At 40.7% G+C, this 72,089-nt stretch overlaps 1 protein-coding gene across 2 annotated transcripts; it reads right to left on the bottom strand.

The window, feature by feature from the left end:
• Nucleotides 1-17,671: 17,671 nt before the first annotated feature.
• INHBA (inhibin subunit beta A) lies at nt 17,672-38,133 on the bottom strand. 2 transcript variants are annotated; one of them, XM_009464792.2, is made up of 3 exons: nt 38,083-38,133; nt 34,896-35,416; nt 17,672-23,722 (listed from the first exon to the last, which is right to left on the bottom strand). In XM_009464792.2, exons 2-3 carry the CDS (start codon nt 35,281-35,283, stop codon nt 22,836-22,838), a joined length of 1,275 nt encoding a protein of 424 aa, XP_009463067.1. In that variant the 5' UTR covers nt 35,284-35,416; nt 38,083-38,133; the 3' UTR covers nt 17,672-22,835. The 2 variants fall into 2 exon arrangements, with proteins under 2 accessions (XP_009463067.1, XP_087593927.1); XM_087737801.1 differs by lacking the exon at nt 38,083-38,133 and having other exon boundaries at nt 34,896-35,539.
• Between the last annotated feature and the right edge of the window lie 33,956 nt (nt 38,134-72,089).

The following is a 72,089-nucleotide window of genomic DNA, read 5'->3' as shown; positions in this document are numbered from 1 at the left end:
AACCTGTACTCATCTGCAGACATCAACCTCTCCAGCTTTTCTCTGCATTAATAATTTTCTGCTTCAGGTTCTAGTACCTGCATGTAGAACTGAACATTGAATAATTGTATGCTTGACACTATCTTATTTGCATTATTGCGTTCTACTTTTTAAAAGAAAAGAGCTATGTCTATAGCACAAAGAGCTATGTCTATAGCACAATAATAATAAAATAATGAATAATAAAGATTCATGGCAAGGTTAGGACTGTTCCTGCATGTCCATATTTGAAGCCTGTTAACTCCTTTCTAGTTTATCTAAATTGCCCATTAGCACAAGTGAGGTGGGAGCAAGCTTCCTCCCCTTGTCTGCTCTGCCTGTAGCACCCACAGCTCCTGAGGGCTGAGGAGTTTTTGAATCTGCTCCTCATAGTGCCATGCAGTTGGGTTGAGCTTATGCAGAAGTGATGATGGGAGAGGGAACAACCATCACCTGTCATTAAGGTGGATCCAAAGATGTAGTTTTTTCTCTGTTGCCAGACTAGATGGGGAGCCAGAAAGATTTGACTTGTACATTAACTTAACTGACTTTGATTTGACCCTAGGCTAGGCAAGCACAGGCGTGCATTGCCCTTGCCCCTTATTTAGGACAAGTTGTAAACTAACCCTGCTAAAACATCTTCACTGTGGTTTGATATACAAAATATGTGTGTGTATTATAATGCAATATTTCTATATTATTTTTAATTCTCCTATGTCCGGACATTTACAAGTCTTTCCTGTCTTACATGACAAATATTCTACTAGTTTCTTGTTGAAAAAAAAGCAAATAAATATAATTATTCTTTTTGTATAAGTCGTAGAAATGAGGGAAATATTACACAAGACAAACATAAAAAGAACAATGGTAATGTTACTATTAGGATTCATTAATTTGATTAGGCATGATGATGGACTTAGAAAAACGTGTAATAGTGGTATTATTCAGAGGAAGGAAAAGGTGAGCTGGAGAAAGGAGGAAACTGGAAGAAAAGGGAAGAAAACGGGAAAGAATAGACGGCAGGGAAAGGGAAAAAGTGTCTGTTTCAACAGAAATCTCCTCAGCTTTTGCCCTGGGCCTGCAATCAACCTTGCAGGGCCAAAATATTTGCTAGTGGTAATGCTACTGGCCTGTGTTTTGTGTGGGTACTGGGTCATTTGTGATCATTGCGTTGACATGTTATGTGGTTCATGTTTTATCGCTGCTGTAGGGTAAATGATCTTCCTCTAAACAGGAACTTAAGGATAACCAATGTGCGCACTAGATAAACACACGTACGGACTCACACGTGTGCTCAGAGTGCACATGTAACACTGTACATGAAAATCTGTCTGCATAGAAATTGACGGAGGTGTAGGTGTTGACCCAAGTGGGGGCTACATTTTCAGTCTGTAGCACACACGTGGTTGTCTATTGCATATACGTGTATTGAAATATGTGTAACTTACTGTAGTTCTCTGTATTACCGTGAGAGAGACAAGGTGATATAGAAAGTGTATTCAATATTCAGTTTATGTTATTCAGATCCTGTCTGTTTCTTATAGCTGATGGCTTTAAACCTTTAGTGTGAGGGAAATACTGATGGTATAGGTATGGATGACTGAAAAAGACATGTGGTTAAATTCTGGTGTCCACCTGCGTAACTCAAAACCACCTTCGGGCACAGACCATAGTTAGAGATGGTGGAAGCTTCTGTTTCTGTGCTGTCTTTCGGGTCGGGGCCCATGGGACCCCATCAGCTGAGATCTTCCCCAAGGAGGTGGGACTGAGTGCTTTGCTCAGCGGGGCTGTAGAAAAACGCACAGCAATGAACCACATTGCTCCACCACACCTCAGCTGTTTTCCACCCCGCTGCTACCCCCGCCCCGTGGACTCAGGAGCAGGGCAGATGAGGCATGGGGGGGCTCTCCCCTAACTGTGGTTGCTCCTGACCCCAGGCACCCATGGGGCGGCAGGAGCCCCTGTGGAGACGGGGCTGTGGAAGGCAGGTGCTGTTCCCACGACCAGAGCCTGGCTCCCAGGAGTGGAAAGCAGGGGTCAGGAAGTTAGCAAAGGTCGGCCAAGTCCCGCTGGCTCTTCCTAATCCTCTTTTCCACCCACAGCCCCTTGAAACTCCCCTGATTCCTCCCAGTGCAGTGTCTGGGGGAGTTGCTCTACTGCTGTAGGATTGAATTTATTTTGCTTGTTTCCAAACTATGCTTCTGCAGAGTCTCAAGTCAGCTTTGTTTCAGCTGGTGTCGAGCAACACACAGGAGAGATGCGGCTCTATTACACTGGTTTGTTTTTCTTTTCCTTTCTTTCTTTTTTTTTTTTTTTAACCTTTTTTTTGGTTTTACTGTTTTGACAGGAAATCTTGCTCCTTTTTGTCTTGCATAAGTATGAAGTAACCCTGTGAAAACAAATACGGTTACTTGTTTACGTGTGTAAAACTGAAAGAACAGTTTTGCTGATCAAGTTAGTTCTTGCTAATCTGAAGACTAGAGTTGTGTAAAGAATTTATTTATTTGTATCTGTATGCTGGCCAAACCAAAAAATCAACAACAATAAAAACATTTCTTTTGGTCCACCCAGAATTAAAAATTTGTCAGTTTTCTTGCCAAACAGCAACAAACACACAAATTGGAAAGAAATGTCATTTCAGGTCAGAAGACATTTAATTTAGGCTTTTAAACATTTATTAAAACTGGATATAGGTAAATTTCAAATTTCTTATTGCAAAATGAGAAGTGGAAAGTTTCTGTTTTGAAAACATCAATATGATCCTTCCTGACATTTCAAAATGTTTCTTTTGACCCGAGAATTTCATTCTGCTCTAATAAAGATTGTTCCACATAAGGAAATTAGAGCAAGCTTTTTGATACTGATGATGCTTCCTTATAGAGGACTGGAAAGGTTAAAAAGCAGTTAATTAGCAATCTTCTTAGATATAGCTGGAGAATGTACTTTTTGGTTTTGGCTTTATACAAAGCATCCAGGCATTAAACCAAATTAAAATATATAGACTATAGTGTCAAGGGAAAGTTTTATCCAAACAAAAGCTAAATAAATTCATGCATCTCACTAGGTTAAAACATCAACTAAACAAATAATTTTGCACATATGTAATTGTCTCAACATTTTTTCATTTCTCTTCCGCTTTTAAAACAATAAGACCCAAATGTGGATAAAATCATCTTACTCTTCCCACTCAAAATGAAGAACTTTTTCCAAGTTCTTACGCTGAAAAAATGTGTTTCTTAGGAATTAATGATTAAAAGTATATAGAATAAGTGTTTTAGTGCTCTAGTTAAGGAAAAATAAACAACTGCATTAGCTAATCTGAGTTCAAATAAACAGATGCATAAGCTGGGCTATTTCAAAGCAATGCAGAAGTGAACAGAGACCATTAACACTCAAAACACTTCATAAGGTTCAGAGATGGTTAACCTCTTCAAAACAAAATGTGCCTAGATCTTGTATGGCTGCACTGAAGGAGTGAGGAATAACACCCCTATGTAGTGGCAAGCTGTAACTGCAGATTTGCTGAGCACGTATGCTGGTACAGAAGGCGGCTCACATGAACTTAATTTTAAAGATGAGAGAACAGAAAATATGGTCTCATTTATTGCTCCCTGCAGCCAGCTAAGCTGACCAGACATAGTAGTGTCCAATGCTCTTTTGAGTCTTAGCAAAAAATCTAAATTTTCAGAAGCTTTAACTCCCATGTGCCAGACAAAGCCTCTTTGAGATACTGCCCAAATTTTGTGACATGGTATTGACGCTTGCTTATTCAGCGCTGCGTTTAAATGATTTGTGGCTCATGAAAAAAAACTTTCATGCTTTGTAGGATGGTCTTGGCTATCTTCACAGCTTGGTAACAGAGGTGGAAAGCATAAAATCTGTGCTTTGGTACATTGTGGATTTTAGAGCAGATCTCTCCAGATTGTCCCAAGTCTATGGACTGTTTCACAACAAAAAATGGCCACAAAAATGAGGTTCATATTCCAGTGAATTTATTTCAAAGTAAGCGTGTATGTGTTAAATACAGAAACATTTGAACTAGCAAAGGACTGAAAGAGTTGTGTGTTCTGAGACCTATATACAAGAAATAAGAGGGCCTTTATGGTGCTGATATCCAGATAAGGAAGCAAAAGACCTGCCAAAGTCTTCATTCAAGCATTGTTTTGCAAATGTTTGAAATTCAAACCAGCATGGATTACTTTGTGTGAATTTTTTATTCAATCAGCTTTCTTCACAGTTCTATAAAATAATTCAGAATCATTGTCCACCTTTTAAAATTTTAGTTCACTGAGGGAAAGGGGGAGACATTTAACACTTTCTGAAAAAGCAACCGAACAAGAATTTGTTCCTCAGGAGTCCGCCCCAGGTTTTACAGACTTCAGTACAGACCAGGAGAGGATTTTGGTGTTTTAGCCAGCACTGTGTGATTACACATAGGAGTGTAGACATGATCAATAAGGTTTCTAGTTACAGAGGTCACTATTAAAACCTTTACAATTGCCATTTGCACGTAATTAACATTACCACGTGGTTTACAGTATTCCCCATACTATGAATGCTGCTGTAAAGATAATTAGGTAAAAGTTAGAATTGTAGAGATTTTAATTTGTGTATTCCTTAATATGGAGTCTTAACGCTGTGATTTAAGGAACTCCCAATAACAGCAGAAGCAGCAGGGGGCTTTGCATGGGAAAGGAAGAAGAATAGTATTTCTTTTAAGAGCTCCTTAAAACTTTTTTCCACTTATGAAATCCTCTACAGTCTGCACTATTATAGCCTAAATAAGCTATATTATAACTCCAAATTTACATATTGTAATTACTTATTTTTTGCTCTTATAGAAACTTCTGTTTCTTCTGATAGAAGAATTCCACTTGGAAATTTCAATTTCAGGATTCGATAAAGATAGCTGTAAGAATGAAGATGTTTTTGAGGTCAAAGCTTTTAAACAGGTTTTCACATTTGCTGGTTTTTACAGCCCATTTTGAAACTATGTGCTGGTGTCAGAGAAGCCCAGCTGTGCTGAAACGATAAACAATGACTAGGGATGCTTCAGACTGTGGATGACCTCTTCAAAACACAGGAATGAGGCTTGACTTTGCAGGCAAGGGGAGAGCAGCAGCACTTCTGGCACCCTAGGGACTCCCTGCGTTGTTCTAGGTGGGTACTCACCTGCTTACAGAATGTGGGCCCAGGGAATGGCCACACCGCACTAGGAAGCCGTGAGCTACCTCAGCTGAGATGTGGTATCTCTGTGTCACCCCACAGCCTGCAGTGTAGACAAGTCCTGAGTGTGTTTGAGCTGTATAAATGTAACCACAAGCTAAACAGTTCCATTGTTCAATACAGATTTCCACTGTGCTTGAAAACTGGATAAATGCCCTTTCATAAAAGCATCCTAAGGGTAATGGACGCCTAAAATACATCGGCTCCATTATCAAGGAGTAGATTATCCCAGCTGAATACACAGTATCCGAGTTTCCTGATTTGTATATAATCTACATTCTTAACATTTTCCTGGAGTGCTGTTAGTTTGGGTTAGTAGGACTTACTGTACTCTTAGTGTTGAAAGATGAATAGGCCTATCAACTGAACAGCATAATAAATTTGTTAGGCTGCGCATGTCGTGCTCCACCTCTCCCTCGTTCTTCATCGTGTATAATGTAGCCTAATGCAATATGACAGCTGTTAGCAGAAAAATGGTGCAGCAGCCATAAAAAAGTGATTTACGTCTTATTACCAAAGCAGCTAAAATTAAGAAGCTGATGTTTGGGAGGGCAGCAAACAAGTGAAATGTGAAACACAGTGCGCATATATATATATTCATGAAACATAGGAAGCTGTGAAATGTTTAGACTGACAGTGAAATTCTCCCTGGGTATCCACCACAAGGTTGGACTAATAAAGGGGGTAATTGGTGGTGATGGTTGTGGATGTTCAGAATTGCCTACATGTCACAGCTGCTTATGCTGGAGAATCAGAAGCATGTTAAATGCATCTCCTGACATGAACCCAAAGATCCTTACTACCAAGCGACATAAGAAAGCCTAATTTAAGGTGGCAGCTGGCAGAAAGAACAACATATCAGGCAGGAAAGTTGTTCTTAACAGCCACAATGTAGAGAGGAAACAGTGGGATGAGAGAAATAACGTGAGCCTCATTCCCTGCTTCATTTTTCTGCTGGTGTAAATCCACCAGTTTAAGGCTACAGTCATGGATTAGGGATTTCTCCCTGGATGCTGAAACTATGAGCATCAGAGAAAATTCTGTATTTGGTTTACAACATACCTAATGTGAGTAAACGTGATCGTGTAACATCTTGTCAGTTTTGCCACTGAATGATATACCACATTAATCTAAGACGTGGTGAATTATAACCACCACGTCAGATCACTCCTTGGTTTCTGTTCAACATACACTGTGTATAAATACTATAAACACACATATGTCTATATACATATATACTCGGGCTGCTGCTAAGTGTGATGTTTTTGGTTCAGTGGGTGGCACTCTTCCTTCTGAGTCAGTACTAAACTAGTTCTTTTCCCCATAGTGCTTAATGAATAGTGGAATACGGTCAGGTCAGAGAGGTTAATAGCCCTACTTTTGTGAAAAGTGCAAGGGGATCTTTCTTAGCAAATAGTGAGAACCTCACATTAAATATCATCTGAAAGACAGCCTGAGACATGCTTAGAGTCACAGGCTGGGTGTTGCTGTAATGCAGAAATAGGGGGAACCATGCTACATATTTAAGTGACTGAGTTGTCCTGCCCCCACAGATACTTACCAGATGCAGTGAAACTCTGCTTATGTGGAGTTACAAAATAATAACCAAGGGTAGTATGGCTGGAAAATACTAGAGCGTCTCTTTGGTATTTTGATTTAAATAAGTATCAGAGAAGAAGCTTTCACCTGGCAGTGTGTAGTCATGTTGCAAATAATCCGGGATAGGGATCTCTCGGACTCTTTGCTGTCTTACTCTGGGTGCAGTAAGTACTGAACGAGTTGGAGCAAGTGAGACCTGTGGCAAAAATGGCCACATTTTGTGCCATTGCTAGAGGCCTTGCCTTGGACAATTCCAGTCCTTTTAGGGAAAGGCTGTGGAAGTCCTGGTTCCTATGCATTAGATGTCCTGAGTGACTTTCTAGCCACTGGGTAACCAAGATAGAGATTATTTTAATAGGATGTTTTATGTTTGGATCATATCCACGGCAAAGTGAAACAGCTAGGACCTATTATGTGAAGCTCCGTTGAGTTTTTACCCTTTGCAGCTCAGTGGGGCTTGAAGGCGCACACTGGCAGCTATATGGGCCCCTGTGAGATGACAGCCACTGAAATTTATCCATCAAAGAAGTTTGTGTGACTACAGGATTAGGTACAGATTTTGCAAATGCCAGCAGTGCCTTAATAGTGCACTAGAGAGGCATTTGTAACCACAGGGCATTTCTGTACCTAACTGCTTAGAGACCTAGTAGGTCACTGCTATCACACTGAATTTTTCCATCACAATTCAAATCACACCCAGGTTCTCAACTAACCATTTCCCAAGGGCATCAATGAGACATCGTCCTCTAACGTACTGCTGACCAGTTTCCTTCATACATGGCTCCTCTCCCCTCCCCAGCCTTTCTGTTCCATGCACGAGGAAACCCTTTCGCATGTGCAGAGCAGCCCGATCTCTGCTAGCCCGTTAGTGGTGACTTCTGCCTCTACAAGCCACTTGGGGATTAAAGTACCAATCTCCGATACATGCTCGTGTCTTAGAAGAGCATATATGATTTTTTGCTGCACTGCTGTATGCCTGGGGGAAGGAGCATTGCCTTGCACTGGGATACACTGGCTTCTGCAGCATCATGCCAAGGAGCTCATGCTGCTTCTGCACCCATGACTGGCTTTTTCTCTTCCCTGAGCACCCTGTGTAGGGAGCCTGTAGCTGCTAAATGTGGCAAAATGGCTTAGGAATGATCCTGTCCTACTGTGGCAAGGGGCCAGAAGTGACAAGAAACATGTACCTAGCTCAGTGGGACCTCCTAGGAAAAAGACTTAGCAAGGACAGCAGGATTCATCCCACTACATCTGTGTAATTGAGATGCCTTGTAATTGTGTCTTTTTGCCATAACTGTTTTCATAAGCTGCATGATTAAATTCTACCGTGTAATTAGTGTACCATACTATTAAACATAAACTTGTCATCAGTTTCTCTGCAGTCTCTCTATTAGAGGATCCAAAATACTATCTTTACGTTTCTGATAGAAAACATTCATAAATCCTTCTGTTAGTCAATATTGAAATAATATTGTTACCTTTGTCATAAACACTGTTTGCTCACTAGTTGTCTCCTGAAAAGTGTGATTATTTCAGATGTCCAAACTAGGTGGTCAGACTAATTCCAAGCACACAGCAGTTTGTCACATAATAAGATCTTACATTGGTAAGGCCTATTACCTGAATAGATTCCAGAAACTTAGCACAAACCATGTTAGGAATCACTTCAGCTGTCATTGCTTAGTGGTAATCAAGGTGAAATGAGGCAACTTTTAAATAGCGCAAAGTAAGATTGCATAATAATTTAGGTCAAAAAGTGAGTAACATGTCACATAACTGAGATTTTAGATGAGCAGAATATCGTGAATGTAGAACAGCAAATATCATGCATCACTGTCATCATTCTAGATCCTTTTAGACTAACCATTTCTTGCAGTCTGAGTAAAGAAAAATGTTAGCATTGCTGCCAGAAAAAGAGAAAGTTTGATGGCAAAGGATGCTTTGTATTTTGATGGGCACTGCTTAAAACATGTTTAGAGATAAAAGGTACAATGAGGGTACGTATATTGGAAATCTGAAGAACTTACTCTCTCATGAAGCGGAACAGCTTTAATAACTGCAATAGAAAGATGTGATTCCTGCCCGCTACAGAAAGATTTTTTGGTCCAATTATAAAAGGGCATGTGATATCAGAAATGGAAGCAGTGTAGGCAAAGTGAAGCAGGCTGTAATTCTTTCTTTGTCTTTTTTTTTTGGAATGGCTGTGCAGCACACATGGATCAAAGCAAAGGGTTGTGTGTGTGGCTGCAATCTCTACCATTTCTTCTATTATGACAAATCACACAAAAGTGCTCCAAAACGGGGCAAATTTTGCCAAATACTCCTAATTCTAAGGAATTATGCTTAGGTGAACTTGTTATTCTATATAATGGTTTTATTGAGCCATCTTTTTTTTATTAGTTATATGTTATATATCAGCTTGGCCACCTATTTTGCCGAAAGAGAGTATGTTTCTACCTGTTTTCTATCTTTCAGTGACAATCTATGTTTTGGTTCCCTGTCCTTCCAGCTTTGCACAGATCACTAAAGCACCAAATCCTTTACTTTTCAATGACTACCTTAGTGGATGCAAGGCTTCCTTTGAGGGAAGCACCATGGCCACCTTATTTACAAAAGACAAGGCATAGGGCCACATGTAATTTTCTTCTAAACAAATAAATATGATGTTTATATGCAGCTTCAGTTCCAGATCAGAATTTTTATGCTAGTCCTCAAAATCTTTCTTGTTCTGCTTGCTATATCTTATATAATACTTCTCTGACCTCTTGCCTCTTTACTCTTTTACCTGATAACTGTACAGACAAGCATTGCCAGGATCATCCTGAGAAGTAGCTTTACGTGCTCCTTACACCCCAGAGTTTTCTTCAATAGCACCCTAAACATCCCTGTGGCAATCCAAAATTAGGGAATTTCAACAGATAGAACTGAGTTGTAGTGCCTTTATTTTGCTGGCTGAAAGTACCTGGGCTTGGGTCCAGACACCAGAACGTTTTTTGAGGAGTGCTGTATCTCTGCTTATGTACCTTTTTTTTTGTGTGACCGTCTTCAAGCGCTCCATAAAGAAAGCTATTTCTGCCTTTGTTTATTCCGGAGTTTTCTAGGTCCTGATTTCGGTTATACTTATCTACAACAGAAGTAATCCTAATGCAGTAACTCCAAATCTCCTCTGGTGTCCCTGAGATCAGGTCTGACTCACTTCTCCTATACCTAGTCTTTAAAATCAAATCTGTTCTTTTTCTCTTTAAAACTGTCATTATGTTCTACTGTACTTTAAAGTGTAGTATTACTTTGAAAAAAGAGCGTTAAAATGACATTTCAGGGTTCTATATTTGTCTGACAGTTGTTTCTGTTGCAGAAGTGCTCATTTTATAAGTTAAAAAGCTGTCGTTCCTAACACCTAGCCCTGCAAAATGCACAGGGTGTTATGATTCGAGCTATTGACACACCATCATTGGATTCTGCAACCAGTGTAGGCCATCTTATATAGCACAGCCTCTGTCTGCTGGTACCACCCTGTCTTCTTCAACTTGTGCCCTTGGTGACACTACCAGGCCCTTTGCACTGCATGAGCATTTTACAGGTCTAAAGGATCATGTTGTGCAAGGAAAACATACACCGCAGAATAAAATGTAGCTCAGGCTTTGTGTTAGAATGGCAGGAATAATGAATATTAGTAAAACTTTACTTCTCTTACCAGATACAAGCATAGACCCACGTGAGGTCATTCTTTGGGGGCCAGGTTTGAGGCATAGCACTTTTAGCACAGAGATCTGGTGACCGTTCTGCTAAATGTACCAGGAAAGCCTTAATTTGATCTCAAAGGAGTGTCTAAGAAATTTAAAGCGGTACCTCTCCGTTTTGCAGAAGTGGTGATCTCTTCAGCTGCTTTGGCAGGAAATGCGTTGCTAAGGGTGCCTAGGCAGCAGTTGGCCGGGGAAGGGGTTAACTGAAGATGGTGGATGTAGCACATTATGGCACCAAGCAAACTTCCACATCTCCTTGCAGTCAAAGGTCTGTCTTTCATTTTCTTTTATAAAATGTATCAAACAATTTGGCATTAAAAGTACAACTTTTGTCATATTGAGAATAACAACGTGTTATAAGACAAAGGAACAAAGGCTGGAAGTTGAGGGAAATTAAAAAAAGGGAAGAAACAAAGAAAAAATGAAGATGTGAAACAGTTGTGTTTAGTTTGGAAAAAAAAACAAACCTTCATCTTTCCCCTCCCTCCTTGTCTTTTTTTTAATATACTTGAAAATGCAACATTTGGAAAAATCTACATGTGTCTAAATTTAGGCTCTGTGTTACTTTACTCTGCATTTCTTTATCACACTTTAGTCATGCATATATCATTTTGTAGAAAGCGTATGTGGCAGGCTGATGCATGTCTTATTTTATAAATATTTATTACCCACTGGTGTGTTCCTATCTTAGAAGTTATATCCACTTCTCCTTTTCAGTCTATGTTCCCTCCTTTTCCCTATTAAAAAAAAAAAATCTTGTCAAACAATTTTTTTATGTGGAAATACTATGAAGACTATTTTAATTTTGGTTTTAGCCTCATCTTTGTTTTAGCTTGCCTTGCTTCCCCCCTCCCCACCCCTTTTCCTTTTCTTTTTAGATAGTGTAAGCCAGGAATAATGTAAACAATGTAATCTGTGTTGCTGTTGCATGAATGCAGCAAGGCAAACCTCACCATTCATAAGCTGATTTGCCCATCAGTCTGTCTCCTCAGGGATGCATATGGCTTGTGCAATTGAAACAGCTAGGACTTGAACTTGAGCTTGAAGGAAATGGTGACTGGCCCTTGAAGAAAGCGCAGAGATAATCAGCACAGGCTGTAGCTCCTCAGCCATGAGGATAATACAGTTTTGTGATTTAACAGGAAGGGATCCTAAAACCATGTATTTAAAACAAACAAACTACCAAACCACTATCTGCATCAGAAGAATAGCCAAGCTGTTTGGTTTCTGGAGCATTACTGTATTTTTGTCTTGTGGTGTTGAGTGAATTCTCTCTGCATACTCAGGGTCAGTGTCTGCTCCTAACCTGATCCTCCGTGTTGTTGTACCAGAGAGAGTGGGGTATTATACTGAGGTAAAAGTGACATAACTCATGGAGAATCAGCATTGAGCTTTTCCAATCAGAAACATGATGACCTAAAAATTATGTCTTATATTTCTTCCCTTCCTCTGTCCCTCTAAGGAAATTGTATATGGAGAGTTTGAGTGAGCTGGACTTTCTCAGCCTGGAGGAGAGAAAGCAAAAGGGAGGCCTAATTACTGTCTTCAGCTACCTAATGAGAGCTTCTGTTTTACCCTGAAGTCTGCCATTCTCTCTCGATACCCAAAACCATGTCTGCGCTTTCCAGCTATGCCAACCAGTCTACTAAGCAACAAACCTTGTCTTGCCTAGTAATCCCTAATGTTCAGCTTGCTTTTCTTACTGATGATGAGCATTGAGCTGACACTGTTCATTATAATGCTCAAGTCCCTTCCCCAAGGGCCAGCTCACTTCTATGCATGGGAAGTCAGGATTTTTTTCTCCCATATGTGTCCTGTGCTAACTCTGTTACTTTACAGTTATCAACACTGATTTTCAGCTGCTCTTTCATTATTTTGTGAAGTTCTTCTGCAATTCCGGGCCAGCAGCCATTGCCTTTGCAATTTTGATTAACTTAGTATTGTCAGGAGCCTTTGTCATCTGACTTATCATCCACTTTTCAGATTTTTATGCTCATAGCACAGACCCTAATGCAGAGCCAGACACTAATGACATCTTTCCATTTCTTTAATCTCTTTTAATTAAAACTATTAGTTATGTGTGTGCTGCCTTCGTTTTCCCATGATGGGTTGGTTTCTTTAGGAAAAGTTAGTGGGGGTCTTTGTAAATTCCTCCTGGAAAATCCAAGCTGACTATATCAGTGTGTTTTCCTTTCCATTAACTTGTTGATTCCTTCAAAGAAATGAAACAGGTTTGCTACCTACAAAGCACACATTGACTCTTACTGCATTTATCTTACTTGACCTTTTAATTCATTCTTAGATATTATGGATTTTGCAGGGTACTCAGATTCTTTTCTAGCCTTCTGTAATATGTTTTTAGAAGTAACTTTCTGACATTTCTGCTCTTTTCTGTTTTTCTCACTTAAATATGACTTCATCCTGCTGACCCATCATACTGGGTTTTGGGGTGTTTTTCAGTACTGTGCTTCTAATACCGTATCCTTAAACAGTCTGCAAGCTGCTTGGAAATACTTTATCCTTTCAGCTGTCCCTTTTAGTTTCTTGAAGTTTTCATAGTTTTTTGCAGTTTCTCTTTCTGAAGACGCACCCTGCTATTGCGTAGGTAGGTAGATAGAAAAATGGACAAGTACCACTTACCTTCTCGCTGTAACAAACCTAAGTGTGGTATAGTTACTATTTCAGAACAATATTTAGATAATAGATTCTTGAGCCAGGTTCTGCATAGAAGTTTGCTTCTTCTCTTGTGGATTCCCTGACATAGCTGCTCCCTGAAGACGTCATTCGTGACAGCAAAAAAACTAATCCTCTGCATCATGACCTGATGTGACAGTTACTGCATGGGAGTAATCGAAACCACTCCCCCATTGCTGCATTTCCTCTCCCTGCAGCCCCTCTGCTCTTCCCCAGGTACTGCAGACCCTCTTGGTACCCAGGCTGGGTCACTGGCAGGGCAGGTATAGTACTGGGCTTCTTCTGTTTGGACCTCGAGTGTCTATCCATAGAGAATGTCTCTTATTTGTTGACATAATGAACTTATTTATCTGATCTCTCTCCTTCCTGCCCAGACATGTGGGGGTGGCATAAAGCTCCTGTGCCTGAGAGTATTTTCTTAGGCTATAGAAATACGAATGGAGAAGCGAAGCCTGAAGCCTAAACCTAGAGCCAGTTTCGCCACAACAGCTGTGTACAAATGACCAGGCTGTCCACTGAAAGCGTGAGAAAGGAGTAGGATTTGCACGAAAAGGTATGCATTTGAAAGCATGACAAATTTAAACCTGATTCATACTAAGGTAACTTGCCAGTGCTGAGACAGGCCTGGATTACTTCTGAGGGTTGTGTCACGTGCTAGAAATTTCAAAAAATTGAAATAGTTTGATTTGTCACTTGTTAACCAATCTGTCTGCCCAGTCTTTAGATAGATTTGTGGTCTCTCTACACTCTCAGGGTGGCGAAAGCAGTGAATGTCTGATGCCTGAAAGTGGCGCTGCGTCTTCTTCCTGCGTTGTGCCATTTCTGAGGCTGGCATGACCCTGGGAAGGGCTGTGTCAGTGAAGCAGAAGACACACAGCTCAGCTGAGAACTTTAAGATTTAGACCTTTGAATGGACTCCTTATGTAGAAAGACCCAGTGAAATTGCATTCTGTAACTGGAGATTTTTCTACCTCTACCCTGATTTAGGTTATCTTCACATTTTTCGAAGGCATTCAACTCTGATCACTCTCATATGCGGTTCATTAAAGTGCCCACGTCATCTACCATCTTACTTTTGTTCTTTTAAACTCAGTGATCTTTCTCAAAAAACAGGACTTCATTTTACTTTCAGTTAAGCCATCCAGGTCTGTAATACCCTGCTGACTTCATTAAGATCAAGCCCAGGCCTATAAACTGCATCCTAATGCAGCCATAAGAGGCATTCCTGTGTGTGCATAAGTTATGGAGGAGCAGTCTGCTCAAGAGCCCCTCTAGGGACCTCTGCTAGTATCTCTTGCCAACTTTCCTCTGAATGTTTTTCTTGTTTGAATAAAGCTGCTATGTTGTTTTTGTCTGCTGTTATATGAAATTCTGGAGGCCGTAACTCTGGTGATATACATTTCTGTCTTCTCAGAAACAGAGTAACTTTCTCATGCAATAGAGACTGGATGAGCCAGACATTAAATAATTGTTATGCTGCTTCCTGATGTGGTGTTGTAATGTGTACGTTGAATTTGCCACTGTGTCCATAAGTTGCAGTGCCACTGTTCGAAGACAAAAGAAACCCATTCCCTCTCACAACCCTCGTAAGAGAAAGAGACATAGATAGTGTGTACTCATGTGGACCTTTCTCCCAACCCTTCCACTTTGGGTGCTCAGAGTTGCTGGCTGATGGAGGGGAAAGGGAAAGCTTACCATTCACTTGATTCTGTCCTGCAGAGAGGATTTGGAATGCTCTAGCAGCTGATGATTTTCTGCACTGTTTTTCCAGTCAATGCAATTCTAGCAAAGCTGATGAGAAGCAATAGTAGACAGGAGAGATATGACCAAATGGTAACAATGTGCATTGTAGCTCTTTTGAAACCCAGAGGTCATAGAAGCTGGGCAGCAGGTATTTGCAAGCCATGGATTTGATCACTGTGCTATATTTCTATCAGCAGCATAAGGGAGGACAGTCACTTTGAGCCCTAGGCAGTACTTGAAATCAGTCTGTGGTTGTATTTCAGGGAGACAGACAAACTTAAGTAAGAAAGGGATCACTGAGGACAGCTGTCAAGACTACCAAAACATAGACTCTGTTAGCCCTGTGACAGGCATGGAAAGAATCATGATATATACTGAAACTAGCCCAGTGACTCAACAGCCCAAGCAGCAGTGTGAAGATGTTCCTCTAAGGCAGGAAATCCACACTAAGTAGACGCTATCTGTATATCTGTTTTGCAAAATCATTTGGTGCTATCTGTCTTTGTCTGTATATTATTAGCTTGGTCTAATTTGTTTAGGACAGTTCTTTTTCAGTTTTAGCAGATTGCTCTGTTCATGCAAAAGGCAGCTCTTAGTTCTCCACTGTTCTTTTCAGATGGGGCATTTCAACAAGCCTGTACAATAGCAGCAGTTCTCAATAGCATTCTTAAAATAAAAAGAAAATCAAATGGCTGGAAAAAATGGAAAAAATCTGGATTACACCATCCAGTACTGCACTTTATGTCATGCCAGAGAAAGGATAACTCCCCATTTTACACCTGAAGTGTAAGCTTCATTTATACCAGGTTAATACAATAGCAGTTGGAATCAAGTAGCCCTTATGATTTTATTTTCTTAGAGCAACTTCCAAATCCAGTTGGATTTGTCCTTGCCGGCAATAATAATTATAGTGATCTTAACAAAGGAAAGAAAGCAAATATTCAGTCATGTCTTAATTATATCCGAAACAAAGGCTTTCTCTAGCTCTGATTGCATTGATTTGTTGAAAACTTATTCTCAGTAAGAGGAAAGCAATTCACTTCTCCAGCCTTTGTAGAAAGGCTTTCAGAGCCTGATTATTAAAAGGCCTGCTTATAGCTGCGGTGGCCTATGCTTGAGCACCGTGCAAATAATCCATTTAAAGATCAACCTCAAAATTCTTGTTCCCTGATTCTCACCCCACTGGAATGTAGCAGGAGTCCATTTATCACTGTAGGAATGCAATGACTGGTGAAAACCCTTCATAAGTTCACTTTACTTTCAAATATGAGGGTATTCAGATAATGTCTCACTCAGAGCAGGGATCAGCTGCCTGTGATCAGGCCTCTGATCATTTCACCTGACTGCTAATCAATTTATAAACTAGCGCATGTGAACTGACAGCCTTGCAATTTTGTCTCAGTAATACAAATTCTCCTTTTATCTGTGTAAGCATCTAACTCTGGGTTATTCAAGGGAATTGTGGTGATGGTAGTTGAAAACCTAACAGCCTGTGGGCCTTTGCAGGGAAGTTGCACAGGGAAGTTGCAGTTGGCTTTAGCTTTTGTACTCAGTGTGTTTCACAAGGAGAAATGAACAACCTAAAATTCCATTACATGTAGAGCCATGAATTCAAATGTCCATTTAGCATAGTCACACCTAAGAGAAAGGCATCACACTGTTCAATCCAAAGAGGCACCACATGTTTCACCTCTAAGGTTAATTTTTTTTCTGTTATTTCCCCAGCTCCCATGAATTTCCCAACCAGGAATGCATATTAAGGGACGATTACACAATGCTTGGTGAAACTCCCTTTATTTATTTCACTTGTGTTGTTGCTGCTGTTGTATAAGAAAGAGCAAAATAACAAAAAGAACAAAGTAAAATAAAATAGTAGCTGACCCAAACATTTTTAACACGTTGAAACCCCCTTCCAAATGCAAAGACTCTTTCTTTCTTTCTTTCTTCCTGCCTTTTCTTTGCATTGATTTGCACAAGCATTTTATCTGTGAGCCAAATACATCTCTGGTATAACTTCACTGAAGTCACTGGACTTACACCAGAGGTGGTTTTGGTCCTCTGTCCTGGGTAAATACAGTAGGAATAAATTGGTCACGCAGGCAGAGTGTCTGGCAATAAGTGCACTGAGTGGTCCTGGCAAACCAATAGGAAAGACCTAAAATAAAAATCCCAAACAGGTCTTTTATTTAACATAGGGCCAAAAAAATCTACCGGGAGCTGCTGAATACTGCCCACTAACTGTACAAAGTATAGGTAGCATGCCTTCCAAATATCAAAATACCAGACGGAATGCCGTGAAAATAAATAACTTCTAATATAAACAAATGAGAACATATCAAACTGTTACCTCTTTAAACATAATGTAAATAAAAAAAATACCAGTCCTTCTACACAATAAATATTAAGAAACCATTGACATAGTTGAAATGTACTCATATAAATTAACAACTTTAATTACATTAGCCGAACAGACATTGGTTAAAGCACTGCATGTAGTATGCAAAATAATAATAATAACAATAATAATAATAATAATATCAACAACAAAACACAAAATGATAAAAACAAAATAGGCTTCATAATATCTTGGCTTTCATAATTTATATATATATGTATATACATATATATATAGTTGTGTGTATATTTATACTGTAGATATATATATAATATGTATACATACATACATATATATATCTTCAACCCATCGTCAATGTATTGTTTTTGAAAGTATTTAAATACAAAGAAACCCATTGAGAATTAACACAGATTCACTATATTTCAAAAAATAAATAGCTACATAACCCAGAAGTGTTGTTTGTTTCTGCCCATGAAAATGTTGCTTATAGTTGTTCACGAAAGGTCAAATTATGATTTTATTTACTCGTACTGAAAACCTTTTTACTCCACATGTAATGCAGTGAGAGCAGATGGGGAGTAAAGCTTTTTTCAGTGTAAGGAAAGTGATTAGCATCTGATTCTTATAATGATGCACACTATTGACGTGAGGTTTAACTTAAAGAATTTAATCATTTCCATCACATCTCTTCTACCTACACTCCAGAAATAGATTCTGCTCACTTTATTGATGCTGACTGGTAACTTTCTAGGAAAGGAGACCCTCTGAAATCAACAGCATTGCTTACAGAGTAAGGCACTATTCCACACGAGTAACTATAGTCCATAAAAATTTTCATTTTGCACATAGACTTTGCAGATGCCTGAACTTCTCTGCCTCAGAGATATTGCTGCTAGCCTCTACGTGGCCTTGTGGTGTCACATTTAAATGAACTTGATGGCTTAAATCTCAACTAAACACAAAAAAAAGCAGGTATGTATAACAGAGTCCTATTTTGCAATGATTTGGTAAGAGACTGTTTCTATTGAAGTCAATGACAAAACTCCCATTTCATTCCGTTCTACAGTTTCGGGCCCTAGACTGGTATTCTGTTGTGACATATGAGTGCAGAATAATTATAAGCATCTGTAAGCATTTCCTTTTGCTAAACCCCAAGAATACAAATACATTCAGCCTTCCCAAAGAAACAGCTTAATGTGCACTTCTGCCAGTTTCTTAGGCCTTGTGTCCAGTGAGCATCTGACATGGAGAGGGGGAAAGACAACTAAATGTGGTCAACTGTGAAGCAAGAAGATTGTGGAGGTACTAAACAAATACATTTCTGTGATTAAATATATATTGAAAATGCATTTTCAATATAAACAGGAAGTAAGTTATATGGAAAGGAATGTGTTAGTAGTTCAAAGCCTCTTTTTTTTTTTTTGGTATAGTCATACCTGAAAGGAGAAGTAGTTTTCGAGACTGCATGCCCTTGAACAACTGTTTAAATATGGTAACAATTTCTAATGCTATTTTAAGTACATGCAGATTTAATTAAATCAGATTATTGGGGGTGGGGTGTTTTGTTGGAATCAGTCAGTCTTGATTAACATCCCGATTTCTTATTTTATTTTATCATATAGTTTTTCATTTCCCCCTACTTTAAATAACTCTGACCACAAATCAAAACCCCATGACTGAATCTAGAGATTGAAGGGAGAAACCTTTAAAATTTGTGACTAGTATACACACACAAATGAAAGTTAAAAAGCAGGGCTTAGGAGCAGTAACTTCTTGATTTGAAAACTTGATTTCTTCTGGTTTTGGTGTATCTATCATGAAACATGCTCACCACATCTAAAATCCTATTTTCTTTCCTCACTTGGAAGTTGTCTCAGGCTAGTTTCATGTTTTCCAGCGCCAGTCCCCATTCACCACATAAAAGCTGGTATCAAACTTAGCATCAGACCTCTTTTTAAAGGCTATTTCTGCTTTGGCGAGGAAAACTGTGAGCCTAAACTTACTCTGCTTGCAGCCAATGGGAGTTTTGCCATTGTCGTTTAGGGGAAGGTGCTGGGATTTCAGGTCTCCAATGTTCTCTAACTAGTCACACTTGAGAATAATTTTTACCAACGTGAGCCATCTCACCTGCTTCCCTTGCCACTATGTTCAGAGATCAACCATGATGCAAGCAGCCTGGTTGAAATAATTTAATTAAACAACATTGGATATGGTGCCATGCATTCAAAATCCTTTCTCTCCCTTCACTCTGCCCAGAGCAAAAGGAACCTGTGATTCACCCTGGATTACCTTTACTCATGTAAGTAGTTTAAATACTCTTGTAAGGAGACTGGTAGATGTCAAAGAGCCTGCTGACATGAGTAAGGGTTCTGGGACAATATGCATCCAATTTTAAGGCCTAGTCTAAAGCCCAGTGAAATAAAAGGTACTGTCCTCAACAACTGTCACAGACTGTGTCCCTGCTCCTGCTGTTCCAGAGCCTGGCTCTACTGCTAGAAAAATCAACAGTAATTCTGCCACTTGCTTCAAATGAAGCAGGGTCAGGAACTTGGTTTGTTTAAGTTATAAAGATAAATTAGTTGTGCATCCTTTTTTTTTTTTCTTTTTTTTTTTTTTATTTTCCTACTAGCATTTGGTATCCCTCCCTTTCCCCAGGAAAAAAACACAAAAAACCCAACAAACTTCTGCAAATAATTTAAATCAGAAAGCCTTGATATTTTACAGAATACTTTAGTGACAAATTTAGTGTTTACCCGATTGTTATAATTTTTTAAATCTTTTTTTTTGCAAATTGCAAACAAGTCTGTAAAAAAATGCATTGTATAAAAGTACATAAATGTATAACCCATTAGCTGTACTATGCAATCTAAATACTGTGGAATAAATTAGATAGAAAACTTAGCTATAAGCATGTATGTTGATATCTATTCAACGGAGGAAAGGGCTTTTTTTTTTCCTTTTCTTTCTTTTTTTCTTTTTTTTTTCCTTTTTTTTTTTTAATCTCTATCGATACGTACAAATACGGACATGCGCCCATGCGCACATACATATGCACACACAGAGAACACTCACGCACACATGCACACACAAACAGTTTTGGCTGACAAAAAATGAAGGCCCTGATTACACTGTTTAAACATAGTTCTCGCCATGAAGGTGCTAACACGCTATCCCTAGCCAATGTGACTGGGTTAAATTGTGCTATCTTTTTTTTTTTTTCCAATTTTTTTTTTACAGACTGTGCTCTCAACAAGGTGGGGAGCCCCCTTAGTGCTTCTTTCCGTGAGAGGCATTTTGAAGCCTGTCCCACCAGAAGGCAGCTAACAGGGGCTTGGTCCTGCAAACCTGTGAGAGTCTGAAGCTTCAGGCTCAGGGTTATCAAACTCAGTGTAAACAGGGCCTAAAGGTTTCTCCCATTCCCTCTTGTCGTCTCCCCCTACTCAAAGACAAATGTTGTAACTTTAACATTCTTTTAAATATGACAGCGATAGAATTTTTTTAAAAAACTATCTACCTATGCCCTATGGGTTGGACCCTTCAGGTTAGGTGTTGACACTGAAAATTAGGTCTTACAGGTAATGCGCAAACCCATTAAGAGTTCTCATGCTAGAGGGTGGTGGTTGAGACAGCCAGTCTTCTGCCGAAGACTGCATTTCAAACAGAAATCCTACCACAACTGCCATTTTCTGTATATTTGCAGGGGCGATGGTGGGCAGGGCCCAAAGCTGCTTGCAATTTTACATCAAGACTTTCCAAGTGTACACCAGCACTTTAGGTTTCTCTCACGCAAATACCATTTTGAATGTGTAGCCTCCCACTTGGTAGTAACAAACAAACAATCTTTTAACATAGGGTGCTTTGCACACAAACATTCATTGTTTTAAGAACATTAAAGTGAAGCCAGAAGTGCTTGTATATGTATACCTTGTGTATACATACATATATACATACAGAAATATATACATATATCTATATATGTATATCCCTTGTATAAAGTTGTTTCCCAACAATGCACAGTTGCACATCAGGGACAAGTCTTAGTGTTGTAGATGCAAAAGAGTACAATTATGCTTAGATGGACCTCAGATCCGAGCACCTTGGATCCAAATCCCAGGGCTTTTCTGGGCTTACTTCAAATGGCAATTTTCTGTTGAGGGCACTATTTGAATTTAACTGGTTAACAGATATTCTAGCCTGAATGTAATCAACCCACTGACCCTTCATTCAAACCCTAACTTATTACAGGTGAATGGTACCAACCACAAACAGACTTTTTAGAGGCTCGCACAAATGTCTTTGGTGTATGTGTCTATTCATTTTAAGGTACAAAACAATAATAATAATTATAATAATAAAAATAGCTATCTTGTGTGCTGTAGCAGTTCTTGTATAGCTCACAATAAGTGCAGCTCTCAACCCCTCCCACACCCAACCACCCTCCCTTGCAAATATTTGTTAAATAAGGATTAGACAGGTCAGACACCATTGTAGTGCAAATAGTAAACGATTAAAAATTTTTTTTTACAAAATATAGAAATGTTTGGCTCCAGTAACTGGACAAACATGTTCCTTTCAAGTATCTCTCACTGAAGAATTTTTTTTAAAACAAGTTACTTCCATTTAAAAAAAAAGTCTTTCTGTTTTTTTTTTTCTTTCTTTCGCAGGTAAACAGTTTCAAACCAACTAGGTTGCATAGTTCTAACGTTGTAAGCACCTTTACAAAATGTAACTTTTATTCTTTCATTCGTTCTTTTTTTATTCTGTTTTTTTCTTCATTTTTCTTTTTTCCTTTTTTCTTTTTTTTTGTAAATGTAGTGCAGAAGATGAAGGTGTATACACCTGCACAATATTGTCCCTTTACCAATGTTAAGTATATGTATGTGTATAGTGTCTGTATGTATAGAGATATGTATATAAATACATAGCCATATATATACACACACAAACACTACACACCTACTCAGTTCCTCAGTAAATTTGGGGGGAAGTGCCAGTGAACGTAGTGTTCATACACATGGCTTTTCAAGGAATTTCAGTGACATTTTGGACTTAGTCCAAATTGCTGCGGGTTAGATGAGCTGCTACCACGGCTTGAACTGATGGGTAACTAAGGGAGGGAACATAACTCCCCTAGTAATAACTAATGTTTAATATACTATGTAATAAGATAAGGAGCATACTGAAAGGAAGGGGAAATCCCCAACCCATACCGCCATTCAGATGTATCTCATTCAAGCCCGGGTTCATGAAGCTTTCTTCCTTTTATATAGCTGAAGTCTTTTCTGATCATCCAGAAGTCTTTTTTTTTTTTTCTCTTTTCTCTCTCTCTTTTGTTTTTGCTTTTATTTCCAATGATTGTTTCATTCAAAAAAGGTTATACCATGTCCAGTCTTTCCTCTTCTTGGGCTTTTGATACATTTTCTTCTCAACGAGAAGGGTCTTGCGCACACATGCATCTATGAACAGCCACACTCCTCCACAATCATATTCTGTATGTCTTTCTTAATGATGTTCTGGCCATCGTCATAGTAGAGCATGGACATGGGCCGCAGCTTAGTGGGCACACAACATGACTTGAGGTTGGCAAAGGGGCTGTGGCCCCGCATGCGGTAATGGTTGATGACAGTGGAGTGGAAAGATAACGATGAACCAGATGTGCCTGCTATATGGCTGGGGCACTCTCCTTCGCAATAGTTGGCATGATAACCTGTAGGTGCAATGATCCAGTCACTCCATCCTATGTCCTTGAAGCTGACAAAGAACTGCTTCTTGCAGCAGATGTTGACTTTGCCATCGCACTCCAAGCCTCGTCTCCGCCGCCTGTGCTGGCGGTCCTCTGAGTGCCGGGCAAGCATCATCAGGAAGGGCCGATGTGATTGCTCCTTCTCCTCTTCTCCTGTAAATTCTCCACCTTCCTTTTCTTTTCCTTCCCCATCATCTTCCTTTTTCTTCTTCTTGCCCAGTAGCACCAGGCTGGCTCCAGTATCTTGGCACAGGTCACAGGCAATCCGCACATCCAAAGAGCTCTTGCCTTGGTCCAGGAGTCTCTGGACACTGCTTGAGACAGGAAAGATGTGCCAAGTGCTCTTACGGGTGTCCACTGCCTTTTCCGAAATCAAAGTCTCACTCCTTTCACCTTTCAGCCCCCCGTCCTCCGTATCTTCTGCTCCTTCAGAGTTGCCTTTTGGCTGCCGCTGCTGTTGAAACAGGCGGATGGTGACTTTTGTCCTGCTCCGGTTGGCCTTGGAGACCTTCAGGAAGAGCCACACTTCAGCATGTTCCACCACCGATAGTTCACTGCCTTCCTTGGAAATCTCAAAGTGCAACATTTTCTTGGCTGTGCCTGATTTGGTAAATGGAAATAGACAGGAAGAACTTGTTAGTATGTCTGCTTGCATTCTGTTAAAGAGAATTCTGTTACTGTTGCCAGAGGCATGAAGTTCCCTAGGTTTCTTACTTGGCTCTTTAGATTTTTATGATTCTTCTGTTCTGACCTTCCTTCACCTCATTCCCTCCTCAGTTTGTCTTTTGTGAAAATTCTCTCCTTAGAAAAGTATTTCTTTGCCTGTTGTTTTTCAGTATCATATTTTAACCAAAGCATTTTGTTACAGTAATGATATAGTCATTTATGTAAAGCATCTCATGGCAGATAAGTATCAGTAGCTGCTAAGAGTTCATTTGCCTAAGCTGTCTTTGTGATCACTGTTAGCTGAAAGGCAAAAACGCTTTTGTGACGACAGTCCATGACTGTATGTACCATACGTGTACAAATCTGCGCCTAATAGCTAAAGTTAGAGAGCGAGTTCCAGCCCTGCCAATTCTTTGGCAATACTTTGGAAATTATGTGGGAACAAGGTCTGCCCTTTCTCCCTCCGTAAAATGCCATTCTTCATATGCTTCTTAAAATGAGTTGTAAATGTCAATTTTTTCAAAAACAAAGAAATACTAAAATATGAGCCCCGGCTTTGAGAGGTTTGCAGAGTTATATTGTAAAGAATTGCAGAATTGCAGCAGGCAGACTCTTCATCCTGTGAGGTGTTAGCTGTAGATCCTGTTCTTAATTTAACACACTGTACTCGCTGTGATTATAGTAATGGTGAATACACTGAGAAATGAGCTAAAAAACTGTATAATTATGAGGATGGTTCTCTGGCATAATTGTATCAACTTGCTGAGATGTCATGATGATGATTATGATGGTGAGGGGGTGTTTCTCTGATACAGAGCTCATATCCCTGGCAGAAGTTGGAATGAATAATGAGGGCTGTTTAATGATTTGATCACTAGAGCATGAAAAAGTTAAGAGAGAATGAATTAGCTGAAGGGTGGTGGTGGTATTATTTTTTTAAGAGAGGTACTTTTCTATTTTCTTGACAAAAGAAAAAGCCATCTTTTGTTCTTTCTCAGCATGGAGGCCACGATGGACTGGGGTGACAGATTTGAAATGCACAGATATGTGACCTTAGTGAGACAGAAACAGTAATCATAATTATCAATGTCATTGATATTATTCTTGAGCTACCCATGGTTGTTGACCTGGTTCTCTGTGCAGTGGTTCTGCTTGTCAGGGAACCAGAACTTGGCACCCTATAAAGGGCAAGTGGTGATGAAAAACTGAAGTGGCTGGATGCATACAGGAAAAATTGCTCTCGTGGCAGCAAGGCTCTCCTCCCTGCTTCCCATTGCCACTGAACTCCACTAGTATGGGCTCCCGGACCATCTCCCTGCTCCCCCATTCTCAGGTGAGACAGAAGTGGGGCAAAATCACAAGAAACATCGTATCCCATATTCACTTGCAAATTCAAGAGTTCCTGCATTCTAAAGTCTGTAGGCAGGCTGTGCTGCCCTTTGAGCTACCTGTTGCTTTCCTTCTCTGCGAAGTCCTGGCACTGACGCATTCAGCTTTCCCTGGTGGCATTCCCAGGTCAAACAGACAGACGTTTCTGAATTACAGTGGCCAAAGGGCACAGCGTTTTGTTTTTGTTTTCTCTCTAAGTGAGAGTGTGAAATTGTAGACTTTAACTGTCACTGAGATAGGGAAACACATGGTTTGTGTTAACTGCTTCTCACAGACTTTGCTGATGCCAGTCTCCAAAGTGAGTTACATTAATTTCTCAGGGAGCTACATGAACCAGTGGGACTGTGCCTTAGAAAAGGAATTGGCTTATGGAAAAGACAGAGCAAACTGACCAGTACTGTGAGGCATGGTGGAGTTACTGTTTTTCTATTGTTTTTTTAGAATCATAGAATGGTTTGGTTTGGAAGGGACCTTAAAGATCATCTAGTTCCAACCCCCCTGCCATGGGCAGAGACACCTTCCACTAGACCAGGTTGCTCAAATAAATTGCTTTTTAAATAAGATTTATTCAATAATGACTGGAAGTTCATTAGTCAGCTCTTACCAGCTAACACTATTTTTTTCCATTCTGGAAATGAAACTATGGCAAAGCTGCCAGCTGTGTTCGAGCAGAGGGCAGGTGATAGGCATGAATCCCACTCCTGCCCAGGTTTCAGAGCATGAGGAGATGTGCAATGACATTCCTCTAGTCCAAAGCAAGTCTGGTCCAAGAGGCTGGTCGCCTTGTACGTAGGGATGTTATAAAGTGTTCTCTATGAGAATGGATACTTCTAAGGCCTGCGAGGACTGTCTGTCCAGCCTGTGGCTTCATTCCTCCCTGACTGTCTGTTCTAAAGCAAGCTTCTAACTTTAGCTTATCCCTTTCCTTGGCACAGTCCTGATAAACCCTTTCTGAGAGGGACCTGGGCTACAGGGGAACCTGAAGGTAGGTGACCTGCCAGGAGTGGGTTGCCGCCTCCAAGACTCTCCATCCAACCCCTTCTGCTTGCTGTCCCTACCCAAGGAAACCCTGGGGGGAAAAAAGATGGTTTAGACTAAGCTGCAGAAATTGTTCTGGCACCAGCAGCCTCTTCCCAGCTGCTCTCTTTCCCCAGAGCTCACAGACTGGTGTGGAGAATAGGCATATATTGCTGGGAAGAGCAAAACTTACTCTGTGTTCCTGAGGTACCAAGCTGTGCACAGACAGCAGTTCTGGTGCTAGGAGCGATGCTGTGCCTGAGCAGATCAGCTGTGCTGGACACGAACAGGCAAAAGTGGCCCAGTCATGTGCTCTGGAGAAAGCAGTGCGCGGTGAGGTGTGCAGACCTGGCTCAACAGGGGAAGAAGCTGTATGGCCCATCTGATCAGAAAAGCCAGAGAGCCCTGGGTTACAGAATAACCTCATGCTGTTAAGTGCTAATGCATGATATTTCACATTTTGTTATTTCCGTGCTAGTGGGAGTTGAAAATAGTTAGGAAGTGACATATCTCTGACAGTAAATATTCATATTACCTTATGCACTGGCCAGAAGTGTAGCAATGCAACCACTCTTCTTGACAGATACTACATGAAAGAAACAGGGCCTCAAGAACTCTCTTAGTTAGTTTTTCATATGTTCCTGTCTGTGTGAAAGTTGAATTGTTCCTCATTACTAAAAATATTAGAATAGTACGGTGAAAGTACCCAAGTACTTGCTTTCTTTTCACTTGAGGAAAGTGAGCTTGAGCAAGGTAGCATAAGACATGTCCTTATACAGGGATAACAGCCTCCCTGTAGGTTGTTAGCTACAATAACAGCCTCTCTGGATGTGGTTAGCTACATTTTCACACACGAATGGTCGATTCAGATTCTAAAGAAAAAAGATGCAGGAGGTTTATGTGAGCCTAACATTTTTGGACGAAACAAAATCCTGAGTCCTCAAACCTGCATAGCTAATAAAAGGTTTTATAGAAATTAAAAAAAAACTTTCCCTTTCACAGATCTCTTTAGAAGGAGACTGGGAATGGTGCAAAGTTGGGGATAAAATGCATGCTTTCACATTAGGAAAAAACGAAGCTTTTCTGAATTCTCTCCACATTCACAACTAGTTTGTTACGACCACACAGCACAAATGGTATGAATCCTGCAGTCTTTACGAGGTCACTATGCTCAGACAAGCTCATTTTGAAATCAGTTTGGCCTGTGCTAAAACTGAATTGAGATCTCTGGATCTGGCTTATTATGATTACACATTCACTTTATAACAGGATCTTTATTTCCAAAAGGTTCAGTGCTACAATAAAATAAATTCTGAGACAAAAAAATCACTGTATTTCATTTTCTCCAAATATTGCTTAGGGATTTAGCAGTCTTTCCTTTTTGGTCTGAGTTAATGACCAGGTTCAAAGCTTTGGAAATATATACTGTTCATCTAACTGAAAGTAAAAAGGAGACCTTCCTGAAAGTTGGGGATGGTATCACTTTCATAATTACACTTTGTTTATCCTCTTGTGCTGCCTTTTCATCTGCCACAGCTGATTTGCAAGGGTCTTTTTCCATTTCTAATCATCCTGCTCCTCCTGCCTGACTCCTGTGGAAAGACCCACAGCCCAACAGTGGTAATGCCTTCATCACTTCCATGCTCATATAAACGGCGATGTCAACAGCCTGGATTGTTATCATAGCAGAAAGCAGCTGAGAAAGGAGACGAGGGATTACTTTGGGCCCCCTTTGATTGCTTTTCCTCATCTCCCCTTCCCAAAGCCTTGGAGAGGCCACCTCTCTGCTTTACTGCCCAGCACGGTCCCTTCCAGGAAGAGGGCTGTGACGCCGAGGGAGCAGTCTAGCAGCGCGAGTGACACCGGCAAATGCTGTGAGAAATGGTTAAAAATACAAGCCCTAAGAAGTAGTGCATATATGGTAAAAGGTTTAATGGAAGGAGTTACTGAATGGAAAGAAAGTGTAGCATCAGTATATATAGCATGAGAGTTTGCTCCTATCTGTTTTTCTCTTCAGCGGTGCTCGCACACCTTTTTAGGAGAGAAACCTGAACATGCCAGCACAGGGGTGCCTGCGCAGGTACCCTCCTCTCCACCTCTGGAAGGGCTGTTCAGGGCTCACGAGTGGGACTCCGCGCTCGGTACCTGCTCCCAAGCGGCACTTGGTGACGGGCATGGTGCAGGGAGAGCGTGGAGGGAATGGTGCAGGGAGAGCGTGGAGGGATCGGCAGAGCCCTTGCGGGCCCAGGCGTGGGGGGACTGGCGAGGGCAGCCCTGCGTGGGGCAGCTCCTGCTGGGCTCACAGCAGGAGCCTGCGGCTCCAGCGTGCTCTTCCTCTGAGGCTACGGATCCTTCCTTCAGTATCGCTGGCTTTAACTATGCGGTCGACGCTCATTTATTTGCAATTTGCAGCGGGATTCAAGATCGAGCCCTGTTAGTTCAAGCTATATGCATGTACTAGGTAGGGTCTAAGCTATAAATTAAGAGATCTTTTTTTGAGTACAATGCTAAGATACTTAAAATGACTTTTTTTTTTTTTTTAAACCGTATGCTGTTAAATTACTAAGGCTGTTTTTTTCATAATGAAAGTGATTATCCTTTCTGACATTATAATGTGACTTACTCTTAATTTCTCTTAATACACAGTATTTAAATTTTCCTTTGAAAAATGCTCACTGTGTAAGAAGGTGCTGTTACTTTAAATTTCCATGCTTCACCGCTGCTTAATTTTGAACCGTTTTTACGTTATACTGTAAGTGAACTGTTTTTCCATACAAAGCAAGCTTTTTTTTCCTTTTTTAGTTGCTAACTTTACTACTGCCTATGTTTAGATTTGGGGGAATTTGTACTGCGTGCCAATCTGTAATTACATTCAAAAGCATCCTTCTCTTTACTTCTCATTTCCGTTCCCCAGGAGACAGAAAAAAATAGGTTACTAGAAAGGTTCTTCTAAAGAGAGTGAAGAGAAGAGCATGGTTATTGAGAGATAATTGCTCAAAATGTTTACTAATGAGTGACCACTAGAGTTAGATGAATTGTTCACAGCGTAGAATTTATTCAGTGAATTTAGCACTGTTATCGTCTGGCAATTATCCCCTCGGCAGACTGATTATTACAAATGTGTTATTACCGCGATTAGACAGCGGTCGTTTCTGTGAATGCATTTCAGCCTATGGATCACTGGCAAACGATTTATTCTAACTGTTCATCGCCCCTCGTATGTGACTGGTCGTCCAGGTTGCGTGCTTTCGTTCCTGCTCCCTGACTGCCTGACTGTTGCCCCTTACAAAGGGAGGAGCAATTATGACACAAGTAACAAACACCTTATCTTTATGTTCACATACCCTTTGCTGCCAGCAAAAGGAGATTTTTGTTGTAAGGAAAAATAAACCACAAAAGAAAACCAGGAAAAAGAACTATTCCCCAAGCATTCATGGGGGAAAAAGCAGCAGCAACCTTATTTAAATACCTTTTCTTGAAAAGTTAACCCAAAGGGGCATTGACAAGGTCATTCAGAATGTGAAATAATTCAGTTCTGGTGAACCTTGACTCTCCTCTGCTGTTTTGTCAGGAGGGAAGCACTTTACATCCACAGCCTAGAGTTCTTTCCAAATTGAAAGCCCTTCCCCCACTTGGCTTTAAATATTTAGAAACAAAAAAGGTGTTTGTTTGGTTGAAGTTTTTTGTTACTTGATTTTTGCATTTACGTCTAAAATAGCTTAAGCAAAGTTTAGGGTTGCTTGCACCAATAACATATTTCAAAGTAAAAACAAGACCAAGTCTTTGTCTTTCATAAAAGAGTATTTTTTCTTGTAGTTGTAATACTCGTAATAATTTGTTGTAAGTTCTAAAATTAAGTGGCTCAGAAGCTGCCAGTCTGTTTTCATTGAAATATTTAATTTCTATGCACTAAGGCCCAAATCCCAAGCCCACTGAAATGAACAGCAAAACTTCCAATTACTTTCAGTAGACTAAGCTTCAATCCTAAATCAATCTCGCAAAGCTCTGTAGAATTAAATGAGATTGCCTTTTCATACCTATCTAGACATATCTAGATATAAGAACTCCTCAGCATGAATCATTTACACATATGCAGCGTAGATACGTCCTGCACACAGGAGGGCACGTGAATGCACATACTTACCTGTAGGAACCTATTCATATTACAATGATACAGGTACAGCTACATGGGTATGTAAGCGTGTCTGCCTTGGCATACCCGTACATATGGGCATATGTGTGCTTATACGCACATAGCGGCAAATGCATATTCTGATATTCCCAACTACATTTGCATACAAAGCTGTATGCATGACTACACACAGAGATGGACACATACAGTACTTTCTCTCCATCTCTCAGGTATCTTTTTCTAAACTGGTTCCCACCTTCTCAGATTCATCTGTGCTTTCTCAGGTTGTTCTCAAACCAGCCAACCTCCCTGAATTCTCGCGTTTTGTTACAATGAAACAAAATAATACAGAATGGCTTGCTTCTTCTGGAAGTAACTTGCTTTCATTTGCTAAGCTTGAAATCTTTGATATAGTATGCCAAAGCAAAAAAAAAAAAAAAAAAAAAGGGGGGGGGGGGAAAATAGGCTTGTTTTCTAAAAGCCAAGGAGACTGCATTAAAAAAAGATGTGAGAAAGTCAGCTCAGATGATGATTCACGGTCACATTTCTCAGTATCTTGTAAAAAATAATAATGATAATTTCTGATCTCTCTAGATTTCCAGAATTTCTAGAATCCATCAGTTTATCTTTTTCCCCTCTGCCTATTTCCTGCATTATTTTACTTACAGTCTTCCACTCCAGTGAATGTCTGCCTTTTAAATAAACTAGAAGAGAGAAACAAGAGCTCCACTCAGAGAAGCTACAGATAAGTATAAAGATCTCCAGGATTCAGGATCCAATTAGGTAAAATAGGAGCTTGCGGGAAGGTTGCCTTGCGTGGAGCAAAAAGCCTTTGGAGTGTGCCCTCTTGTGGCCATTCTTTATTCAGCACGGATATCTGTACCATTAAATACATTTGCTTTCAAAAGAAAATTGATGAAATGATTTAAAGAGGCATAAGTGACCCATCCTTTTTTTCCTCCTGAACTGCCAGCCTGGATGTGTAGGAGTAGGTATCTTCCTAGGAAAAGGCGTGAGTGTGTACACACATGTATCTGCACATGAAAGTAGGCATCATATGATCAAGTCAGTTCACCTTGAATTCAGTATGAAGTGACACAAAAAGGTAGAAGTGGTCTAAATAGCTGTCAGACTTCTCATTTTTTTCCTGACAGTTCTCCTAATGATAAGCCTTTGGATTTCAGGATTTCCATCCAGTAATTCCTATCATCTTTTCGGGGGCTGATGTTAGCAACCCGTTTCATTGGTAGTTTAGTTGCCAGGATCAAATTCACTTGGCAAAATCCCAAGTCTGCCTAATAAGCTATCTACTTAAAATAATGAAAGAGTTAGTGGCCAACCATATTTTATGAGCATTGGGTATCTCAGTTATAGAACCTGTTGGATTTGCTTGTCACAAAATTATATGACCCCTCTCCTCAAAAGACTATTTTTAAGACCTTGAAGTAACCCACAGAGCTCTGGCACAGCTACCCTTGTAGCAGAACTAATCGAGGTTAGTAATCTTAGTTTGATATGCAAGTAGAAAATCATTTTCGTGTTTTACTTGTAAGAGTGCCAAAGGACAGTAGGGTGCATTTGTAAACTTTTGCCCAATACTCACGGTCATTAGTTTTGCAAAGATCTGCCTGGATTTGTTAGCTGTGAAAACTACCTGCCAACTATTTTGCTGATTTCCTGGACATAACTACACCTGTGCTTCAGACAAGTTCACTGCATTGAGTTTCGCCTCTAATTATCTGAAACCTGTACTCGTTTGAATTTTGGTCTGTTTTAGAAAATAGCAGTCTCGAGCCAGAGTCACGTGCACAGGGCACTGTTTGTTCATTCACTCCATTTCATTGCATGTCTGAGGATACGGCTGATGAAAGATGGAAATGCTACTTTTTTATGAAGGCAAGTAGTAAATGTGGCTTCTGAAAGGCAGGGGGAATGGCTGGTTTATGTCAAGTCATACCCAAAGGAACAAAAAGCCTAAAGTCTTATTTCTCTTTCCATAGACCTTTATTTGATACAACGTGAGATGTTTCCATTCATTTTCATTGATTTCCTATTGCCCTCTTTCAAGACAGAGCAGGTTTCACATTAAAAGCAGGAAGAACATTAACCTGACTGTGAAAAGAATGTGTTTATTTTCCTGCTTGGTGTTTTAAACTTATCCATACTCTTCCTAGTTCCCACAGAGTGAAAAGTGGGGACTGTCCATGTGGCTATGTTCTATTCCTGTCTTTTTAACTCATATTCCTATATGACAGGTCACTTGCCTTCTTTTTGCCTCACTTTCCTCGACAGGAATAATAATACTGCTTTAATATTTGACACACAATAGTGTTGGTACATGAGTAGAAGAGATCCCAGGTGGAGTTTACTGAAGGTGTTGCAGCATTGGCACCTGTAAGGTGTGTTAGATCCTCTGATGTTAGCAAGACACCAAATATGAATGGCTATAGATGAAAAACATGTTTTAGCAGTCTGAAGTTACTCCACAGAGTGGAGTTGTCATTTCCATTATAAGCCCAAGCCCTGGAGCTCAGTTTCTAGGTTGCTAATTGCTCCTCCCTCCTCCCAAATCAAAGCCTAGCAGGTATGGGAAAAAGGGCCGGAGCAGCCCTGCTGCCTTGGCTTCCAGGATGGGCTTAGCATGACGGTGGCGAACAGCAGCAGGGAAGAAAAGGCACGGGAACACAGCGGATGCCCCCGTCCTTCAGCTGCGCAACTCCATAGCATAAGTCTTCTTAAATTAATTTGGCTAGCAGTGGCAGGACAACGCTATGTAAATCAAATGAAGTGACGTGTTAGTGTTGGGTAGTTTGTGGCGGGGGGGATCGGTGGCTGGACTATTGGCCAGCGTGTGGGCAATGGCACGATTTTTGCTGCTCACGTGACCCCGAGAGCCAATGGCTTCAGGAGCCGCCGTTGGAGGGTGTTGTACTGAGTAGGCATATATCAAATTCCAAATTCCTTTGTGTCAGAGCTCAGGAGAGACAATAATGTGTTTACAAATGACTGGGACTCGCACAGTGAAGAGAAACCACTGCTCATGCCATATGTGTTTCACTGTGCTCAGAGCAAGCTGCTGAAAACCAGGTGGGGAATCCGACTCATAGATAGCTTAGAGATTTCCTTGCTTTTAAAAACTCATTTCTAAACTAACGTTGAGCTGCCCCTGCTTCTAATGACCACTGGCATTGACACCTTCTGCCTGCTTTCTGAAGTGGAGGGGATGGAAAAACCGAAAAGCCTGAGCTTTCATACTGAAAGAACTGATAATGTGTATATTGACAAGGACTCCAAAGGCAGGCACTCCTTGTACAGTTGGAAATCGGACAGCCAGCAGGAATGTCTGCTCTTAAAAGCATGCACACTTCTTGTGCATGGCTTCCCTGCAAACAGAACATCTGAGTCAACAGGTTTTCAGGACTGGAAACTTTGAGTGTTGTCTTAATTGTTTATACTGCTGCAGCAAACTTTTAAACAAAAATGCTTGGAGTTCCTTTGCATACTTTGCCTACCATATGCTGTACCAAACAAAACAATGACATTCTTTTAAAACCGTCTTGGCAACAGGAAAAATGCTTGGGCTAGACAGCATCATAAAAAGTTGCTGTTAGTTAGATGATAGAGTTATTGCAAGATACTGCTGTTGATGCATGTATAAACATACTCACATATACTAACAGATAAATGTGCACATACACATACATTGAATTAAAACGGGTTCTGGTCCTATTCATGTAGGAACAAGACAGTAAAGTACAACTTTAGAGCTGTTTCCTATAGGCAGTTGATGTGAGTCTTAAGCCATTACTTAGTAAATACCTATATTCTGAGCTCTTGCTGTATAAGAGTTTGGGAAAACGGAACTGTGAAAGAGTTCAAAATACACCCTACCAAGGTTGCATTTTTTTGGCAGGAGCGTTTTAGGAACAGAATCTTTTTTTCCAGTATGCAGAAGTCTGCATTACAAATTGGATCAGCTACAGCAACTTGTCCGGTTCTATTGAAGTCATCTGACAGTCCCTGCAACTCTTTATTGCCGAAGATGTGTTAAATAAAAAAATAAAAATAAAAAAACAACCCAAACCAGCCCTCTCTCTTCTAAAAATTAAAGCTGCTTCATCTGATTTTATAACTTCTACTGTAATTTTTACATGAAAGGGTTGTTTCTCAAGTAGTTTGCAGCTCACTTTCTGTCTTGATGAACTCCCCAAAAGGCTTCAGCCCATTTTCTTTCACCATCAGCTCTGCAATACTTTACTGCAAGTACTCTGGCTTCACAGGCACAGTTTGGAGGACCCCGCTGCAGCCTGACTTTCTGCTCAAGATTGGTTAGAGAGCTTCCTCCCTGTGTGGCTGTCTGTGCCTAGCAAGTGTAATCTGTAGCCAAGACGAAGTCAGAAAAATCAAATTCCTTCAGAGTCCCGTCCCCCCCATCCCATTCCTCCTTCTCCCTTCCCCCAAGTCTCATCCTACAACCTTGCAGAAAACATTATTGCTGAGGAGAAGAAAAGAAGTAATTGCAGTCCTGGCACAAAGGATATTTCACAGTTTTGTTTTTCAAGCACTCACCTGATTCCGCAAAAGTGATGATTTCTGAGGTTTGCTCCACAACTTCATTCATTTCGGCTCTTCTTCCAACATCATCCTCTATTTCCACATAACCATCCTCTCCCACCTTTCCCACATGGAGTTTTTTGATGGCATTTAAAAGTGCTGCCTTGGGCACCGGCTGGGTGATATTAGGTCTGTCCCTCAAGTGCAACATGTTCAGTATGTGCTTCTTTACTGCTTCCACCATCTCAGGCTGTGAGCTGGGCACATCCTTTGAGAGCGTGGCGAGGGCACATGATGGGCAGTCAGTGACTGAACTGTGCCCCTCGGATCCTGGGGTTGGGGAACTCCTCACTATAATCCAGCAAAGCACCAACAAAAATCCTCTCTTCCAAAGCAAAGGCATCCTGGCAGCAAAAGTTGTTGTGATTCCCTTTTTAAAAGGCCCTGCTTTTCCTCCCCCTTCACGCACAGTTTTTTTGGGGCTGGTTTGGTTTGTTTGTTTGTTTGTTTGTTTTTCCTTCTCTTCAGCAAATTCTCTGGAACAAGAACCAAAAGTTTTCTGTGAAGTTTTGTTTGCAGGTTCCCTCTCTGAATGCAATAAGTGCTGTAGATGTTTGTGGCTGTCAGGGAGAAGAGTTCTGACTCTGTCTCAGAGTAGGAGAGAGACACGGAGAGAGGGGGAGAGAGAGAGAGGACGGATTGGCCTAAAGTGAGTGAGTGAATGAGAGAGGGAGGGAGTTTTGTCTGTGAGTAAAGGCTATGATTAGGAAGGGGGAGGAACAGGCAGGCTGGCTTCCTTATGCTCATTGCTCCCCTAACACACACCTCTCTTCAAATATCACTACTCGTGGTTTCTGCCCTCCCCCCTTTCTAAAATCTCTCTTCATTCCTGTCAATTTACTCTTTTTTTCTTTTTTTTTTGCTCTCCGTTTGACCCTCCTGGCTACCCCCTGGCTGTCATTCCCCCCCTCCTTTTTTTTTTTCCCTTTCTTTCTTTTTTTTGTTTTGTTTGTTTTATTCCTTCAACAGTATCACTGGCTTAACTAAACAGAGGAAACATGAATGAATGAAAAGAGTGAAACCTTTTATTAACAAGCACCTTGCTCTTGGTCCTGCCTGGTATTGTTACGGATAGCAGGAGATGTTAAATAGCTTGTGAATGCGGTGGGGATGAGGGCAGGGGCTCCGAATATTTTGGGTAGAACATTATTCTGCCTTGAGCAGAAGAGAAAAGATCTTGTCTGCTCACTTCTAAATGCTGGGGGTTATCAACACTGGCAAGAGATCTGACGGGAGCAGAATAACACTGTTGTTTGGAGGGCTATATAATACATGATACACTCTCCAGCTGCAATACGCGGTCAGGCACTGAAAGTCTGAGCAGGAGTTGGTACAGCACATATCTGTGACATGCTAAGGTAGTGCCCTCACACCAGAAATATCCCTGCTTCTATGGTAGTCTGTGCCTAGAAGTTCTTGGGCAGATATATTTAGGTTTGGGGTTAATCAAGTAATGTCTGAAAAATGCTTTGAAGGTGAAAAGTGTTACATGTCATCTGGCCAAATCATACTCGCTCCTGACTCAGGCAAATCCCTCATCGATGCCAATAATAATTCTGTCTGAGTGAAGGCTGAGTAAGATCTTCTACATTTGGCCCATTGTTACTAGAAGGCACTTTTTGTTTCATTCATTTAAACCACACAGAGCAATCATAATGTTAGAATAAGACATTGGGGATGAAAAGCAATCTAAAACGCTGCTGGGAGCCAGAGTTTCGACCAGTGTTGGTAGACCCTTGCCAGTTTCTGCCCATAAGGGTTTTGCTCTGCAGTGGAAAGGCATTCCCTGTGCCACTGCCATGGCTTCATGTTGCCTTTACATTCTGTAGCCTCTCCGTTCTATGCCTTACCTAGCAAGGGTGAAGTTAGCAAACTGCCTCACATTTGAACTTGGTAATGGAAAATGAGAAAGCTACAGCTGATAGACTCTAACTTTTGAGGTTCTTCTCCTCCAGACTTTAACTTGTACAGATTTTCTTAGAATAGCTTCTGCTTTTTCAGTATTTACCCTCTTTCTTTTCTTTTTCTCTCTCACACACCTCTGTCTTCTCAGGTGTGCTTACCTCCTACCCAGCAAATATTCCACTTTCACTATATTACCGTCAGCCATTGTATTTTAGTGGAAAGGAGTAGTTTATAAATATAAGCATTGTAAGGTCTCTAATTTCCATGAGATGACTACAGGCACATGGGCTGAGAGACAGGCAAGGAATTATAGTTACAGTAAATGAAACATACAGAAGTAATTGAACAATCAACCAAAGTTTTACAAATGTTATATATTGCAAGTCCTTTTCAATTAAGCTCTTTTATAAGTCTTTCACTGTTATAAGGCATCCACAGTACACCCTCATCTGTGTTTTACTGACCTCAGTTGCTATACTGTTATATACTGTTACACTTACGGGTCTGTCAGCATTATAAACCCTGCAGCCATTCTTATAAACACATCTTTGTAACACAAACCTCGCTATAATACATCTAAATTTCTTGGATCTTGTGAACAGCCCAAAGTCTGTTGTAATTATACGAAGTCTGAAAGTCAGCTTGAAATAGAACTAAAAGTTTAATTGGACGAAAAAATAATTTCAGATGAAAATATGCATTCATGATTAGATGTACTAACAGATGACATAATTAAAGGGGCTATTTATAGTTCTAATATAGCACCTATCCCAACAGTGTCTGATGAAAAGTAAGGGATAGGCATAAATCAATATAAAATCCAGATAAGTATATTTGGGTTCTTGCTGTGGGGTATACATTGCTTGCCATATATAACAGGTACACTTATCACAGACAATCTCTATTACATATAGGTATAGCATATTTTACTTGCATGCCATGATGATGACAGATTTAACATTAAAGCATAACTTTCTAAAAACCAGTTTTCTAAAAGCGAGTCTGCTGATACCGCTGATACATAGTTCATTTGTACTTACATACATATCTATATGTACAAAAATACATAGCGTTTGAATAAATATAGAAATGGTGGTTCAGACTCTCTCTATAAAATTACCTGAGCTGCAAAGCTCTGTATATGCATTCATTCAGTATAGCCCTAACAGTATGCAACAGCATGCACAGGAATTAAAAGTTTCAGTTTTAAAAGAAAAAAGCTGATTTAAAGTTTTACCTCTCTAGTCCTGACTCTCAGAAGGAGACTGCTGTATTGTGCATTAAGAACTGCTGAAGTTCCTCTTTGTGGTATTTATAATGCGAAGCTTTATACTGTACTTCTCATGTGTACACTCACATATAATGTCTGTCAAAAGTAAGTGGGCCGGATCACTGTGCTGGATTGGTTAATCCTGTTACATCAGCAATTGACTGTTTTTCCTGTATGAGACATACTTCTGGTAATTATCTAATGGAAACTCCTAATTGTCTAGCATGACAAAATATCGTGGATTCAACTTGTAGTGGTGATCTCTGTATCCATTTAAAGAATAGAACTTAAAATCAGACTGAAAGCAAACATTATGAGTCAGGAAGACACACTCCAACTTGTTCTATTGCATAGCTAGATATAGATATTATTAGATGTAGATATCACTGATTTAGTTCAAATGCAGTATTTGCCAGATACTTAATTACTAGTTTGCAAATTGTTTTCTTCTTCTTTCATACTTAAGGATATACCAGATAATCTATTTGCAAATTTGGATTCTTTTCAAATTCAGGAAAATGCATTTGATTAAGAATCCTTTTGCTGTGGATGAATTTTTTTAATTCAATCTCTGTATAAATATGTCCTTCTGTTAACTTAAGGATCCCTTTAAAGCTCTTAAAAAATGAATCATATTGCTCTTGTCCAAGTCTCCCGGCTTCTTGACGTGCAGATTGCATCACACTATTAAAAAGTGTTTAGACATCTAAAAATAAGTTACAATGAATGATAGGTCACATTTTTTGCAAGGGTGATATTAAAACATGTGGAATAAAATAAAATGCAGTTTTCATTTCAGTTTACATTAGTGAAAATCAGAAATAACTGTATGCCAATTAGGCACTACAAAAGTAACATATATAAGGTCAAAAGTAAATCCAAAATCCATCTCCTTTCTTAAACACACATAATAGCTGGCTTTATGTGGTACCGTTTATGACAAATGGCATGATCATGCAGTCTTTACTCATTCAGAACACCCACTGATTACCAGAAAATCCCCATCCTTCAGATTTTTTTTTTTTTGGCCTGAATCGTACTTATAATTGTATTTTTATGTCCTGTTGGTAATGTAAGTTTAATCTGTCTTAGAATATGGCTGATCTGGATCAGGGAAGAAAGATTTAAAATTTTCAACTTACAGTGATACCAGGGAGTCCTTATAGCAGCATTGATTCCAACTGGTGTGTGTGCTGTATTCACACAACAGCTTTGGTAGAATGAGCAAAAAATCAGGAGTTAATGGGAAACATATGACCAGATAGGTTGTTTTGTTTCCCAGGTTTAATATGCATATAATAAGTTTTCAGGCTGTAACATGCTGTGGATTGAAGCCTCTTGAAACAGGTTTCAGTAGCTTTCCTGCAGTCTGACATTGGTGGTTCCAGTTGTTACAAAGAAGAGCTTCCCCCCCCCCCCCTTTTTTTTTTTTTTTCATTCGGGGACAGTAGCAAGACATGCTTGAAGAAACAGATAATGAGCATGCGCATGCCTAGTTATTTGCAGGACCATATTTTTAATGGGGATCCTAAATCTGAGTTTTGGCAAAGGACTTTCCCAGCATGGAATTCTGTTTTTCTCAGGACCAGACTGAATTTGGTTTTAACTGGCACCCTAAAACTCTTTGAAATTAGTTACATACTGGTAGTGCAGTGACTGTTGTAATTTGGCAGCAGACATATGCTCAGCAAGAGATCTTGTACTGCATTGGTTTTACAGAGAGTGGAAAAATTGCCCTGAAAGTAACGGAGTTCTCTTCTCCTTGGACTCAGAGGAGCGCGGTGCTCCATTTGCAGCAGCTGGTGTGACGGCTGCTGACCATCACACCCCTACTGATGCGGCACCCAGCCGGTCCATAGCTTCTCCCGCAACGGCAGCGGGTCAAGGGATTCCCACCGTGAAAGTGTGTGGTCTGTGACAAAAAGAGAGGGCTACCGAGTGAAGCACAGAAAACATGTATGTGATTTATAGTGCAGGATAACTTCTGAAAGGAGATTAGGAGAAGTGAAAAGCATTATTCATTTCAGAGCATGCTCCTTATTGCCTCGGGGAATTTGTGTATAGCTTTACCAAAGGCCTAATGAAAGCTTTACTCAGTGACTAATTTTTTTTCACACCTATTTCTCTTTTTATAAATATTTTTCTCCCCACCCCTCCACTTCTTTTCATTTTGTTGAACACAGCAACACCTGCTGGCAGTGGTCCGGGAGTACTGCTGGAAAGACCCACTGATCTAACTCTTCAGACCAGCTGCCATTAAGCACTGCCAAGCCATATTAATGAGCTGCCTCTATTTTTACCCCTTCCTGCCAGAAAGGGCAATTGCTCTTGGGAAAGACTGTAGCTGTTTTTTTTTCTTTCTTTCTTTTTTTTCTGGCAGCTTCAGAATCCAGATAATCATTGTTCATTTAGTGAAGTTGGGATTTCTAACTTTAATTCTGATACCACTGATTGAGACCACGTAAAACATCGGAGTGATGCTGAGCCTGTCTTGCTGGCTCGCAGGCATATTTTAGTTCCCTGCTGGATCAGAAATAATTAAAGGAATGGGACTGAGAGAGAAAGGTTAGTACTCCAGCAACCTGTCTCTGTTTTTCCTAATTGTGGATTTTATCTTACAAACCATTAAAAAAAATGGCCCAATGCCACTTCATTATTCACCTAGTGGAGATTGTGTGATTTACTGGCTATTTTGGAATCCCAAATTGCACACAACAGTATTTGTGCGTCTCCATTCCTGCTTTGAGGAGCAGTCACTAGAAAACACATTGGCACAGATTTCTGTGTAAATCAGCTGGAATCTCACTCTGTTGTACTTTATTTTACTGTAATAGCAAGAAAAGATATGCCAGAAACTTATATTTAGAAGTGTTATGTTTCTACTTTTATGTAAGTGGACCAATTAAGGCCAGTCTTGCTGTTGCTGCTAACGCTAATGCTTATGTGCTGTTTAGATGGGCCAGTGATTTCAGTCGTAATTAGTGAGTTGGTCAAAAAATAAAGTTCATCTGAGTATAAGAACTCGGTCAAGAGGGTGGGGTAAAGAATAGCTTTCAAGTTCTCGCCTTTTTTCTTTTAATATTAATGGACGACACTTTTTGCAGGGGGGCAGGATAAGTATAAATGTTCTGTTTTAACAGAATTTTATATAAATTCAATCTGACTAACAGAAACAAGTATGCTAATTTTCTTTCTAAACTGTACCTATGTCTCCTGCCATGTCATTCACTAATCTTTTTTCTTGCCAACTTACAGAACAGTGAGCTGTTTCTGTAACAGGGATATTTGTATGTCCATGTTATTTTAGCATATGTGTTGCCATTTTACACTTAAAAATAAAACCCAGGAGATATGAATACATAAGCCAGGTGACACAGATGATGTTATTAGTGTGATGTGATATGACACAAATATGTTCTATAATCAGAGCTTGTTCAAAACTTTGCATTTGGGGGAAAACCTATTTACAAAGAGAATTTTCTTGAATTTATAGAGAGAATGAAGTTAAGTTATAACTGTAGAGGGTAGTCCAAAGAACTAAAGTTGTTCACACAGCTTGTTCATTTGACAGGCGATTTTTCAGTACATTACTGAAAAAGTTTGGTTTGTTTGTTTTTTTTTTTTCTTGAGAAACAGCTCTGTGATGTGTAAAATGTCTTGAGTGATGCTGTCTTCAAAGATATTTTCAGAGGTTATGATTAGAGTCACATCAGTGATTTAAACCACACAGGGAGGGAGCCCCAGATGACAGACCCTATTTGGTTCCAAGTAGGGTGAAAAATTTATGGCTAAAGTTAGAGCAGCATTTAACATTTATAGGTGAATTAAAGCTATTATTGAAAGGTAGAGTCCACGAAATTAATTTGCATGCTGTTGAAAACCCCAACTGTTGTACAAAATGTACATCAAAATCATTCCTTATGTAATTGTACTTCGATCAGTGGAGTTTCATCAAGGATACATTTGGGCCAGCTGCAAAATAATGTGGAATGGTTTTATTTCTCTGGCAAGCCTTGAATTCTCTGTTCTGTGTTCCTTTTACTACAGTTCGTCAAATCACAACACACACAACGGTGTAAGTACAGACTCCTGTTATCTTTTAGCTTTCAGGGCCAATTCTCGATACCGCTGAAGTTAGTGCTGACTTTGGGAGCAGAAGTCAGTTGAATCAAGCTTTGACTCTGAAGGTTTATATTAACCATTGGTGAATGGAAAGAGAAATAAGAAATCGTGTCTTAGATAAAAGCTGTTCAGATGATTATTCAGTGATGTACTTCCCAAAGTAATATTGCCTGTGGATTTTAGAAAGACTTAGAACTCTGTTTGCAAGAGGAGGGCTGGACCCTTAGTTAATGTAATCTGGGGTAGCTCTCCTGACTTCAGAGACTGGGCTACATCAGTAGATCTGATCTAAAGTCTTTTTTTTTATTTTGTTATTTTTTTATTTAACTTTTACCTATTAATGTCTGGTTTTTGGCTTTTCCTTTTAAAAACAGATCCCAGCTTTTGTATTGTAAGAAAGGTCCAATTTCATCTTGTTTTAGCTCCCTTGATGACAGGGATACATTTTGCCTATTATGTTTTGATTACTTCTAAATCTGCTGACGTGTGGGAGGGAATTGAGTGAAGCTCGTAAGCTTGCCACTTTCGTTGAGCTGAACTCAAGAAGAGGTTACTCTGGCAAATCTTCCAAGGTAGTCATCATGCACAGGCCATTGGGAAAAGCTGCAGTGTCACACATCGAGAGACGTTCCCTGTCTGTGAGAGTGGCCAGCAAAGAATTGGCATAAGCGAAATACTGAGGACAGCAACAAGTGGCTTAAAAAGGATATGTTGATCTTGTGCATCATTGCTGCTTTGTCCATTGTGAATCCCCTGTGGAGCAAATCACTGTGGAAAAGTAAATACATCCTGCAGTGAAAATGGTAAGGGGAAGCCTGACTGCTTACAACTGTTTACCGAGTAGAGTATTAGATGGGGACCCAGGAAATCTGGATTCTCTGGCTCTGCCCTTGACTGCTGGGTAAGAAGACAAGTACCTCATTTCCCCATCTGTAAAATGGAAAGAATCAAGATCCGTTCTGTGGGTCAGAAATGACAAACAAGTCCCTGCCGTTGTTTGGTTTCTCATGACCCTTTGGGATCTGAATGAAAGAAGCCATAGGGGGAGGCAGGGTGTGGGTGAGGATGCAGGCACCAGCTGAGCTTGTCTGACATCAAGTGGACTCTTGGTGCTCCCCATGCGTTCTGTCTTTCCTTGGTACCATCTTGGCACTAGCTTTCATTGCTGTCCTTCAGCGCTGCTTTCTGAAGCACCAGTGAGCTTCTAGGAGAGGCAGTTTCTAGCCCTGCCTTACACAGGAGGACCTGCTGGGGCTCTCTCAGGGTGAGCACGAACAAGTGTCTGTGTCTTCACTGAAAATCTCAATCCATCATTTTTGCCATTAATCACCCAATTCAGAAGCTCGTTGACTTGACATGGTGTCCAGCTAAAGCACATAATGTGCAGCAAGCAATGCCATGCTATATTCTTAATGCCAGCACTGGTTTTCATGTTGATTATTTAACATAATGTTTGGACTCATGTCCAATACAGACAGAGGTTACTTCTGAGGGATGGGTTGGGGTTCAGTGATTATTTTCAGGGAAACACAGGAAATTTCTGAGAGTGTTTCACATATGGGGAGGTGAGGAGAGTAAAATAAACAGTCATCATTTGTTGATGTAATGAGGCTGCCCCCTTCCCTACACACATACACACACGCACTGTTTTAACAAGCACTGGAGATGACCCTGAGTTTCCAGGTTCAAATGTAAATCTGCCTAAGTTTTGAGAATTTATCTCAGAATCTTCCTCAAATCTGGGGTTATAACACTTGAGATTTGACTTGGTAGCCCTGAGGTTAAACCTTTGGAATGGATATGGGGTCCTCAAATCTGGGTTTAATTCACTAATCCACTTGCGTTAATTTTTCTTATGTGACTTCACATTTTATGGTTGAAATTTTATCCTTGTGCAGGTGGGAGGTGCAACATGTAGACGGTTAAATACCTACTTGCCTGGTGTCTTTGCCTACAGACTACAATGCGCATGAACAATAAGGTTTAAGCCTGTTTATCCGTGAGCACAAAATTGTACCTGCCAAGCTCAGAGGTCTCGTAGAAGTGCTTTTGAAATGAGCTTTATAATGTCCTGTAACAGCTGGGGGAACAGAGGGTTGATAGGCAGCAGTGATGGCCAGTTGCCTAGAATATCAGTTCCTCTTCAATAACTTTTGTATGCCAACTATGAACTTATAAACAGTTATTTTCTTTATTCATTGTCTGCTTATTGGTGTCATGCCCTCGTGATGACTCCTGCTAAAAGGGGTGACATAAGGTAGCTCAGAATAAAGTTTTTGTGTGCAAACAGGGCTCATCTGTGTGTCCGTGCACACATTTTTTAATTGCTCCTTTGAAGCTGCCCATTCAGGGACAGTAACCAAGCATCTAGGAAGTATAAAACCAACAAAGAAGTGTTCAGATATTTCTCATGAAGCAGATTGTTTTGGGGGGGGTTAGTTCTGGTTCTTCCCCCCCCCCCCCCCCCCCAACTGAGTTTAGCTCCTGTGATCAGAGCCAAATTGACAGCTTTGAACAATAACATAATCTGCTTGCTCACAGCAGAGGTACAGCAGGGACAGCCACAGGACAGCCTTCCTCACCCACATTCTTGGGTACACAGAGACTAGCTCATGCCCTCGGTCCAACAAGTTCTTGGGACGCTCGGTAGAGCTGCCTGCTGTAGCGTCTTGCTTTGAGTGGGAGCTGAACTGAAAGAAGTGAAACCTTTCATACAAATCAGCAAATAGCCAGTCTGGAAGTGACATTCAGGGAAGTATTCCTGAAGGGTATCTGCAACCTAGGGAAAGAGGGGTCTCGGGGATATCATTTAGAGGTCTCCAAACTTATAAATTTAATGTGCAGTGGCAGTCCAAAAAGCCAACAAAAGGTTGGGTGTTGTCAGGAAGAGTGCTGAGAGCAAGACAGGGGGCACCATTTTGCTACTATATAAAGCACTGGTGCACCCACAGTGTGGGTGTTGTGTGCAGTTCTGGTCTCTGCATCACAAGAAGGACATCGTAGAGTTAGAGAAGAGCCACTAAAATGATTAAGGTTGTGGAGCAGCTGCTTAATAAGAAGAAATTGAAAGGTAGAGACTCTTCAGCTTGGAGAAGAGAAGGCTAAGAGAAGATATGCTTGGGGTTTAGAAGACAGCAGATAAGGTGAATGCCAAACTGTTATCCACAAAATCCTGCCGTACTAGGGGGAACTCGTTGAAACTAGTAAGAGAAGATTTAAAACAGATACAGTGCTTACACAATGGAGACTGAGCTTCTGGGATTTGTTGCCACAGGAGGCTCTGGAGGCAGACAGTATCACACAACTCAAAAAGGTCCATAAAAAATTACCAGAGGGAATAGGCAGGGACATATCCTTTAACGTCCTTAATACAACAATTGCGGGTGCTGGGGAGTTTGAAGGGACAGGCCCGCGGAAAGCGGCCAGGCTCACATTCTCTCTCCAAATAGCATCTACTGTTGCCGCTGTTGGAATGAGAAAAGGGGGTTAGATGGACCACCAGCAGGACCCTGCAGGGAGTTCCTCATGTCCTTACGTGGTAGTGAGGCGCTCCTGTCTCCATGCCATGGAAAGAAGAAGAAAGCTCCTGAAGGTGATTCAGAGCAAGACCTAACTGTTCCTGCCCTGAATCACCCTCAGAAAAGCCTATCTCTTGCCATCAATTTCAAAGGAAATCTATCCTAGACAAAAGTTAGTCTTGCGAATAACCATGTTAGTCACAACTGACACAGGTTGGGTTTGAACTGCTGATCTAGAACTGAAAAAAGTTTCATATAGAAAGACTCAATCCATACCCCTCACAGTCATTTTGATGAGTGTTTTTAAGAGCAAAAACACTGTATCAGAGCTCAGTATTATTATAATGATTATTGGTTAACTTTGATCACAGGCAATTGGAAACATTTCCTCAGCCAGTGATGTTGAAGCAGTACGTCAAGCTCTGGTTAAGATGAAAAGTTAAGAAAACATCTTTTGTATACGTTAGACTGCTTTCTCATAGTCTCAAAGCTGAATCACTGGGAAAGACTGCCTCTGCTGTCTAGCTGCAAAGCTGTTCTGAATTGCCCAGGTATGGCCAGATGTCCTAACATTTATGGGAAGCCTGCTGCATGTCACCGTCTGGAAACGGAAACAGGCTGTGAGGCTGGAATGGCAGGATGACGTCTGACTCGCAAAGAAGGGTGAAAGTCAGGAGGTGATTCTTCTATGTAAAGCTACCCCAGTAGCTTCCTTTGGGCACTCCAGCTCATAGAAATGAAATAACTGCTTAAGTGACAGTTTGGTATTTCATTACCTGATCTCTACATACAATGAGCTATTGAGACATGCAAATGTAGACATTTTTGGACATATGTTACTAGAGTTACAGATGTTGTGAGACATTTTTAGGTGTCTGCTGAAAATCTGATTACTCCAGAAAAAAAAAACAAAAGTTGTTACCAAGAATATTCTGAGATTCAAGAATAGGCTAAAATACAGTAAGAACTGCACAGAATCTAAGCTTGTCTTTTAAATGTGTTCTAACTGGGAAGATAAGTATGATCTGATCTGATTTATGCTACCTGATTACAGGTAGCATAAATAGATAGCATAGATTTATGCTACCTGATCTGTAGATCTTTTCAGAAATCAACTGGTTAATCACCACTATATCCTTTGAAATGGGTATGCGTCTTTTTTTTAACCTGGAAGATACAAGGTGGGAGCTTGCTCACAGTGCTTAATTCGCTGTCCAGGGCTACCAAAGAAGTCTGTGATCAGGATGGAAATGGGAACCTGCCATGGTTCCCAAGCTTTTCTTCCTACTTGCTAAAAGATGTTGCTACCTACTTATGAGCTATAAAACCATTCCAAGCTGCACAAAACCTCCAATAGAACATATTTAGGATACAGTTAACTGGTCTGTGGTTGAACATTTCAGTATCTGTAGTACTTCTCAGCTCATCTTCTGGCTGAGTTTCCAGATACTACCATTGGGACCATTATTCACTGATTCAATTTAGAAAATTTTTTTTGTTTCCCTCACAAGATGTCATTGTGAAAATGAGAAGCACAATGTTACTAGTGTTTGGATAAGTAAATGTTTAGCTTGCATACTCTATCTTTTGTTTAATTAATGTTCAAAAAAGGCATTTGAATTGTCCCAGCTCAGAGAACTTTTTAGTAATGTAATGTCAAACCTCTGCAGCTCCCATTTGGAACTGTTTTCTTAGTGCTTGCAGGACAGACAAGTTGAAAGTAGTGTCATACACCCTTTTTATTATCAGTGCAAATGCTGTCCACCTCACATGAAAAAGTTAGCTTGATAGAAAGAGTCCAAAGCAACTGACCTTCTCTCAGGGCACCTCATAGTTATATTCAGGGCTGCACAGTGCAAGTGCTGTTACTCTACAGGGGTAAGAATTCAGTTTACACTGGCAGTGCTTTCACAAGAGTATTCCAGTTCAGTTGGTAAATATTTCCAGGTGGTCAAGTCTAATTTTAGGGAGGGTAAATTTGCAAAGGTTAAACAGCAGGCAGGATTGCTATAAGTCTCTATCAATTTGAAAAAATAAAATGTAATTAAACACAGCATTCTTCCAGAGATTTACCAGAGGCTTGGCATTCTGCATTCCACGTCTAACATTTTTGTGTTGTTGGTGTTGAAATCCATGCTCCAAAGATGCCTAAGTTCCTTTTGTAAAGGTATTCTGGAATTAGCAATGAAGAAAAAAGTTATTATAATACCAGCAAATGAGGCAGAAAATGGGAATCATGCAGCTTTATGTTGGAAAGTCCATTGGGGTATTTTGTGACCAGTTTTGAGTTTGTGTGTGTGCATTTATTTAATGAATAGAGAAAGGCAAGAGCTTGCTGTAGGCCAACTGAAACATATTGCAACTGTAAAACGAAGCAGAAGAGTTAAAATGGTGGGTCCTATTCAAAAGTTCCACCAGAAGTGTCCTTCCAGTTTCAAGGGCCCTTTGTGCCATCAGATGCTGTTAGCCCCTTGTTAGTCATTGCTAGAGAAAAAAACCTCAACAACACACAACTAAGTTTGGTCAGTTTGCTCAGCTGCTGTTGATGTCACCCCTTGCCCACTAAGAGTAAGTTACTGTAATAATCCTCCCCTTTTATTAATCATTACTTTGTAGAAAGCAAGAACTGGGTGACATCATTGTTGAAGAGGACTGGCTAACTCATGCTCAGCTTTAGTCAGCTTTGCTATAACATCTCTCGCATGTCATATGAAAATAATTACCAGCTCTCACTTTCCATGTCTGACCAATCATCCCCTTTTTTCCTCTTTATGAGGCTACAGGCCTCTCCCTATTTCAGACACCTGCTGAAGGTGTAATCTATTTAGAGATGAAAGAGAATATCTTTAACTGGAAGCTGGGACGTTCCAGGGGATCCTCATAGGATGAAGTCACTTGCCATATAAAACATTAGTGGTATTTATTATAGTGAAAACATCATCTTCCATAGCATAACACATTAAAGCGCTTCAGATACAGGCTATCATCATACTCTGAATGTGACTTCAGCATTGGTACATTCCACTATGTATTTTCTGCTCTGCTTTTGTTTTGGATAACATAAAATGTTTGTCTGCTTGTACATTTATCTATATAAAAAGGCAAATAAGCCAAATTTCAAGGGCAATTTTTCCACTGTTGATTTTTTGAAGGTTATTTAATGAGTTATTTTGCTAAGAAGCCAATGTCTTTCTAGTCTTGCTGACCTATTGCCTAAGACCAAGGAAGAGAGAGACTCTACCCTTCACTTTTAATTCCATATTTCAGTCATTTTGAAGCCAAAAGATACCTTCTTACTTCAAGAGAAGTGCAGTTGAGAAGAGGAATTTAGACAATAAGGGAGGGTTATTTCATTAGAGCAAGTGATTCCTTCACACTGGGGAAGGAAATACAGGCAGGACTTCGAGTTAGCTGAAAAGAGCAAAGAAGTAGCCATGACTGAATGAATGAGAAGGACTAGACAGACAGGTCAAACATACAGGTAGATGAACTTCAACAAAACAGCTGGCAATGAGATGGATATTTCAATAGCTTTTGGGTTTTTTTCCATATTGTCTGTTAGAATGGGTACATTTCCTTTTGGACAGAAGACATTATTGGAGAGATTGGTCACAAATATATACCTTTTCCTCTAAAGATCTAATTTAATTTCTATTACAATCAAAGGCAAAACTCTTTGACTTCAGCTCAACTGGAGTAAGTCTTGGGTCGTGCTTGCTATGGTCAACAGTCATTTCTAGCTCTTCAACTTTGTGGTATTTGAACTTATGCAAAATAGTTGTGATGGTCTCTCTCCCTTTCCAAGTAGGCTGGCTAGTTCCTCAAGAAAACATCACAACATGATATAATTGCAGAATAATAGATTTAACATCATATGATCCAGGCTCACCTCCTTCAAGATAAAAGATGTAGAATTTCACTCACTGATACCTGCATTCCCATCTCTCCAATGTGACCAAGTGCTGATTTTCACAAATATGTCCACTCTTGATAACAAAGATCCTAAGGACTGCATTCAACAACATTAAAAGTTCCTAAATTCTCATCAAAATAACTTGTTGAATCTGGATAAAACAAATAGAGAATGAGACAGATTCCTTGCTAAATTACTTGTGTGAATAATTGCCATTACTTGTAGGCAAGTGCACCTTAGTTCCAGTTTAAATTTAGCTAACATCAGCTTCTCGCCACTCTACACTGTCATGTGTTTGTCTGCTAGTTAGAGATGTTTTTACTGTCTGATACCTTCTCTTACTGTAGGGATTTGGAAACCGTCATTAAAATTACATCTTAACATTCTCTTCGGAAGGTTAATTGTTTGAGCTTCATAAGCTTATCACTGATGAACAGTCTTCCCAGGTTAAGTCATTCTTGTGTTTTTCCTGAAACCTTTCTTGATTTTGTGCCCCTACTTCAAAACCTCTTTTTTTCTTTTTTTTTTTTAAAGTGTAGTTTTACAGATTGAGGAAACACTAGTTTCTTACTCCTTTGCAATACGATACAAAGAGCTTTGCTCATTTCATTTATTTACCTTTTAATTTTTTCTCCTGGGGTAGAATGCCACATCCCACGAGTGTGACGTGTGCTCTGTTGAAAGATGTATTGCATCGCTCTCCACGGTACTAAGACACCTGTAATGCACTTGAGCAGAACTTATGAAGTTGGGTGGCCATGTAAGACAGATCACCTATATAGATCACTGTCAACTGAGCACTCTGCGTAAGTGATCTACTGTTATTACTATTGCTGTGGCACCAAACTTTCACTACCTTTAGCTGTTGCCAGTAATGATTTAATATTATATTTCATGTTATGTACTGAAATTTCTGTACTGACTAACACTGAGACACTGGAAGGTTCGGTGAAATTAAAATGAAGTGCCCTATTCTATGCAGTTCCTCGTGAATAGTTAAGTTTATCAACCAATTGTTAGTTAGATATAAACCCACTTAATGTCTTCTATGTTGATTTTACCACATTGATTTTGCACTCCAAATGCTCATTGGTATTCCATGAAACCATGCAGATTGGTATTATTTATGTTTTCACTCTTTGTTTTATTTTACTGAAGGAACCCAGAATTGGTTACTTTGCCCTGTTCAGTGTCAAAGTGCCCAATGTGCAATAACGATTCTCATCCTATGTACCTGCTTTAAACTTAGGAAAAGGTAGTTTGACTTAGCTGAATCTTTAAGAAGCAGATAGAGTGTAATGAAATTAAGTCTTTTTTCTAATAATCTGAATTTTCTCTTTATTTTATAAATATTAAACCCCAACACTCAGGTGATAAGAGAGCACTGAAGTCAACTCCTTTAAAATTGCTTGGAAAAATGCATTTCACCTGGGAATGGTTAACATAAATACATTACGGCAAATAACATCTGTAGCTATTGCTGAACTAGAAAGTAATCCATTATAAAACGTGTATGCAGTCTCCCATTTTCTTTTTTACAGAAAAATACAGAACAGAAATATTTATCATGCACGTTTGCCCTTTTTCTGTCATTATTGCTGACAGAAAAATTCCAAATAGAATTTGAACTGATGTATTGCTGGTCTTCCTTTTCTGCCTGATTTATAAACTAGTTGGAAAAAGAAGTGTTTATTTTTGCAATTAACACCTATTGATCATGGAGTTCCATTAATACTTTCAGCTTCCCTTATCAATTATTTGCATTCCTCTGTGTCTGATTTATATTCATTGAAATAGCGTGCTGTTCAATATTTCAGCAGAATCTATGGTTTTAATATGTACTAAGGGCTTTAGGAAAAAAAGAAAATCATATCACTAAAGAACACCTATAAAATAAGGTGATTTAGAGGAATACACATTACTATAGATAAGGACCACTTAACCTCATGTCAGCTGATCATGCTTAATCTTCCAGTCCGCTTAGGTTAGCCGTAAATTGCCGTAATGTTTAAATGTCAGTCCTTCTCAAGGCTGTCTGGTTCATATTTAACATCATGTTATTTTTGTCATATATACCATTTTGCCTAATTTTCTTCTCCAGTCTGTCTTGAAATATGCTGTAACCTTTAAAAAGAAGTTGTCCATGTCAAGTTTGGACAGTGTTACTGGAAGAATGTGGGGAACTTGCATTGCTTCTGCCTGTAATGTACTTTGTTCTGTGCATAAAGGGGATTTTGGTATGCAGGCCATTCATCTGGCAGCTTTTATGAACACTAAATTCACAGCCAGAATGGTTTAGCCTAGGAAATAAGGAGTTCTGTATCCATTTCAAATCTCAAGGAAAATATAGGCAGTCAGAAGTTAATTACCCAGCTTAGAATTTGGCTGGAATTACTTAACATGCTTATTCATAAAATTCAATGTGCCTAGATTTGATAATTTGTACCTGTATGACCTCACTCCAGTATTTGCATTCTTTCATATGATAATATACTTGAATATGTATTAGCATCATGCTGCAAAATATAATACACCACCAAGCAACATTATATAACTTAAGTTGTAAGAAATTTTATTTTCTCTAGTATTTGCTTGATTAAGTGAGTTTCTCTATGTTCATATGTGATTACATCCACATACATGAATAGGCGAGTATGATTTTTTTGTGTGTGTGAAGCCAAGTGCTTCGCTAGCTGAGTGTTAGGAAGTAACAGAAATGAGGTGGACTTTTCAAGCACGTCCACATGGATTGTCCTGTGGGTTTTGGGGTGGCATGTCCATTTATGCTTACTAAGCACGGTTTCTTTGGCCTGTATATGCAGAGCAGATGCCATATCTCATTCCTTCAGACCAAACAGCAAGGGCAGAGTTAGTGAGTCTGCCCCAATAGCACTCTGCATCTTCCTAATGGTTGTGATAATAGGGCAGAGCAGTAAGAAACTTTGCATTGTAGCATTCAAGCAGATGAGGCCCACTGTTGATTTCTTAATTTCATTTAGTCATCCTATGTAGTTGTACATGACTGAGACTGCGTTTTTTCACATTACGATGCACCAGGCCAGTACAGCAGCCATTAGTTTGTATGGTGTCTTGCTAAATGTTTTCTTGTCACTTTCCTTGTGAGAGCCTCCTTGTCAAGGGCTTTGCATCTTCTCTCAGTTTCAGCCTGTGACATTCATTTAACGTTTTTTTGAGCGAGTAGCCCTTGTGGAGTCTCTTCTCCTGAGATTCTTCTTTGAAAACAGGTTTCTGCTCCTCTTGAAACTAGTCTCTCTTTTTGTGCTACAAGGCGGAGATGGCACAGCAGGAACATCATGCTTTTTAATGCTCACAGGGTGATCCAGGCTGTTACAACTCCTGACACCTCAGGCAGCAAAGTGCACAGACCGCTAGAAAGACTAGACGCTGGTCACCGTCCCTCATGCCAGTCAAGAAGGGGTCAAGGGACTTCTGAGTTTATCAGAGGCATTGGTGCTAAGCATGGCTTTCACCATGGGTCTGTGAGATCCACCAGCTGTGGTCACACACTTCGTATTTCCATTTCAGTGGTTGTGTGCTCAGTACCATCAGATGTGGCATGTTTGGTACTGTGTAATACATAGATGACTCCTCCACCTGCTAAACTGACCATTTTGGTCCCATCTTTTTCGGAGCAGAGTCCTCTAACTCCGGTGCATTTGCAATGCTTGCCGAGTTGGGTATCACTCCTGAGTGGCATCTTTGTTCTTGGGTATTTCTTCTTTGTATCTAAGATTTAAAGTCTCTTCTGATGACAGCTCAGATTGCCAGTAATATAAATACTATTGTAACCATCATCTCTGGCCTTTGTAGCTGACCTTCAAAGATTTTTTTTCTAGCAGTCCTTTGTTAGTCCTAACTATTCACAGGTCCCATTTTCAGCCGTTGTTGCATCATATCCTCCTGGAGTTCCTGAAGACTTTAATTAAAATGTCTTATTTTCCAGATTTTGTTCCTGAGAAAATCACTGGGAAAGAAATTCCAGTCATCATAGAGGAGAAGTTTTGGAAATACCAGAAGTTTTCCATACTTTGTTCTGGGATATTTGAAGCAAAATTCCTCTTAAAGTTCCTGGTAATTTCTATTGTAGCATCATACCAAATGTTTTACTGAAATACAAACTGTCTTACTTTCCTAGGAAGTTGCTGTTAATATCAAAGAAAGATTTGTGGATGTTCTGGCACAAAGTACCTCTGATGAAACCCTGTGCACTTTTTACCTGTTTACTACTCGGCTGCATGTAGTTGCATGCCCTCAATTATTCTTTTCTTTAAAGTACTCCTGAGATAAGTCAAATGCCCTTTTTTGCCTGGATCACACTTCCCTCCATTATCTCTGGCTGCCACATTCAAAATTTGCCAGTAATTCAGTGCTCCCACAGCTCGACAGACTTACTAACAGATTGTTACCAGGCTTACTGTTTAACAGGTCAATTTTTAAGAAAAATACGGGGTGGCAGTTACCTTGTGATTTGAGCATGCTTAGCTGTTTCAGTTCTGTTTTTACTTCAGATGTGTCCATTACAAATTCTTATTTCCATTCACTCTCTAAGCTTGCCCTTTATGCTCGACAGCTGCATCTTTGCTGAAAACTGAGGTAACACACCCAGTTCATTTTTGGAGCCATATCTTGAGTGCTATCCCACCCTTTCTGCATAACAATAATTTTTGTTATTTTATTATTTGTATTGAACAAAGGACCTTTTGCTGTTTGCTTTAAGACAAGTCAGGAAATCCGTGAAGTCTGTGCGACTCAATATAACTTTTGGCAATTTTCACTCTTCTTGATCCCCAAAATGCAGTCTTATTCATGCATACTGAGTTCCTTTTCTATAAAAGCATCTCTACATAATCCTAGTTTTCTTCTGGTGTCCTTGTCCACCCAGTTAGATCTGGAGCTTTTGTCAGATGTCTTTTTGTCTTTTATGGAATACAAGTCCATGGTTAAAGGAAAGTAAGTTTTGTGTTTATTGAAGTCCTCAGGACTGGCAGAAAAGGGTAAGGCATGAAATCTGTTAGAATTTTTACAAATTTCCCAAGATGCAACAGAATAAAAAAATCAAACAAGGTTCAAAAAAATAAAGATCTGGATAAAATATTCAGTTTATGGCATTTTCTATCTACTTCAACTGTTTTTATTTTTTCTAAATGTTCATAATATTATTATTTGAGAATGTCATTTGAAAAGTGTTTCAAACCCCATTTGTCAATTTCTGAATGATTGGCACTTCTACTGGGACAGAAATTGCAGGTACTTTTTCTGTCTTTGTTTCCCAGTAAAGAAATTCAGGAAAACTGCCCTTTTCTACTAAGCTTCAGTCTAGACAAATCAGCATTCTTATCTGGAAAAAACTTGCATATGATCTAAAATTTTCCATCCAAATAATTTCATCTGAGTTTTATTCCCCAGAGCTGCATTATAATGCAGTGTCATATTAAGCCGCTACCTTCTGCCACTTGGCTGTCCCCCTCATTTGACAAGATGCAAGTTGATTATATGCTGTAGTATTCTGATTCTGAGGGATTTAATCATACAAGCTAAGGTATAAAAAGTGTAGCAATTTACCTTCTGGTAGTCCCACCATTCTGAATTGTATCCAGTTCAAGTGATATGGATGGGTTAGCATTAGAGGAAAGGTATCTGTGTGAACGCTACAGGCTTGGGGAAGAGTGGCTGGAGAGCTGCCTGGCAGAAAAGGTCCTGGGGGTGTTGGTTGACAGCCACCTGAACATGATCCGGCAGTGTGCTCAGGTGGCCAAGAAGGCCAATGGCATCCTGGCTTGTATCAGGAATAGTGTGGCCAGCAGGACCAGGGAGGTGATAGTGCCCCTGTACCTGGCACTGGTGAGGCCGCACCTCGAGTACTGTGTTCAGTTTTGGGCCCCTCACTACAAGAAGGACATTGAGGTGCTGGAGCGTGTCCAGAGAAGGGCAACAAAGGTGGTGAAGGGTCTAGAGCACAAGTCTTATGAGGAGCGGCTGAGGGAGCTGGGGTTGTTTAGTTTGGAGAAGAGGAGGCTGAGGGGAGACCTTATTGCTCTCTACAACTACCCGAAAGGAGGTTGTAGTGAGGTGGGGGTCGGTCTCTTCTCCCAAGTAACAAGCGATAGGACAAGAGGAAACGGCCTCAAGTTGCGCCAGGGCAGATTTAGGTTGGATATTAGGAAAAACTTCTTCACTGAAAGGGTAGTCAGGCATTGGAACAGTCTGCCCAGGGAAGTGGTTGAGTCTCCATCCCTGGAGGTATTTAAAAGATGGGTAGACATGGTGCTTAGGGACATGGTTTAGTGGTGGACTTGGCAGTGATGGGTTAATGGTTGGACTTGATGATCTTAAGGGTCTTTTCCAACCTTAACGATTCTATGATTCTATGAATGGAGGAGGCTGATGAAAAAGAGGTTCTTTCTCTTGATAGATCATGTACCAGTATGTCAGAAGCTGAAAGGATTAATACAGGGATAGAGATAATATCTTTTGGAGATAAGCAAGGCCAAATTTTGGCCCAGCTGCAGTCATTAAGGTTCCTAGCTTAAAGGCACTTTCTACAAATGATCCTCTTCAGTCTTCCCTCTGTGACCAGTTCTTACTTGACAGTTGAATCCCACTGATCTAAGCCATCACAGTTCTACCTGCATGGTACCCTTCCCAAAGCCTTTCTGCACAGCAAAGGTGGGATGTTTAGAAGTTGTCAGCCTTCACTTCTGAGCTAATTGTACCCAAGTAGCGGGAAAAAGATTGTGCGGTCAGTGAAGCGCATAATGCTGAGTTTCATTTGTGATTGTAGAAGGATCAGCTGGCTTCAAAACTGTGTTAATAACTTCCACAAGTCTGAGTGGATTTCTAACACTTGTCTGCTTATTTTCACCTTTTGCGCTGTAGACAAAAAAAGTATGTGTACCTCACTGAAATTTAAAATGTGTCTGTTCTTTCCATGCTCCATAGATCAGTGATCAACAGAGTGCAGAAGTTCTTACATAGTGTGGAGTCAACATGCCTTACTGATTGTGAACTGAGTGCGCTGTGCAGTATAACACGGTTCTTCTTTCCAGACCTTCTCAATGGAAGCTCGAAGTCTCCTGAGAACAGCAGCTTAGCAAATAGACTACCCTTCTTTTTACCATTGTTCAACTCCTAAATAAAATTCATTTATAGCTCTTGCTTCCTGACAGACAGTAATTTGTATCATGAAACCTAAGACCACTAACTCATAATTTGCACAACTTGACCATTTCTGGTCAGGGAAGTCTTGAGTGTGAACTCACACAGAGTCTGAATTATCTCTGGCCCCATGAGAAACAGTCTCTCCAGGTCATGGTTGAGGTCATTATTAGAGTGTTTTCTAAAGGCTTGTCAGTATTCAGAGCATATTGTTTGCTTGTTCTTGGGGGATTTAACCCTGCAAAGTGCTGAGCACTTCGGATAGATACTAAGCACCATCAACTTTCATTTGGATTAAGATAAAATTGAGGACACTCAATCTGTCTTGAAAATGGTTAGTATTTCGTAAGATTGAACCTTGACCGACTTTTTTTTCTTCACTTTACAGTCCCTAAAGAATCTTAAATTTAATTACAAAAATTTTGCTGAAGCTCAGGCAGAATGGACACTCATACATGCCAATGGTATTTAAAACTGTCTGTCAATGGAGTATTGAATTGCTCAATCCGGGTTTTAATAGCTTTTTCTAAATCAGTAAAAATATATTATTTAAATCCCATGTAATGTAAATGTAATTAAAATGTACTTTTAATGCAAGACAGTGCATGCAGAAATTGTTGGATATCTCTCCTGTACTTAGGGGAAAAAAAGACATTGGGCTTAGGAGCTTTTTTTAAGTCTAGTGAGGGCTTAACATTTCTCTATGCACTCCTTGAAATCAGAGATAACCAAATGATGAGATAAGTGGATAGCTCTTTTTTTGTTGTTTTTAATTCAGTGAAGGCCTCCCAGTGCATATTCCTGTTGGAGTTGATGAATAGCTCCTTTGGGATGCTGTAAGTTCTACTCAATGTATTTATGGAATACCTTCCATTTACACAGACCACATTTTTCTTGATCAGCCCATAAGGATCGGGGTGAGTAAAAGAAGCAGTAGGCTTCTTTTTTTTTTTTACTTCTGGATAGTTGTTTTATGCTCTGTTTTATGATTGTGGCAAACTGAAGCTGCTGGGATTCAGCCTGGCCTTAACCCTAGAAGATAACATCCTCCCAAACCCTAAAGCCATCTAGTTAAAGGGCCCATTAGCCATTACTTTTTAGATGAAACAGTCACACTGTATAAAGAAGACTTACTGGGATTGAATAGGAAGAAAGGCCTTCTTTCAGCCCAGCCCACAAAACAGCAGCATTTTTGATGCAGTCTCTTTCATCTATACCTTTAATATAGCCTCAAATGCTTCTTATATTTTCTTTCCAAGGCAGCTGGCAGCAGATCAGTGTACTGCAATGATACCCTTAAATCTTTGTAGTACATACTCAGGTGATGCAAGTTGGCCGAGGGTTGCATTTCTCCTGTATCGGCTTCTCTAGCTTTTTCAGACCTGCCTGATGGCTGAAATAGAGTGGCTGTAGTACTATTCATGGGGAAAAATGAAAAGGAGATGAATTACAGGCAATAACACATGAACTCCTCTCCTGTAAGTGAGTGGGAGGTGAATCTGATTCACACACTCCAAGCTAAATGGATGGTAAGTTTTGAGGTAAAGAAGAACTCTTCCCCTGGGTCAGAGTAGTGGATGCTGGGATTTTTTTGGTTTTGCCTTCTTACAGCAAAATTAATGCTTTATTTCTTACAAACATTCTACCCTAGAATGATGATAGCCCCCAGTACTTAGATGCTGATGATGCTTGATGCTGTGTTCTTTCTATGCCACATTGCAGTTCTGGAGGCTCATTATTATTCACCATCTTTCTTAATTGTGTTACATAGGAACTGTTTTATGGCCTGTGACATGTGGAGTAGATGTTCTATGCACTGTTTGCAATTAAACATCTAATTCATAGTAGCCTACAGTGTGAGGAACGGCTCACAGATGGTTCCAGATGGTCCTTTCCAGCTCTGTGTTCTCACGTTTCTGTTACAGTGGAAGGGTAGCAGCAGCAAAAGGTAACTGGCAATCTCTGTAACTCCTCTTCTGTGGATTTACAATGCTCTTTGATGTCCATTTCCTTTGAAAGAAAGAAGGAAAAATATGTTACTTGAAATCAAATGCAGAAATGAACAGTGAAATAAAAGGTTAAAAAGAAATAGTATGAGAAATTATTTTGCCATAGTTGGTTAGAAGGTTCTCACTACTGTGTTTTTGTCATTTTGCTTTGAATAGCAGTGCTTTGTTCTGGCTACCAAACCAAGAGCTCACCAAATGCGTTCATCCTTCAAACAACATCTAAGAACAATGTATTGCCTCTTTTCTGGTATTAATGGATTTAAATTGCATTACCCCGTGCACAGGAAAGTGTCAACATTTTCCAAAACTATACAGATGCATGTCTATATCTATGTCTTTATCTGTATCTAAATCTTGCTAATAACTTGCATATGAAACACTCCGTATCTTGCAAAACAGACATATGACACTTTTGCTGCTGCGTAAATACTCCACACTAATGCTCCCACGTGCTTTACGTAACACACACACATGCACTCTGACGCAGAGGAATGAAGCAACCTGGTAGGGCAAAGCCTCAGACCACAGGGGGGTCAGGGAAATGCGGAAGTTGGAGAACAACAGATCCGCTACAGGGAAGGTCCTAGACCTTCTCTGCAACAAGTAACTCGTGCGCAATTACAAGAGTAATCCATTACTCTGAGCGTACATCTTGTCCATGTCAGAGAGACACACATAAAATATATCCTAGTTAGCGAGGCTGGGGTAATACTGAAGGGCTCGTTTTCCACGTAGTGCCTAACACTGAGTTTCATGCTCCTTTAGTCATTAGTTACGGGGATAAGGATCCAATTAAGCCCATCTATGTTTGGAAGCTCCCACTTAGGGAAGTTCCTATGTCTATGTATCTGTGACTGTGCCTGTGATTGTGACTCTTTGTATTAGAGTTGGCGCCGAACAAAACTCTAAATCCAGAATTAGGGAGACATGGGGTGGACTTCGGATTCAGACCAGAATTTTGTAGCTCAGGCCCATCTCTGCTGTAAGAGTTTGTGTGGCTGTGGGTGAATGGTGGTGCTTATTGGTGTTGGTACGGGTGACTGTGTATCTACGACTTTGAAACGAGAGAGCCGAGGTGGCAATAGGACCAGTCTTGCACTTTTGCTGGATCAGAATTTCCTTTTGATCGAAAGGCTCTGCTAGTGTCACTCCAGTGTATTTTAAAATAAGAATTTCCTGTGTGCCAGCACTCGGAAGGAAGATCTCCAACCAGTGGGTTAAAAGCTAGTCAACCTTGTAATTTATCAGTTTCAACTAGGCCAGCATCTCAGAGCTGAGGAGAGGGTAAATCATGAGACAGTTCTCTCCTGACATTCCAGCAACGTATGGCAAATGAGGGACTGTGGTGCTTTCAAGATTAACTGATTTTTCCCTGAACAGTGAATATTCTGGACCAAATCTATGCCCCAGACCCGTTCCTCAAGGCATTTTAGAAAAGGTAAATTTGGCCTGTTATGTATAAACTCACTTTCATTTTCAGTGTTTCAGCCTGCAAGAATATTCAGCTGGAGATAAAACCTTGGATTTTTTTCTCCATTTGAATAAATAATGGGGAAAGAAGCTTTAGTCTCACATTTTTTTTCTGTCATGGATTTCATACATTGGATTTTTTGGTTTTCTCCTCAGTCTGTCGAGGTCTCAAAAGTGACCTTGACAAGTGATTTCTCTCACTTCTTCTGAGTGTGAATAATCCCAGTTACTTCTGTGCTGATGGTTTGTTTTTATTATGGATTTCCTTGAGCCTAAGAAGCTTGAAATAGCAGCTTTTATCTTAAAATGTTTAAACTTGATTGAGTCACAATAAGTCTGTAGCTGTCTGGGTATGTAGATACATATCTGTTCTTGGCACCTATATGGCCTTCACTGATGCAGTCTTCAAGCATCTTGCAATCCTAGCAGGGTTTTACTCCCACTGCCCCTGCCAGGCAGGGAAGTATTACCTGTATTTTGTAGACGGGAAACCGAAGTGTGGCACAGAGCGAGTGGCCTGTCCAGGGACTCCCGGCATGTCTAAAGTGCAAGTTCACAGCAGCATCCACTAGGTCAAGCTTATCCTCTCACCATATTATCAGAGCAGTTGCAGGAACAAAGTAAAATCAACTCTGTTTATTGTATCTTAACCCACTTTTGAGTTAAATTTGGCTCCTCGTAACACTGATAATGGTTTAAAAATAAGTTTAAGCATGGAGAATGTTCTTCTTAAAAAATACACCTATATTGCATATAATCAAGTTGGTGGCTAAGGGCAAGTTCTCTTACCAGGTTGTAATAAAAGCAGGCTGATTAAGCCTCAAGGACTTCAATAAACCAACTCTGGATTTCTGGTTTTGGAACTTAAAGGAGTGAGTGAGCTAGCAGATCCACACCAGTGAGCAGCTGCAATGACAAAAAGTGACAATCCTTTGCCTGATAGCATTGAAAAAAACTTCTTGATCCTTGCAAATGAGACATTTTTCTAGTTGGCCTATCAGTGAATTCCATATCTTCCTACAGGATGGATATACATCAATTAAGTTGTTGATGTTCATATGTACACTGAATCCAAGAGTGTAAACCATATATAATCTAATGTAACCCGTCCCACCCCCTGTTTACAGAGTTTGTAAAAGAAGCGTTCACAGGATAGTGCAGAGAGGCAGACAGTGATTTCCCGGGGCTGTCAGCTTACAGGTCCTGTTATGCCTGGCTCCACCTGAAGCTTTTCTAGTGCTTGTATGATCTGGTCAAAATTGACTTACCTGTCTATACCTTTTGCTTCTGCAGTGTGAAATGGGAATAAGGATGTTTTATCTGTACTTATCCAGTACTGAGAATCATGGAACCATTTGGTTTGGAAGGGACCTTTGGAGGTCACTGCCCAGCCTCCTGCACAGCGCAAGGCCAACTTTGAAGTTAGACCCGGCTTCAGGGTTAGATCAGGGGGCTCAAGGATGTCGCGGCGTCTGCCTGGTATGTGAGACCTCGTGCGTCAGACTGCAGGTTAGGGGGAGGGGGCTGGGGAAGCCCGTGGGGCAGAGTCTTCTGCACCTTAGTCCCTGATGCAGGTGCTCAGGGGATGCTTCTGGCATCCAGGGCTTGGCACTGCAGGTGGGTGGGATGTGGGCTCTGCACTCCAGAAGCCCCTTGGCTGTCTCCTTGCTGTGCAGGAGACACGCCAGGCGTAAGGGAGAGGTGGGACGTGAACGAGTAGCAGGAGGACAGGAGCCAGCACACCCTTACTCTTGCAGGAGCAGCTGTGGCTTCCCAGCGTGCCCATCCCTATAGCTACTGCACGCTGGGAAAGGGGCAGCAGTAGATTCAGTGAGGAAACTCACAGCCCCCAGGAATAAAATAGGGTATGAAATAGCCGTATTGCTCCCCTGCCTGAGCCCCGTTCTTCAATTCCTGCCTTGGGGAAGACAGACGTTTCCCCTTGGCAAAGAATTTGGCCTGCACAGTAAAGAAGGAAAGCAAAAGGAGAAGCTTCTGCAAATAAACTGCAGTCGCTTCCCTCCAGCGCCCTGTAATCCGCGCCCTGACCACCCCTCTTGTGCCTGCAGCCGCCCCGGGCGCGGGCGAGCTGAGCCCCGCGACAGCGGAGCCGGGCGGCGCGGCCTCCGCCAGCCGGCGGCCCCCGGTCCCCGGAGTTGGTTGGTGTCCGAGCGCCCTCTCCTGGCGCCCGGCGGGCCGGGGCGGGGGGGCCCTGCCGCCGCCGCGGTGGGAAGGCCGGGCAGGGAAGGGAAGAAGAAGGGGGGCTGCCTTTGTCCTGCGCTTTGGTGTATGTGGGTAGAATCCCATCCTGCGGGTAGGATGTTGCTGCGCGCTCAAAACTCGGCCTGGTCAAGTTTCCCGGACTTCCTCCTACCCCCCTTCCCCACCCACTGAAAATCTTCCCTTTTTTAGCTATGTTGTTTGGTGTCCGGGAGAAAGGTTGAATTATCTTGCATCTTTTCCACCGCCAACCTCTCTGATGGTGTGTGATGGGCACTAGCCTGGGTTTGCCCCTTAGTCTTGCTCTGTCCCTGTGAAGGAAGCATCATTTTGAACTATCGTTTCTCATCTCTTCTGAACACCTAATTCTAACAGCCCGTGTTGCTGCAGAGAGGCCCCAGACTCTCTCAGTAAATCTGAGGAATTTAATGTTGGTTACATATTGGCATATATGGAGATTCTTCAGAGGCGGCCTCGTAATTGATATCTTGGCTGAGAAGAAATAATGTATGTATCTCACTGTTTTGACACCATGACCATTATTAGAGGATGCGTAACTTAGAAAGGCGCAGTAGCTAGAGTAATGGTCTTGCAGTGAGAGTAATAATCTCTCAGAACAGTCTGGGTATAATTTTCATTCGTTTAAATACCTTCTGCTACGTTCAATGAGCTGTAATCCAGTGGAGGCTTTTTTTTCTCTTCAAGCCATTCCACAAGGGATTCTTCAGCCTCTTGTAAGGGATGAATTCCAGCAAGATAGGAACTGCGTGAAGAACCACAGTCATTTGCCACAGGGACCAGCAAAGACTCAGACATTATCAGGAAAAAGAAACAACTTCTACATAGCTGTGAAAAAAGTACCTGGATGGCCAGATAAGGGAATTGTCACATGTGCAGGAAGTTCAAGGAAGCTGGGCTGAATGAGGCAGGAGGGTTCTTCGGAGTCAGAGCAGCCTTTACCCTTGTTCGGCTCTCAGATGGAATGTCTCACATACTGTCTGCTACTATCTGGAGTCTGCTCCCAACTTTGTTTCACTCACCCAAAGATCCAGGGAGAAGTCAGTAATTGTGTAAGGCTGGAGATGCCATGTGGTATGCAAGGGAGTGGGGAAAAAAGCAAACCTTTGGCTTACAGGCCAAAGAGTTGACATAGACTGAGGTTGTGGGCCAGCCACAATTGTCTTGGGACTGCTGTTCTCTTCTGCTGGCACGTCATCTGCCTGCAACAATGTGCTGACTGAGCCTGCTTGTCTATTGTAGCGCTTATCCTACCACTCCTTTGCCCTGTAGAGCATTTCTGGATTTCAGTTGTGGATCAGAGCAGCTAGTCTTGTTTCTGTCCCTCTTCACTCAAGGCAGGAACAGAAGCAAACAGATTTTCTTGCGAGCACAGATACCACCCTAGATTGTGGGAATGTGCTTTTCAGGATCCTTGCTGCTTTTACCAACCTGTGAGTCTCTCTTTTGTATTCATGAAGCTCATGTCAGCACAGTATTTAAGTTTTGGTTGCGATATTTAATAACACAGAGGAGGATCACTCAGACAGCCCAACAACCAGACTACACAATGTGTGTTGCAGTGCTGTGGGTAGTACCCCACATACCCTAGAAACTTGCAGAAGGTATGTTTCCTTCCTTCCTAGAAAAGACGGTGAGGAGAAGTTAGAGATGAGCGTGTTTTATTCAGTGAGCTCTCTGCAAACAGAGACTTGGTAATGAAGAAGCTTCCTTTGAGAAGGGTTCCAAAGCGCTTGTGGGACTGGCAAGTACAGCTAGCAACCAAGATGCCTATGGGTAGAAATGTGTATCAAAAGAAAAATAAAAAGAATAGCTTAGAAGAATTAAAGCTTTGGCTTCTCTTTCTGTGCTTCCTCAGGAAAGGGTATAAACTAGCAGCAAAATGTTCTCAGCATCAGCAAAAACTCTAGTGCTGTCAGAAAGATCTGAGATGTGTTAAACTTCTGCAGATGCGAATTGAAGTCGTATCAGATCTGATCACTCAAGGAACTGTGTGCCCTGAAATTTCACATGAAGCCATGCCCAGCAGCTCCCAGAATGGCCGTCGGGACACAAGGTTCTACTTATGGTCCAAAACAGGGAGGGTCGTAAGCATTCTTCTTTCAGAAGTAATTTTCTTGCCACTGTAGTGAACATGGACAGTCTTACACTGACAGCATGGGATAAAGAAGTGTAACAGTGCATGTGGCCCCTTGAAGGACCTGTGGGAATAGCTGGTCCCGCTGTATAACAAAACAGTACCCAAATACTGGAAATTAGCTGAGAGCTACAATTCCCAGCTGACAGCCCAAAAGGAACAGAGAAGACTAGAGGCACCTCTTTTGGAGGGATAGGCTTTCAGAAGGGCTGAGGGACTAAGAGGCTGTTGCTAAGTGAAAGAGTTTTTATTCCCCCCCAGATTAATTTTAAAGGGCATTTCTGTCCAGCTTGCTCAAAAAAAGTTTATCACACAGCTATGACTTTTGTTGTCCTTGGCTAACAGAAAGCAAAACCAACCTCAACTGTGCACTCAAAAAGAGAATTGTGCTTAACATACATTTTTCCTCATCATGCCTCTGCTGTTCGTCTAACCTGCTTTGGAGGAGGATTATCTGGAGGTGACCTTAGATAATGTCATTGTCTATTAAATACTTGAGCTCCCTACCAGGTGTAGCAACAGTGATACTGGTTGCAGAGGTGCTTTTCGTGGAGATTTCTGTGCTGCAGGAAAAGAACTGCAATCACTAAACTCATTAGACTCAGATCAGGATACAGAAAGCAGATGGCAACAACTTCAAGTCATTAGTGTAATGTTCGACACCGCGTACTTTTTTTCTGTTTCACTGTCATAGCTGTTGCTTATTGAGCACCTGAGACTGATTTTTCATCAAAGGGAGACTTTGGAAGAGTGAACAGATTTTACCCAAAAATCCCAAAAAAGAGCCACAACACAACAGACAAGCCTGTTCTTCCTGCTGGCATTTTGCCACTTCCACATGGAGAGCGGAGAATTTAAATCGAAACTTGCTGAAATAAATGAAAGCGACAGTTTAGATCTCAGCATTTCTGTCTGAGTGTTTGGTAAAGATGTAAAAGGAACTTATTTATATGAGCTGTTTCCTCCATTGCTAGTAAAACCAAGTCTCCTGATAGTTGCCACCATCTCTTGAGACTCAGCCGGGTGCATGAGACAGGTGTGGGCATGAGAGTGCAAGCTTGTCCATGGTGCCCTTCTCACACCCTCTTACCTGTTAGAGCTGTTAGAACCTGTTTTGTAACAGCAAATCTAGATCTCAGCAAAGCTCAGTGTTGCATTATGCTTCTGCTAAAATAGGGATGAACTCCTTCATACCTACTGAATTTTACTTTAGTGCCCTCTCGCAAATGATGGCCAGTTTTCCCCCCTTGCTTCGCACTGATGGCTAGCTGGGATGCCACTGGTAGCCCACACAGGCAGCTAGGACAGCCATGTCCACTGTCTGTGGATGAGAGCCTAACCCCATCGTGACATTTCTTCCTGACTTGGGACATCTTTGGTCTGTTCTCAGGTGGATAGTCTGGCTCGGCATTGTGGCTGTGACTCTCAGGCTGGAGGGTGGTTTTCTATGTGTCATTCCTCACAGAATTTTTTTCCTTTGCTGTTTAACACAACTGTAAATACTCTTATTTATGTCCTTGCGTATTTATGACCTTCTGAAAAGCAATGCCTATATTCGTACATGCAGTGGCATCAATGCTAGTGGTGCACTCTGAAGATCCAGTTGGAGCCAGTCACACATCTTTACTGGCCTTGTGTGCTGTGTTTAAGGGAGTGAAGTTGCTGTGGGCTTTCTCAGCCATCTCGTTGCCCTGTGAATGTTTTGAGCAACTGATATACCTCGCTGGGTGTTCACTCAGTAACTTGAACTGCTGATATTCTTCGTTTTGCACATCATGATTTGATATGCATAAACATCAACACTGTACTAATTGTTTATTAGTTTTGGCTTCTCTTTGAATTTTAGAGTAGGAATCATATTCTAAGAAATAGGTTTTTAGGTCAAATTCTCTCTTGCTTTTCCCATAGTCTGTCATTTCATGAACTTGAAGCAGTTTTTTTCATTTGTGTTCTTTGGAACTGTCATGTCTTTTATCTAAGCATATATCCCAGGCCGTAAAAAAACTAGTCTTGCCCTTTGCTAACTTTTTTCAATACCTATGATACTGTGTTTTTCCTAAACTGCTGAAATCATCATATTTCTCCTTCTGACACTGCAAGGTTCTGTTCGTTCTTTTCTTCTTAAAATGCCGAAATTGTGGGGATTTAAATACTCTCTGCTTACTCTGTCCTTATAAAACAGTAGATTTTATTTAATACAAAACTAGAGGGGAGAAATATATCTCTCTGATAGTTTTCTGACTCTGCAGAATGAGAAGGAATGTGCTTTAGTTTCAGTTGGTGGAGATCTGTTCATTGCCTTGCTAAGCACGTGACCCATCCTGAAGTCAAATTATCTTCCATATCTGTTCTCTAGTTGGGGCTAACGACAAAAATGTTTGTAAAATAAATTTTCATTTAGAATGCAGTTACTTTATATAAGTAAAGTATTATGCTGCATTGGTAAAGCTTGAAACAACCTGCCAAAATTCTCTATATCAATACAGGCATAGGATTTGTTTTCCATTTAGGAGCAAAAGGTGGCTGCATGTTGTTGAGAGATGTTGGTATAAATAAATTACTGCCTTTCTTGCCCTAAGTAAGTACACGTTCCTGTGAGAGATGCATAAACAAGAAAGTAGCTTTGTCAAACAAAAATATTTTGAAATAAATGAACAGAATTCTTGGTGGCTGTAATGTTTGTTTATATGTATCTCTTAATGCTACACAAACGTTACTTTTTACAGGAATATCTTCAGTAAGTTGCAGAACATTCCCACGTAACTTACCCTCAGCTGAAGTCCCTGATATAGGTTAGTGAGAATTACTGTCATTCTCAAAGTGGTGTATTTGCTTCAGTGCTTCTCCCAACCATACCAGAGCGCACTACGTGTTGCAGGGCAAAGAGTGCCGGTCAATGACGTGTGAGCATTTCAAGCGTGGATTGCATGAGTGACCTCACTCACATGCCAGGACGTGAGCACAGGCCAGGGAACAGAGGACTGGGCAATTGTGACTGGGGGAGAAAATACCCCAGCAGGGACTGCTGAGGCCGGAGTTAGCATCCTGCTATAGGAATGAGCTATGGGTGTGATATGGAGCATGCTGAAGCAAGGAGATGCCTGAGCTAGTAAAAAGAATTAACCACTGTAAATCAACTCTTTCTGCTTGATTTTGATTCCTGAGTAGATGGTGTCTATTCAACCAGATTTAAGTTCAGCGTTATGTCTCTCTTTTATACGGAAAAATTGTCTGTGTCTTTCAATATGATCAAACCTCTTTTGTAAACTAAATCATCAGCCATTATAAATCCATCACTTCCTTCATTCCTCGGGGATCTCTGGTACTGATTTTGAGAGTGTCTTAGGGGAAGATTAATACTGACTTAACTCAGCAGACTTTATTTTAGGTACCTTATAATTTCTGGGAATGTAGATATTTTTTTCCTGAAGGAGGTTCATCAATGAGTTTTTTAGATGTATCTGCAGCAGGTCGGTCAGAATATACGAATGCTCTGTTCGACATTGGGCAGATGGTACACGTACGTCATTCCTCCTCTTCAGTAATACGCGCATCAAGTATTGCTCTTTTATTGCCTGGACGGCAAGAAGAGTTTTATGAATCTGAAGATATTTTCAGTGTTAGGCTTTGTCCATGTTATCAAGATTATTTTTTTATGTTAGTGCTTAGTCAATGGAATTTCTTTTGGCAGATGGATCATTAGAATTATTGATTTGCATCTCTTTGTGTGGCTTTTTTTTTCCAGATCACATAGATCTGAGGATTGTGCTGGTTAGCCTCTCCGTATGTGATCTATGACATCCACAGCAAGGATATTTTTAACTAATTTAAAAGCTGAGCGAGTATTAATCCTAACATCAGAGATACAGCTGTATTTCTGACCTAGAGGGCCATTGTTTCATTAGGCCTGATTAACTACAGCATTATTCCAGTTTTGCTCTGGTGCGGATTTATATCAGCGTACAACTTCAGTAATGTGATAAATTAAAAACAGTGCGCCAAAACCTGATTCAGCTGAAGTCAATAGCAGCAGTACTGCTGACCTCACGTAGCAGAATGACCTGTTTGAAAGCAGTTGCAATGTCGTCGTATCTCAACTTCCTTGTGGCTTTTTTTTGTTTGTTTGTTTTAGCTTTCTGTATGCTCTCAGCAACACGCTATTGTGCTGCTTTTGCAAAACGCAGTATATGTATCTGTTATAGTGTCCGGTTCAAAGGATACAGCTCTGCTGCCATTGTCTGTTTTGTTATTGTTTGCCCTGCATTCGCTAGGCCTACAAAAAGGTCTGATTTACTGCCTTACTGTTACCCAACCGTGGGACATTCTTGTGGCTTTAACTGTTTGACATATCCTTAAGAATGGTTTTCATTTGATTTTTAAAGCATAATTGATCAAATGAAGGGAAGTTTATTGGCCCATATGCTTGACCCTTAATGAATAGGAGCTTTTCCTGCTCTGTAAACCATTTGTTCTTGTTGAGCTTGCTAGCTGGCTTTTTGTACTTTAAAGTGTTTTTTGGATGATGTAACATGGACTGCCCCATTCGATAGTGGGGATTTAGCACCATTTACCTCAGTGCAGCTCTGACAGTTTTACCAGCTGAGGATTTGGCCCGGATCTCCGCTGCTTTAATTTCACAGAGGCTCTCTTCCAGCGTCTCTGGTCAAGGTTAAATCAGCTTTTCACAGCAGTCAGAGAAAACATCGTTGATTCATTCTATATTCTACATATGAACCTTTATTTTATTCCTATCTGTTTGGAGATGTCTGTGTCAAATGCCAAGCAGCTATCTAAACACTGAATATCTCCTTGTAATATAGTTACACGGTTCCCTTAAAATCGTGTTTGAATTCCAAGTTTTAAGGCAGTAACATGAATGGGCCATACCACAATGTCCATGGTGGCAAATGAAAGACAAAGGTGACAGACATGTGACATAGTTCCTGAGATTACTTTGCCGCTTATGTGTGTCATAACCTCTCTCACGTGGTCTTTATCCTTGTCTCGTATGAAAGTGCTGTGTATGTATCAGCAGCAGGACCATCACATGAAGGAATGTCATTACATACATGTGAGGAGCCTTATCTGTGAGGAAAGGTATATAAACTGTCACAGTAAACCATTCCCTTTTTCCTGCTTTAGTTCCTTCCAGCTGTAGTGGACTTTGACTAGATTGCTAGCTCCAGCGTTGCTGGCATAACATACCTGCCCCCTGAAAAAAGTCAGGAGTGCTGTGCCTCAGAGAGAGCACATCATATTTATTTAGGGTATAAGCACTCAGCTTAAATGGACTCTGCCTAGCTTCTGGGAACCTACAGCTTATGCTGGGCATCCTTATTAACTCACTCGGAAACTTTTGTCATCGATTTAATAGCATAACAATTCCCGTTCTAGTATCATGGTACCTATATTTACAGTGTTCACACCATATAACATACGTCATCTTCAGAGGCATCCACTGAATATGGGAAACTCGGATAACTCCAGCTGTTGTTATTACTTTTAACCCAGTGAGCTTTTGGGAATTATTCCCACTATCTCTTATGTTGTGATAGTGCAGTGCATAGTTTTGTATGACATCTCGATTTTGCTATAACTAATATGGAGTCCATAATGTAGCAAAAGAAAGTTTGGATCTGGCATATGAAAGAATAAGAGAAAGAAGAGGAGTGGAGAGAGAATGTTAAAAATTTTAGAGATTTTGAGATTCTTTGGCAATGGTGGTTGTAGACCTGTTCTACTGAGATCAACCCCGCATGAAAGTGAGATTGGCCTCATGCTTACCCTAGCTTGCCTTGACTGAAATGGATCTCCAGATAACTCCAATTGGTAGATCCACAACAGGGAAATGTTTGGATATCCTCCTAAACCACTTTTGTAATTCCTTTGTGCCAGCAGACTGATTGAAAAAAACCTAACAACCACAGCCTGGGCCAAGATCTGGACTTACTTTCCTGTTTCCCATATGGGAAAAATAGAGGGGACACCTGCTTCTGTACAAGTTATGTTAAAGTTCTGCTGGGCTTATGTGAAAAACAAATTGTTCACTGTTTCATCCAGGACCAGTTAGAGGTTGTGCTTTTGTCTCCTATTGCACAGTAGGAATGATAATCCAAGCACATCATTTTTGATTGCTGTTGCTTCATTTTCCACATGCCTTAAATCTGCTTTGCTGCACACCAGCATCTCAGCAAATGTTAATTCCCAAGAGCCGCATCTGCCAGTTTCCTGCCATAACCACCGAACTACACACGAAGGATTCCTCCCAGTACACCTCCCCATTTGGCCTTGGAACCACAGGCCTGTTGCACTGGATCACCTTTAGACAAAGTCACTCAAGTCACTAAGAGTCATAGAGAAATTCGTAATGAAGTATACAGTGTCCCTCTGTTTAAAACTCATGGGCAGATAGATCAGGGATATATTGTCCCTCTGCACAGTGGCAATGCAAGAAACATTTTCTTTGCTGTTGCAGATGGAGAGATCACAACACTGGAAGGCCAGGGGGGAAGAACCTCAGATAAGACTCTTTTAAACATCTTTAGCTTACAGTTCTAGGTTTTTTCTTCCTTTGCCAACCTGTTATTTTCTACATTGCCAAATTCCATCTCATACTGATCACAGTGGTTTCAAAATGCTGTGTTCGTATCTCTGCACAGGCACCTGGCCCTTGAGGGGGGAAACTATGGTATGTGACCTCCAGCCTTCCCCAATTCCAGGTTTCAGACAGGAGGGTGGGTAGTTCTATGAGGCTGAGGAGCTGTAGCTGATCCTGAACAAACAGAGTCAGCGGGAGGAAAGATTTGTGTATGCCCAGAGTAGAGCTGGGCAGTCCCTCTACCAGACCTGTCGCTATACAGAGTATTAGGGGTACCTGTTAGGTGAAATGTTTTGCACTGACAGTAATTTCTTTCTTTTTATCCTAATAGCAACGTTCAGTCTGCAACTGTTTCCACTGCAGAATGCCTACGTTAAACCCACTTAATCTGAAACAACCAGTAGATATCTGAATAGTGAAAGTCCTTGGGGCCTCTGGAAGGAAAAATAATTTTAGGAAAACTTCACATGTTCAATGTATTTGCTGCTTTGTTTTTTATTTCCATATCGAATCTCTGTTTTCATAAGATTTTACTCTGCAGCAAAGGATGGGGCAATTTTTTTCTGTGAATCTGAATACCCTCAGTTCACAAGTTCCTGAGCTGTAGTTGCTAGGAGTATCAAAGTCTGAGCCAAGCTGAAGGGCAGCCCATTTTTGTAACCGTCAGAGCAAAACCCTTGATCTCAAATATCTTGGCTTATCCAAGATCCAAACCCTGGCCCAAGCTTCACAGCTTTAGCCCATCTCTCATCGTGACACTTATATTCTGCTTTTATCCAGAGGATGCTACCAA

The sequence above is a fragment of the Nipponia nippon genome, unplaced genomic scaffold (assembly GCF_047370975.1).
Source record: "Nipponia nippon isolate SJK-2023a ecotype South Korea unplaced genomic scaffold, ASM4737097v1 scaffold_1, whole genome shotgun sequence".
Classification (NCBI taxonomy): domain Eukaryota; kingdom Metazoa; phylum Chordata; class Aves; order Pelecaniformes; family Threskiornithidae; genus Nipponia; species Nipponia nippon.
Note: the sequence above shows the minus strand (reverse complement) of the source record. Positions and strands in the feature narration are given on the sequence as shown.

What these genes read in the sequence shown, in the direction of transcription:
- INHBA (XM_009464792.2), bottom strand. Translation starts at nt 35,283, where the DNA reads ATGCCTTTGCTTTGGAAGAGAGGATTTTTGTTGGTGCTTTGCTGGATT. An exon ending in CATCACTTTTGCGGAATCAG is followed by an intron (nt 23,723 to 34,895) that starts GTGAGTGCTTGA and finishes TTACCAAATCAG; the next exon opens with GCACAGCCAAGAAAATGTTG.